The sequence below is a fragment of the Vicugna pacos genome, chromosome 18 (assembly GCF_048564905.1).
Source record: "Vicugna pacos chromosome 18, VicPac4, whole genome shotgun sequence".
In the NCBI taxonomy this organism is placed as follows: Eukaryota; Metazoa; Chordata; class Mammalia; order Artiodactyla; family Camelidae; genus Vicugna; species Vicugna pacos.
The window spans coordinates 47,190,716-47,259,359 of record NC_133004.1 but is presented as its reverse complement, the minus strand read 5'-3'; the positions used below and the strand labels follow the sequence as shown (position 1 = coordinate 47,259,359).

The 68,644-nt window shown below is 59.6% G+C and overlaps 2 protein-coding genes across 2 annotated transcripts; both read left to right on the top strand.

Moving 5' to 3' along the window:
- Nucleotides 1–12,809: 12,809 nt before the first annotated feature.
- On the top strand, nt 12,810–54,278 carry FAM20C (FAM20C golgi associated secretory pathway kinase). The gene is made up of 10 exons (XM_015244586.3): nt 12,810–14,744; nt 16,498–16,676; nt 21,104–21,182; nt 43,543–43,635; nt 44,978–45,093; nt 50,991–51,171; nt 51,737–51,846; nt 51,979–52,060; nt 52,826–52,885; nt 53,395–54,278. Exons 1-10 carry the CDS (start codon nt 14,131–14,133, stop codon nt 53,642–53,644), a joined length of 1,764 nt encoding a protein of 587 aa, XP_015100072.3. The 5' UTR covers nt 12,810–14,130; the 3' UTR covers nt 53,645–54,278.
- Nucleotides 54,279–64,031: 9,753 nt separating this feature from the next.
- On the top strand, nt 64,032–65,655 carry FOXL3 (forkhead box L3). Its single transcript, XM_072942123.1, has 3 exons — nt 64,032–64,144; nt 64,473–64,641; nt 64,903–65,655. Exons 1-3 carry the CDS (start codon nt 64,038–64,040, stop codon nt 65,278–65,280), a joined length of 654 nt encoding a protein of 217 aa, XP_072798224.1. The 5' UTR covers nt 64,032–64,037; the 3' UTR covers nt 65,281–65,655.
- Nucleotides 65,656–68,644: the final 2,989 nt, after the last annotated feature.

Below are 68,644 nucleotides of genomic sequence, written 5' to 3'. Positions count from 1 at the left end.
TGTCTGCTGTGCTTGCTTAACGAGTCGTGAAACAAGCTGGTGGGTGATTTGCTCCTGCCGTCAAGCCCCCGTAAGTGACGGCCAGGACGGGGGCGGGGAGTGCATCTTGTCACCAGACAACAGCTGGAGGCACTGGTTTCCCTCATCACAACTGATTGAAGGTAAAGTGTTCATATGCTCACACCTCATTTTCCATTGCCGTTAACATTTTTTCTCCATGATTGGTTCCTCCATCATCATTTTAGGAAATGTTATCATCATTGACCTTTGTTTCTTTAGTGATGGTGAGCCCTGAAAGGGGCTCCCAGAGGTGGGGGCCCCTCACCTGGCCCCTCCACCCTCTGTTCCCTCCACGACCCCAGCCCTCGCCTCCTCCCATCTCCTCGTGTCGGTAAAACCTGGATCTTCCTGTTAGAGAGGCATGTGAGGAAAACACGCACCCGTAATCCTGCTGCTGAAACTTCTTTTCACGTTTGCGCACATCTACCGTTTTCAGCACCAGTGTGCACATTTCACATGGCGTCTGCTTCATGCACGTATAACACTGTTTTAACACATAACCGACACTGTTCTCTGAAGTTCCCGGTCATTCTGGAGCCTGTCACTGTAAGGAGCCGCATCCTGCCCCCGTGACCTCGTGAGCCGTGACTCACCCTCCATCCCTCAACTGCTTAAGCTGCCTTCGCCCCACACACTTTACAGGTAAAGGCACAAGTACCTTTAGGAATGGAGGCCTTTTTGTTGTTGCTGTTACGTTTGGTTTTTTTTTTTGCTTGTTTCTTCAATTGAGTAGTTTCCTAGTGGGGTCAACTGGGACGACTAGCTTTAAGGTCCTGATTTTCAGAAAGGCTGCGCAGGCTGCAGGGCCGTGACGCCTGCACTCAGAAGCGCGAGGGCTGAGGGCAGAGGCTAGCTCCTCGTGGAGTCTGCTCAGTTCACGAAGGGGTTGGTGGGCCAGAAGGTTCACTGAGGCCTCTGTGTAGGGACAAGGCCACCATTAGCCCCAGAGGGTCCTTTCCACGTAGGCCACAGCCTAGCCAGCATGGCTGGGGGTAGGTGGGGGGGCCATCGGAGTGCTGGCCGGGGGACCAGCTGGCCGTCCTGCTGCTGCCCCTCCTCTGTTCTCTTTCTAGGCCCCCCATCTGGCCCTGAGCCTGGAGCAGATGCTGCGTCTTAGATGGAGCTGGGAAGAAGGGCAGATTGTGGGCCCAGAGCATCAGGGGAGGGTTAACCCTTTCCAGACCCGCAGAGCCCAGCCCACCTGACCCGCCCAGGTGACCCTAACGGCAGGTGAGGCAGGGCCTGCCTGAAGCTGCTCCGGGCTGGTGCCGATGCCCAGCCTCCTGCCCCGCAGAGAAGCCCTGCTCCTCCGGGCCTAGAGGGGCTGTGTGCATGCATACACATACTAACACACATGTGCGCACATGTACACACATGTACACATATCATACATGCATGCACATGAGCACACCCATCACAGGGCGCACACATGCATCTGTATATGCATTCACACATGCCTGTATGCACACGTGCACGTTCACCCAGGTCTGTGCACACGTGTGTGTTTCTTGTCCTTCAGCTGCCTTCCAAAGGGGCCTGTCCTGATTTCCTTGCAAGGGGACTGTGGTGTCCGAGCTCCCGGACACTGCTCCCCCTGCCGTCCAGGCCCCAGACCTGGGCCCCCTGGCCACGTGGACCTGCGTCTCAGAGGGACCCACTGCTCCGGGCCCCCTCCCTGACCAGCCCTGACGGCCGAGCTCACTCACCTGCACGAGGAGTGCTGGACACCCGCCCTGGCGCTGGGCACTCTGTGCCATGTGGCCCAGATCCTGGCCGGTTTTTCCTGTATCCCTGTGGTTTTCTGACAAAGGGGCACGTTAGCGCTTGAAATGTTCTCACCTCTTGCTATTTTTACAAGAGGCCTAAGCACAATCGTTAAAAATAGAAATAATGAGGGAAAGTAGAAGCTGTGACCTTGAGTTCTGAGGCCAGGACAGGGTTCCCAGTACCTCTCCTGCTCGAGATGATAAATGATCATGGTACTGCGTTTGCCCTTAGCTGATTTATCCTTGGCCTAGAGAGAAAGTTTCTGCCTTTTTTTTTTTTTTTTAAAAGCTGGAAAGCTGCTTCAGGCCTAACTGCTACATCTGGCCTTTTGGTGGTTCTCTGCCTGGAGATGCTGTGGGGACTCCATCCCAGGGGCTCTAGGGACCTCATACCGTTCATACCAGCCGGAAGCCAGGGAGCCCTGACCAGACATCTGGGGGTGTGTAGGGAACGACCCCACCTCCCTGCTTCCTGAGCTGCATCTGTTCCCCTCTGCAAAGGGACAGGAGGCCAGGGACCCTCCAGCATCCATGGGAGGCCAAGTGTCAGTGGGACACAGGCCACCCTCCCTGGTGTCCACAGAAAGGCTGTGAGGGGAGGGTTAGCCAGCATCACCAAGACGGCGGGACCCACAAGGGTCCCCTGCAGGCCAACCTCACAGCCCTGGGTGTGGCCCTGGCTGTGGCTTCGGGTTTTCCACTTACATGCCTTTCAGCTCTGCGAGGTCACCTGGGGACAGTGTCAGGCTCTGGGGCACATCACACCCACACTCCTGGCTTGTGTCCCAAGTCAGTTTCTTCACCTAAGTAGGTCGAGGACGCCCACCTGTGGGGCACCTTGGATGTAACAAAGTGGAAAGCACTCAGTCCTGGGTTCCCACTGTCCAGGCCTCTGGAAGCCTGGGCCATCCCAGTCCCTGCTGCCAGCACCTTTACAAGGCCCAGCTCTTCTCCAGAACTGCTGGTTCCAAGCTCCATCATGAAGAGACCAGGCTCTAAGCTGCACCCCAGGCCCGCTGATGACAGCACGGTGCTACCCCCCGAACACCTTGGAGGGCCCGTGGGCTGGAGTCTTTGGGGAGGTGAGAGCAAGAAGGAGGAGTGAGCGAGCCTTGTCAAGGAGGGCTCACAGGTGCGGTGATACTTGGAGGGGCCCTTGAAGCATGTGTAGTTGTCCAGGAAGGCAGGTGGAGAGATGCTAGACTAGGGGGCCAGGAAGATCGGAGCCCAGGGTGATCTCAGGTTCCTTACTGTGACCCTCTCCTGCAACTCTTGGCACCAATAGGATTTCTGCAAATGCAGGCTTTATGGCTTTCCAGGTTCTAACGGGCACCAGCTGCAGAGTTCTTAGGTTTTCAGTGTGTTGTACTTTAAAGTCCCAGATCAGCTCCCTCTCCAGAGAGCAGCCTGGGCTTGTCTCCCTGGGTGATGCTGTGGGAAAGCTGAACAAGGAGGACACTGAGGTCGGGAGGGCCACTGTGGGGAGGGGCCTGAGGAAGGCTGGAGGGAGAGAGAACACTGCCCACAGCTGCCACCCCACGCTGGGGAGGGAAGGGGCAGGAAGACAAGAGGCCGGACAGATCCTGGGCTGGGAGGGGACAAACTCAGATGTAGTTGCTTTGAACACCAAGGCCTTGAGCCCAGGTGGACCTACCCGCCCCCACGTGGACGGAGAAATGGCCAGGGGTTTGTAGGTAGTATGAGTGTAGTGACTGTGCTGTCCTTGAATGAGGCCAGAGGTTGGAAGCTGGGCCGTGGGTGGGCAGCCCCTGGTGCCCAGTTCCTGGGGCTGGGCCAGCAGCTGGCCAGCGGGGTCCTCCGAGGATGCCCCTCTGGGTTTCTCTGCCACAGAGGAGCTTGCTGGCCGCCCCCTCTGAGACAGGAAGGGGGCAGGGCACAGCCATTCAAGGAATGCTGCTACAGCAGTTAACATCAAAATGGTGAAAGATTCAACCCCCAGTAGGCCTTGAGGCTCAAGATGATGAGAGATTTAACTTCTAGCAGAGCTTGAGCTCCATTATGCGCCCACTGTAATATATCAGCGTGCAGGCACCAGGGCAGTCCCAAGGCTAGCCACAAAAGGTCAGAGTGGGAAAAGGCCAACTTCCTGGGAATCCCAGCCCCTTCCCCAGGCTAGTCAGACTGGCCCTTCCATTTATTAGCATATGAAGCTACCAAATCCCATAAAAACGGGCAACCCTGCCCCTCATGGCTTCTCCCTCTCTCTCCGTTCTGAGACAGCCCGCACTCTATCTATGGAGTGTGTACCTAGTTTGAATCTGAGCACCCAACCCCCACACCTGGTGGCCTTTCTCTTGCCTTTCAATGTATCTCTCTGAATAAATCTACTTTCACTCAACTGTGGCTCACTCTTGACTTCTTTCCTGCGCGAAGCCGAGGACCCACACTTGGCGGGGCACGTCCCGGGAGCTCCACCGAAGCCTGGGACACAGCCCTTCTCATGATGCCCCACATCTGTTTTCCTGCATCACCTCTCCTCCAGCCCCCCTCCAGCTCTCCCCACATTGTGTGTCGCCCTCCAGGTGCTCCTTTGGGTTCCAGGGGCTTCCAACCCTGTTCCTCTGTTCACAGAGCAGGTGGGCGGGGCAGTGGCTGGTCGAGTCAGGGGTCGGCTCCCTTCTTTTTACCGGTAGATTTAGACCCTGGGATGAGATGAGACCCAGGCATTTCCTGCATCACGTTGGCTATAGCCTGAATGTTCACGTCCCTGCCAAGTGTGACTGTGTTGGGAGGCTTCATGAACAGGGTCCGCGCCTTCCTAGGCAGAGACCCCAAGGGGCTCTTTGTCCCTTCAGCCACTCAAGGACCCAGTGGGAAGATGGACTAGTGACTAGGAAATGAAGCCTCACCAGGTGCCAAAGCTGCCAGCGCCTTGATCTTGGACGTCCAGCCTCCAGACTGAGAAATAGAAGCTGTTCACACGGCCCAGCCTGTGGTGTTCCTGTCAAAGCCGCCTGACCACCGTGTGATACCCCTGGGAACCGAGGAGGCTGGAGGGAGGTGGACACAGGCTCCTGCAGAGAGCATGTGTGAGCCGGCCCGGGGCCTGCGGGGGGCGGGGGGACAAGGATGAATACTTCCACTGTTTCCACGCACAGTGGTTTCAGAAAATGGTTTTGTTTTTCGATTAGATGGTTCCATAGGTATTTAAAATAGCATCAGTCACACCCCAAATACTCACTTTGTTCTTGGTCCACAGGCACCAGACTGGGTTCACGACAGGCGTGGCTCCAGGCTCTGGGGTCTCCAGGTCATGGGGGGCCCTTTGGGAGCCTGGTGGCCTAGTTCCAGGTGTCACTTCCCCAGGAACTCGATGGAGCATCAGCCCAGGTCGCACCTGGCCCTCTGCTGCCTGGCAGGGCTGGGCCTGTGCCTGAATCGGGGCAGGGGGGCGGTCAGTTCCAGATCCCGGTGTCCTGGGGAGGCCACACCCCACTGTAGGCAGCACGGGGCCTGGGGAGGCTGCTGGGGGCTCCCCCGAGTCCACTCTGCAGAGCGAGGGCATAGGTAGGGCCAGGGTTCACGCCGGGGCAGAAGGCCCCAGAGTTGCAGGGGGGCTGTTTCTGGAAAGCTGCCGTTGCTGTGCGTCATCCAGGCAGCGTTAGTCCGTCCTCTGGCTCCTGCTTCTCTACCTTCCATTAACCTCATTTATAGCCCAAACTGCTGAGGCCTCTGAAAGCCTCACTTAGACCTTGACACCTGCATCCTGAAGTGAGAGACCAGGCTGAGTGAGAAGCTGGGGAGCACGGACCACCGCCTGAGGCTGCAGTTCCCGGCAGGGGGTCGGAGGCAGCCTGGGTCCCCTCCCCTCCGGGTCCCCTGAGGCCCGGGCCGGGGGCTTCCTAAGGAGGACTTGTCCCCACAGCCTCTCGGGGCCCCTCCCTCGCTCCTCTGAAAGAATAAAGACCACTCCGGATGGCACCGGCGTGGACCATGGTCACATCCTGTCTGAGGGGCAGTGGCCTGGAGCGGGCTCTGCTCAGAGGGACAGGGAGAGACTGGCCAAGGCATGGGGAGGGTGGTCTGGGAGGCCCAGGGCCTGCCCTGCGCTGGCCGTGAGACCCGGGATCCAGACGTGCTTGAGATAAGTGAGCCAGCTTGACATCCATTCTCCTCCCACCTGGAGCGGGGGATGTGGGCTTGGCCCCGTTGGGATCTTTTAGAGAAGGGTCTGGACCCCTCCTCACATCTATTCCTGCCTCAGCCCCTCTGCCCCTGGCTTTGGAACGCTCCTCATCCCGGGGCTCCGTGCTGCCTCACCCACCCCAGCTGATGCTTCTGGCTCCTCATCCTGGCGGCTCAGCAGGGCCCCAGGAGAGGGCCCCGTTTCCTCTTTGGGCCAAATGCAGTGATTTCCCCGGACTGAACACCAGGAAGACTAGGGCAGGTCTGAGCCAGTTACGGGAGCTCTGGGGTACAGGAGCCAGTTGGCCAGGTGTCCAGTGGGAGCAAGCGGAGGAGGGGGCTTTGGCCTTTATCCCTGGAGGAGGGCCTGGGCTGGGGGGCTCAGACAAACAAGAATTGGTTTCGTTCATTTTCTGATAAAGAGAACGGGGTTTGGCCAAGCAAGTTCCTGCAGGAGCAGAGAGGGCAGAGGGAGGACAAGACCTCTGTGGGGCCTGGAGCAGATGTCCATCCTGTGAGACTGGCCTGGACAGCCTGTGCCCAGGTGTGGGGGCCGGGGGAGCATGGGCGCTCAACCAGCAGGGAAGCTGGAGAAACACATTTGTCAGGCGACGTCTGGGGCCCCTGCTCACGTCCCGGGGCAGCACCACGGCCCTGTCACCACAGCGATGATGCAGAGGTATGATAAAAGCCATCTGCCACCTGTAAAACACGACGTCGCCTTTCTGCAAAGCCAGAAGCCAGCCTGGGGCTCGGCCAAGAAATGGCCTATAAAATCCTGAATAATGACCTCAAAGCACAGTGTCCAGTGTAGAGAACATTCTAGGCAGCTGTTTCCAGGTTATTTATGTGCAATCACTTTGCACCCCTGACTTCTACCATGTCCATGTCCGACACTCTCCCCGCCAAAGCCTCCCCTGTGAGCAGTCATGGGAGCACGGGCCCCTGTCCCTCTGGTGACAAGTGGCAGAGCTGTGGTCCTGTGCCCTCTGCCCCCTGGCACTCCGGCCCATGGGGGCGGAAATGCCTGCCTTCGCGATCTCCACGTTGCCGGGGAGGAGGCGCTGACCTCTGTCCTAGATCTGTTTCTATGGTAACGTTGAGACCAGCAGGTTCTGTCTGGATCCTCCGGGATGAGGGCTGTGGGGGGCCCCCTGGCCAGGCTCCCCTTGGCCAGGCTCCTCCAGGCAGAGCCTGGGACTTACAGGCAACCCTGCAGGAGATGTGGAACCTTCATGGGTTAGCAGAGGAAGAGACGGAGTTCACAACAAGGACTCAGGACCTGAAGCCACTGCTGTGGAATGGGGGTTCTGGGTTGTGCAATTGGGCGGACCTGAAGCTGTGGGGGTCAACGGGCCCCAAGGCAGGCTGCTCCCCTGGATAACCTGACGTCCCCACCACGTGACAGGGCAGCATGACACTTTTGCTCCAGACCCAAAAATTTGACAGCTCCGAAGAAGACTTTTTGCTGTAATTTATCCTCTCACCTAAATCTTGCATTTGCCTTTAAATATCAAATCTTATTTGCATTTTCATGTCTAATCATTAAACCTGTAGATTACATGCATGCATAAAATAATATTTGGTTAATGCCTTTTAATTTTACAAAAGGCCTCCTTCTAAAATTTCTCCCCTCCACCCAGGAAAAGACAGAATGATGCCACTGGCAACTTGGAGATAAAAATATTTTGTAAGTCTTATCAGTTTTGGCTTTTGACATTCAGGTTAGCAGTGGACACCTAGTCATGTCCCTTGATCACTGAAAGCAAAGGGATAACTAACTTAATATGTCTTCAATTGCTGTGTACTGGTCCTCCCCAGACCCTCCCTTACTAGGGACCACGGCCCCTGGATGATTCAGATGGTCCCCAAGCAGCACTGCAAATGATGCTTGTGTACCTCCAGTTCGGACCTGAAGATGTCTCCGTTGTGACGCCTGTGTGTTCTCTTCGGTGCCTGCTGAGAACCACCACTGAGCCGGTCCAGCCAGCACTGAGGCCCACAAACCCGCACCAGAGCTTCTAGGAGGAGGGGCACCGCAGACGCCCTCGCTGAGTCCACCTCTGCTCCAGGTGCTGGGCCCGGGTGCCTGTCGCCACCATCCACATCCTTCGGGGAGCCTCAGGGAGCGCCCCCTCCAAGCTCCCCAAACTCTCACAACTCCGTCCTCTCCCTGCTTCTCCCAAGGCCGAGAATCTGCAGGGCCAAGAACTCACACGTCCAGCCACACTCCCTCCCTGTTCTGTCTTCTCTTTTCTCCCTGTCGGATTTCACCACCTGTCGACTTTTTCGTGGGTCTTTTCCGAGCAATGCCTTTTCGTTATGTGAGCCAGCTCCACTGCGGTTTGTTTTCTGTTGCATTAGTTTTTGGTTTGTTCTGCAGGAATCCGCTTCCTCTTCATTTCGTTGTTCTTTTTCCGTTGTCGTGAGTCGACAGCTTAGTTCACTAACGAATGCAGTTGTCATTCCAGGTGTCCTCTGAACGCCACTTCGGTGGCGTCCTACAGTTCTGATAGGTGCTGGTCTCATTTGCATTCATTTCTAAATAGTCTGTAGTCTCCCTTTCGGTTTCCTGCATGATACCCAAATTATTTCTAGCAGAGTTTTTATTTGTGGCATTAATTTCCAGGTAGAAATATTTTTATAGCTTAGTCTTTTTTCCCCTTTATTAAACTGCATTGTGTTCAGCGAACAGACCTCATATATGCATACGTACCTGTATACATACATGTGGGTATCTATAACATATATACACATACTCAGTGACCAGACTAGATTATACATGCAGAAGTGTCTGTGTGCATGCATGTCCGTGTGCGTATATACACTCAGGGAACAGACTGCAGACTTTCTGCCTTTGGAACTTCGTGACAATTGTCCTCATGCTCAGTGGATGGTCAGTTTTTCGTGGCTATTCCAGATCTGATAGAAAATAATACGAATTGTGTACGTGAGCAACACAAAATGTACAAAATAAAGCCAAGCTTTTTTACTGCCTTTTTTTTTTTCACTCAGTTTTTGGCATCTTGAGCTGTCATTTTTCATCAGAACAAAGGGGCTCTGTTTTCCAAAGGCCTCTCAGGCTGTGGCTGTGGGGCCCAAGGACCAGCAAGGGGGCGCTTGGTATGCTGGCCATTGGAGCCACGTTGGTCCACAGAACAGTCCCCCGCTGCAACCACCCTCAGAGCCCCTCAAACCCAGCACAGGTAACACTGGTCTTACTGCCCCTCTCATAAGGAGGCGTCTCTCCTGCTGGTGGTCAGTGCAAATCCCTCTAGCCCAGGCCCATTGCCCCATCAGCCCCAAGTCCCAGGCAGGAACAGGTGGGTAGGAATATTTCCTTGGTCTCTAGTTCCCCTAGACAGGGGTTAAAACCCACACATGGATGTGCAGTAAAGACCAAGACCCCTTCCCCTTCCTTGCTGCCCAGAAAGAAGCCCCCACCTGGCCCCCCTCCCCTATTCCCAGAATAGCCTGTGGCCAAGGCTGGCCTGGTAAATAGCCCCGGAGCCTCCCTGGTGGGTCTGGGATGAGTAATCCTTAGGAAAACACTGCAGGGGTGTAGGCGTGAGACCTGAGCTGGTGGGCAGGTCCCTCTGGGCCTCCTTCCTCCACACCAGGCTGGACACTGGCTGGCCAGGCCAGAGGTGGGGGCGGGTGCAGTGGGGGAGGCAGGCTGGGGTGTCCCGGAAGGAGGAGGCATGCCAGGCCCTCCTGGATGACTCCCTGGCCACTAGGGCAGGACCCCCTGTCACCCTGCTGCTGGCGGCCTCTCAGCTCCTGGTACAGCCCTCCCCCCACCACCATTACACATACCTTGAGCTTCCTGGCATGAGTCTCCTTTCCAGCCCCTCCCAGTCGTCCGGGTGCCCACTTCACAGGTGACCACTGCATTAGGTTCCAGTGCTGCCCCACACCCCCCACACAGCATCTACAGACCTGCTTGCTTCTTCCCTTCCCACACGAGGGGCCACTCCCTGCACTCACCTCTCCAGTTACCCACTCACAGCCCCTCCTGCCAGAAAGGATTAACCATGCCCCCTGAACGAGGCCAGCTGGCAGCTTCGCACACCCCGTGGGGTTCAGGGCACAAGGCTCACCTCCCCCGAGGCCGCTCTAACCTGGACTCAAAGAGCAGCTGGAGGGTGGGGGGACCTGGGCAGATGCCACCTGCCCTAAACTGCTAAAAGGCAGGTGGCATCTCCCCCACATCTGTCCCCAGGGACCTCATCTCTCTGCCTGGAACACACCTCCTACCCCGGTTCCCTGGGAACACCCAATTTGTCCTCTGGTCCAGTCCCAGCGCCTGCTGTGAGGGCCTCACAGTGTACCCACTCCTGCAGCCCCAGCCTCCTCCTGTCACCCATGCAGGGCAGTGGCTGAGACTGGAGGTGAATTTCCCCGGATGAGCCCAGAGTGAGGAGGTGCAGTGGAGACTGTGGCTCCTGCCCAGGCCTCCTCCGAGAACCCAGGGCTGGTCCTGCCCTGCCCCGAGCCACACCTGCCTCATCCTTTCCCACAAAGCTCCTCAGAAGATTGGTTTCCTTGGTCCCCACCACTTCTGCTCTACTCGGGACTGCTGACGCTTTCAGCCCCGCTGCACAGGGTCATCCAGTTAAGACCACCAATGACACCCATGTGGCCACATCTGGGGTCAGTGGTCAGCCTCCCACTCACCTGCCAGGTAGCACAGGACAGCATGCGTCCTGCCGTCCTGGGACGCTGACATGGCCTCCTCGCTTCCTCCCCGGTATCCTGGCTGGTCACCCCTCCTGGCCTCAGTGGTGGAGTTCCGGGGCCCAGTGCTCAGCCCTCCCACCAGTTTTCCTGGCCCTGCCCATCCATCCCACGGTTCTGTGTACAAGGACAACATACATTTCAAATCGACCTTAGTTCCCAGAACCCTAATCTGTTCATCCACAGAACCCCAGGGGCCCTGGCTGGACTCCAAGAGCAACCCTGAAGGCCTCCCACCCTACAGATTCATGAGCTCAGCCCCAGGTGAGCCTTTCTCGTCCTAAGGCCTTATGCTGCTGTGTGTGAGTGTGTGTGTCTGAGTGTGTGTGTGTGTATTTGGCTAAGGCTGTGCCTCTCTGTGTGTGCATGTGTATGTATATCTGTGCACACCTGAGTGTGTGTTTCCTTTTTGTGATTTCCATGGATGAGCCCATTGCACCAAGTCAAATTACCCCTCGGGGAGAATTACCACAGAACCAGGCAGAAAGACGTGGCTGAGAGTTTTCCATCCTCCGACCTCCTGTGGGGCGTGCTCTGTTTTCAAAGGCTTTTTTCCCCACAGATCCCCTTAGCCTGCTGACCCCAAGCTCAATGGTGGCTTGCGGTCCCTTCTTTGAAACAAGTTCTGCCCCCGCCCAGGGCACAGGTGTGAACCAGGCACCGGTCTTAGAGGAGCATGTGCGTTTGAGGGAGACAAAGCACAGATGAGAACAGAAGACGGCATCTTCCCACCATGACGGGTGATGCTGGGCGATAATTAGAGTCGTGGGGCAGGGGAAGGGTGGGCACTGAACACCATCTGGCTATTGAGAAGGTGCTTTTCCAAGGTGATAGCTGAGATAAAGCAAGAACTGTGCAAGGGAGCCATCCAGTGGTGGACGGAGGGTCTGAACAACAGCTCCCAAGAGAATGGGGGTGTGTGTGTGTGCTGCGAACACACGTGCTCAGGGAGCCCCACTGAGGCTCCAAGACGTCCGTGGTTCATGGGGCCCGCCCACCCCACATTCACACTGAAGACACCGACCATGGGAGGCCTGGCACGGCTGCAGCCTACAGAACCCCAGGGCCAAGGGAGACACTGTTGACCACAGACCTAAAGTCCTTCCTGTTTTGCCCCCCACCTACCCCAGATGAGGGGTGCTTCTCAACCTCCATCTCAGTCTGGACATCATCTCCTTGGCGTCTCTGAGTAACCCTGTTCAAAGTGACATCTTTGGCACACGGCTGGTGCTGTCAGTGTGAGAGGGAGGGAGGGAGGGAGGGAGGGAGGGAAGAAACTCCCCCAAACGCTCCACCTCCACCCTTTGGAGTCCACTCACCCCACTCCTCAGCCCCAACACACCCTCCAGCTCCAGCTCTGCAGGGCCCAGTCCTTCCCTTACTTCAAATGGCCTCAGAAACATCTATTTCTCCCACTAGCTGGGCTGGGACTCCCCCTCCAATGGGTGCCCACTGAATGTCAGGCACTGGGTCAGGAACTGAGGTGCAGTGGTGAGGCTCAGGGAAAATGGAACCCGAATTCATGCAAAAGAAAACGATGGTCCCGAGAGGGCAGTACAGTGAGTCACTGGGAGAGTTGGGGTCCCACCCGATGGCCCCCGCCAGAGACTGCCCTCCTCAGTCCTGTTAGGGAGGCTTCAGCTACCTGCTTCGGGAACTTGCGGTGCCCAGAGGGCAGGGGTCAGAAAGCCTGTCCTCTTGGCGGTGAGTGTGATGTCCTCCTTGGCCAGGCTCACTTACTTTCCCAACTAGGACTTAAGTCTGAAATTCACATGAATATTCTCTATTGGGAGCTGGGGTTCCAGAAACTGTGTGGGCCCAGAAGTACCGCGCCCCTGGGTGTGGGTGGCCAATTTTGCACATCTAGGGAGGCCAGTGCACAGACACACAGACAGACACACAGACACACACACACACAGCCCTCCCAAAGTGAGGGAGGTGCCGCCTCCCACACACAAGCACTTTTCGGTGCCAAGCGAATCCCAGCAACGCCTCCAGAGTTAAGGCGCAGGCGTGGTCCCCTTGAGGTAGGGTGGGGCCTCAGCGTGCAGGAGTCTTGCTGAGGTTCCAGCGTCCCCTCCGGGTTTGGGCCAAACTCCGCGCTCCGATCCTCAACTCCAGCCGCGGCGGCCGCGACGCCCCGTCGTCCTCTCCCTCACCGGCTGCCGGGCCCGCGAGGACCCGCCCGAGGCGGGGGCGGGGGGCACAAGGTCACCGCCTGGCGGGGAGCTCATCTGGCGGCGCAGACGCCCAGCGGCTCCAGGGAGGGACTTGGCCTGGGTTCTGGCCCTCGGCTCATCGAGAAGGAGCCGACAGGCCGCAGCTGGCGGCGGCCGGCCCCGGGCGGGCGGAGGTCCTGGGCACAGCGGCCTGGCCCGGGAGCCCGCCTCGGCGGAGCCCGCCTCGGCAGAGCCCGCAGCGCCGCAGCGCTCCTTTCGCGCTGCACCAGCCGGGCGCGCGGGTCCGAGCCCTCCGCCTTCCTCTCTGCCTTCTCTCGGCAGGCCACGGGGAGAAGGCGCCCTCTCTTTAGCGGACCCGGAGCTGCAGAGGCTTGGCGGGGCGCGGCCGAGGGGAGGAGAAAGGAGAAGGAGCCGAGTAGGCCCGGACGCGCGGGGCTGCGGCTCCGCCAATCTGCGGGCGCTGACGCGAGGGGCGGCTCCGCGGCGCTCGGATATCTGGCCGCCCGGGGCGCGGGGCGCCGAGAGGCTCGGCCGTGCGGGTGCTGCGCTCCCCGGACGGCTGCTGCACCTGCCCGGGGACGTGGTCGACAGCTCCGTGCGCGCCCCGCCTTCCTACCCCCTTCTCAGTCTGTGCGGCCCTGCGCCCTCGTTCCCCTCCAGGTCCCCGCCACCGAGACAGAGCGAAACCCTGCCCGAAGGAGCCGCCCCTTCGCGCGGCCGGCCCGGAGCCTCGCTTGGAGCCGCGAAGCGGACTGCGCCCAGTCTTGGATCGGATTGCGCCGAGCCTGGGATCGGATTGCGCCGCGCGGTCGCCACCACCCCCCCAGGCCGCCACGCCTTGGCCGTGATGGGCCGCAGCGTCTGGCCCCCGTGTGCCTGATGAGCTCGGCCGCGGCCTGGGAGACCCGAGCCCGCTGCTACGTGCGCGGGGCCTTCCCCAGCTACACCCCCAGCTCTGCAGACGAGGGCTTCTGGGCCCGGGTCGCTGAGGGTGCGGCCGCCCGAGAGAGGCGAGGCGGAACGGCCCTGAGATGGCCGAGCTAGCAGGCGCTTTGGCGGTGGGCGCCCTATGCGTGGTGCAGGCCTGGGGGCAGCCCCGAGGCTGGTAGCTGGCCGACACCAGATGGACCTTGACCCCCGCCGCGGCACCGCGTTCGTGCCAAGCCAAGACTAGAGGGGCAGGGGCGGAGCGCGCTCGCGGGGAGCCGGGAGCCCCCCAGGCGTCTTTCGCTGGCGGGGCCATGAAGATGATCCTGGTGCGCAGGTTCCGCGTGCTCATCCTGATGGCGTTCCTGGTGGCCTGCGCGCTGCACATCGTGCTGGACCTGCTGCCCAAGCTGGAGCGGCGCGCCGCGCAGCCCTCGGGGGAGCCTGGCTGCTCGTGCGCGCATCTCGCAGCCGAGGAGGCGGCACCCGGCTGGGCCCAGGCGCGCGGCCGCCCCGGGGAGCCCCTGGCCGCAGCCTCAGCCGCTGGCGACGCGGGCTGGCCCAACAAGCACACGCTGCGGATCCTGCAGGACTTCAGCTCCGACCCTTCCTCCAATCTTACGTCCCACTCGCTTGAGAAGCTGCCACCCGTGGCTGAACAGGCTGAGGGCGCCTTGCAGGGGCAGGATCCCGGTGTCCCGCCACCCCAAGACCCTGCTCACCGGCCACTGCTCCGAGACCCTGGCCCACATCGGCCGGAGGCATCCCCTGGCCCGAGCGGGGACGGCGCCCTCCTGGCCAGGCTGTTCCAACACCCCCTGTACCAGGTTGCCGTTCCGCCGCTAACGGAGGACGACGTCCTCTTCAATGTGAACAGTGACATCAGATTCAACCCCAGGGCGGCGGCGGCGGCAGAGAACCCTGACTGGTGAGTGAGGCAGGGCCTGCTGGCTGGTGTGGTTGCTGGCAGGACGGGCCCTCAAGGCAGCCGTGCGCCTTTTGAGAGCCAAGATCAACTCAGGCCCCTTCCCAGAAAGGGCCCGTCCACGTCCCAGACACCATGTGAAGAGGCCCCGGGACCCCAGGAGGGCGTGGACCCTGCGGCAGAGGCTCCAGGGAAGGGAGGTTTGTGGGGCAGGCAGCATGCCGGCTCAGGCACTGCCTTTGTTTCCAGAATGCCTTCCTCCCCAAGGGCTGCTGGGTGGTGTGGGAGCTGCTCCCTGTGGCCACTGGCCTGGAAGGCAGGCCTGGCAGGCGGGAGCAGAAAGGGCCGGTTCTGCATTTACAGGAAAGCAGTGCTGGCCTGCCAGGCCCTGGTTACAGGCTCACAGAGGGAGTCAGGCTGTGAATGAAAGAGCTGGGGGTAGTGAGTGACAGGCTGCCCCAGCCTTTCCTTGGGAAGCTTCTGGCTTTGGTGACATGGCTCTGGTGGATGCGTCAGAAAAGCCTGGGGAGGCCAAATGAGCCTTGTAAACCAGTCACTGAGAACAAAATTAGCAGAGGGGCGTGCTGGTCCAGTGACGCATAGCTGAGGGGTTCTCCCAGCCAGGGTGCAGACAGTGCCAGCTTTTGTGGGTGGGAACAGTTTCCTAAACAGCGAGTAGCCTCTCCCGGGAGTATCTTTTTAAACTGTTTCTGTTTAAACCCCTACCCCCAAGGCCCTCCTCTGCCACACAGATCAAAATAAACAGATGCTACAGTCCAGGGTGGTGAAACGTTAACTAGCAGCAAGGCCAGAATAAATAAGTACCTGCAAAAGGTTACCCAAGCAACAGAGGGGAAAGGCTAGGTTTCCAAAACCTCCCCTAAAACCCTTTCTCCTCCGCAGTTGGACCGGCCTGGTGTTTTCCCTCTAAACACATCAAGGTGTGAGCTTTGTTGGCTGGCCAGGTTCAAGGTAATACTCAGAAACTTGAGAGGCAGAGCAGCGGCTCAGATCTGGGCCTCTTTGTAGAAGAGACAGAGCCCAGAGCCGGTGGTCAGTGATGGAGACCGAGGGCGGCTTCTAGTGTCCGCTGTGCGGCAAGACGTGGGGCCGGACGGCCTCACTTGCATGTAAATTAGAACTAAGATAGTTCACTTTTTCCTCCATCCCAACAGCAAACAGGGTCTGTCCTCCCTCAGACTGGTCCCTGGGCTCCCTCTGGACAAGGCCAGGCCACGTGGGCAAGAGGTCCTCAATTTGGGCCTTGGCTGGAGTGAGCACCACTTTCCTGTCTCCCCACCCGAAGCCACTTCATTAAAATCAGATTTAGCCTCTTGCATCATTCCTACCCTGGTCGTTGGAACCGAAGCTGGGTGCCCAGTGAGACTTCTGCCAAACACGGCTCTTCTGCCCCCAGGAAGCCGGCAGCCCCTCGAGCCCCAGGCTGACATCATGCTTGTTTTGGTGACCCCAGGACAGACATGGCAGGCCTAGCCCTGACGGTCTGCTTTGGTCTGCTTTAGTTATAGCTGTCTGTGGCGTCTCCCGAGACTAAGTGAAAATTACCTGCCTGCAGGTCTATTATTAGTTGGCAGAACAGCAGCCACAGGGAAAGTGCGGATGCTGCAGGTCCTGTTTGAGTTGAGGCACCTTTGAATAAATCTGCTTTTGTTTGGCTCCAAAGTGAAAATCTTGCTCAGCACCAGCTCCCCCGTTCCTCAGACCCTGCTGACCCTGGGCCACTTCACTTCTGCAGGCCACACGAAGGTCCTGAGGATGAAGAATTCCTGCCTACAGGGGAGGCGGCCGTGGACTCCTACCCCAACTGGCTCAAGTTCCACATCGGCATCAACCGCTACGAGCTGTACTCCAGACACAACCCTGCGGTGGATGCCCTGCTGCGTGACCTCGGCACCCAGAAGATCACCAGTGTCGGTAGGCGCCCTCCCCAGGCCTCCCGTGGGGCCAGGGTGGCTTGGCTGGCTCTCCGTGCTGGAACATCGCCTCCTGGGCCACTTATCCCGACAGCCTTCCAGCGAGGGCGCCTGAAGGCCTTCCGTGCGATTAGCAGCCCATGGGGGGCTGCCTTCTGCTGTTGCAGGATGAGTGAAGGAGGGAGGGACGTGGCCCAGCCTGCCTTGTTGTTCTGCTGGGCTGGGGGGCACACAGGACCCCTCTTGGGGGAGGAAGGGCACCCCTGATGGCTGGAGCTGGCCCCAACACAGCCAGGAGACCCCGCGGAGAGCCCCGAGGCTTCTGGTGGTTGGGGCAGCCCTGCCTCAGTGCTCGCGAGGCACTCCCGAGATCCCACGTGGACGGGGGTGACTGGGGCTCGGCTCTGCCCAGGGTGTTGGAGGTGAGGTCTCTGAGTGCTTTGGTATCTGCTGAATTAGACCAAAAAGGGCAGCCAGTTACCGATTTCAGGAGAACGTGTCAGCCCTGGTTTCTGAGCGAGGAGGTCTGGTGCCGTTATTCTCGGGCCTGTAGGTGGTTTTTTGTGTAGGTCCTCATTAGTGACCAGTGGGGGAATGGTCCTGGGAGCCGTGGAGGGTGGAGGGTGGCCCTGGAGCATGGGTGCTGGGGCAGGCAGCTCCAGGCACTGTTCTCCTGGCATCTGGGCAGTCCTGCTGCTCAGGGGGCTCTGCTGACTGGGTTCTGTCCCTTCACTGATGCTGGGGAGCCGGCCGTGGCCTGAGGGCAGGCACCTGGGTTTTCCAGAGCTCTTTGGAAGCTGTACTGGGTGTCTCTGTCTGGTGCACCCACCTTCTCCCGTCACGTGGCTGCTCCCCCTCTGAGAGGGACTGGTGGCGCAGGGCAGTGTCTCCCCTCCTTGCTGCTGCCCAGGCAGAGTCTGAGCGCCTCCCACCCCAGCCCCACCCGGCCCTCCTCCTGCCCCTCGCGGAGGCCAAGCTGGGAAGCCGTCTGTGTGGACGCTGGGAATTATCCGGTAGATGCCACAGCTGGGGTGTCCCCTTGTTCCGAGCACAGACGAGGCCGTTACAAAGTCATCCAGGGCAATGACCATCCGCTGTCCATTCACAAGCCTTCTCAAGCACCTCCTGTATCTCAGGCCCCTTTCTGGGTGTTGGGAGTTAGGGGTTCTGAGAGCCCCAGGAGGACAGGACAGGGAGCACACACTGAGGTACAGACAGTCAGGACCGACCAGCGGGGAGATGACCTCTGCCTCGAGGGCCCGGGTCTCAAATGGGACGAAGGCTTTCCTGGTGGGAGGGGAAATAGCCTGTTAAGGTGAGGCTTAGGGAACGCCCGAGGCTGCTGCCCGCCTCATTCCTGTCTGTCAAGGGCTCAGGCACTCTCGTGTTAGTCCAGGATGTCCCCGGGCCCATGTGGCATCAACCAGAGCTGGTGCTGTGGCTTCCACACCCCCTCGAGTGCAAATGCAGGGTCTCGGGGAGAGGGTGGGCTGTGAGGATCCCGCAGGCTGGCCGGGCTCACCGCACCCTTGAGGGAGCAGGCAGCCTCTCAGCCGTGCTGCACAGGCCAGAGCCGGACACTCAGCCCCACGCCCTGCTGCCTAGGCCTGGAGGTGCACCTGGCGGGTTAACACCTGGGAGAAGGGCCTTCCTCAGGAGGCAGGACACCCTCCACCTGGAGCCCAGTGGCGCCTCTGGGGATGCAGGCCCGGTTTCCCAGTGGGTGGGCAGGAGAGGGCTGGCTGGGCCAGGCAGCAGGTATGCCCCGGGGATGCAGGCCTCGTCTTCCAGTGGGCGGGTGGGAGAGGGCTGGGGCGCCTGGGGATGCAGGCCTTGAGGGAGGGGTGCTCCCCCAACTCCGCGGTTGGAAACCCAGCTGCCGAGACTGTGCCCGCTGCACCCTTGGCTTAGCGGAGCCACTGAGCAGGTTTGGAGCCTCGGGCCCCGATCAGGAGCCGCCTGCTCAGGGAGAGGGGCGCAGCCCTCAGAGGCCCCGTGGGAGCCTTGGATGCGGCCCGTTTGCAAGAGCCTGGAGCCTGCCTTGGGGTTCCGGGTTCAGCGGCTCCGTCCTTTCGAGCTGGTGACAGGGGAGGTGGAACTCAAGCCCACCTTCCAGCCCCTTCCTGCACACGGGGAAGTGGGCTTCCAGGCGCACGGTCAGCACGTCGCTGCCCTGGCTCGGGTCTCCGTGTGGCCTCAGTGGTCACTTCAAGCTTGGAACGTGAGTCTGGAAGAGGCCTGATGAGAAACGTCCTGTAGTGTCCCGGCACTTTTCTGCAGAGCGATTCCGTTAGGTCCTTGCTCCACTCACGAAACTCGTGCGGCCAGTGGAGATTTATTGACAGGTGGGCTCCTGGCTGCTTCCTCTCGGCTGTTAGCTGTCTTCAAAGAGGCTCAGGCGGCATCTGCCGCTGCTCCCCTGAAGTCTGCTTTCGGCCATGACACATGGCAGCTTCTCAGGAGACTCTACGTGATTTTGCAGCAGAATTCCAGACGTCTCTCAGCATTTGGCCCCAGCTTGGCAGAGTGACCGATGGGCTGGTGGGACAGCACCAGTCCCCCAGTAAGAGTACAGTGCTGAGGTGGGCGAGACCCTGCGTTTCTGGAGTCCTCAGTCACTCTGAGGTTCTGATGCCCTTTGGTTTCTTATCATTTATTTGTTCCGTGGGAGGAGCTGATTGGACACAGGGGTGCAGGTGGGACTTGCTTCCAGAGCAAGGATGATTAAACTGACCAGATTTGCATAATACTTTGTTATTTTAAAAAGCAGGATTATTGGGGGGAAGGTATAGCTCAGTGGTAGAGTGCGTGCTAAGCACGCACGAGGTCCTGGGTTCAATCCCCAGTACCCCCATTTAAAAGCTGGACCCAGTTACCTCCCCCAACAACAACAACAACAAAAGAATAGAAGTACAAGTCATGGAAAGAGCTGACATGCTGTCCCAGTTAGCCCAGGAGGGAATAATCAAATCCAGTGACCCCAGTTATTAAGTAGAACTGGGGACAGTGAATTGGGGCTCAATCAGACCACTAGCGCTTTGAATGATCGCTTCTGTTTTCATCCGATTAGAAAAGTAGTAGGTGATCGTTGTGGGAATTTAGGAGGCACAGACAAGGGGAAGGAAATCAAAGCCAGCAGCCCCAGCCCTGGGAGGCGACCCCCGGGCCTCAGCTCCGTCTGAGCGTCCGCACCTTCCGCTCTGAAGGAGGCGCTTGAGGGTGTGAGGGCGGTGGCTCCAGGGCTCGGCTTAGCGACAGAATCGTTGGCAGTTCGCTGTGTCGTTACAAGCTCTTCAGTGCCGCTGGGAGGCTGCTGAGTGTTTGGTCACGTGGACAGCCCCGCCTCCTTCACCTTCCCGGGTCAGGCATCTGTAGGTTGTTTCAGGTGTTTTGGAGTGAAGTGGAATTTGTTTTCCTGAGGAGGGCACGGGCTCTGAGCGCTTCACCCATAGACCTGGGTCACATCGGACCTCAGCCGCATCTCCAGACTCCAGGTCAAGGGCCTGCAGATGGAGCCAGGCTGTCCTGGCAGCCGTGGGGCGGGTGGCCGGGCTGGGGACCTGGAGGAGGGCCTGGCCTTGGCGCTCACAGAGCCCTGAGGCCACGGGAACATTCGAGGAGTCAACCTCGAGGTCAATTTGAACGAGCCTGACGGTGTTCCAGATGCTTTGCTGGCGGGACCCCCACGTGGTCGTGAGAGTGGCCCCAGGAGGCAGTGTCCCTCTCACCCCCTCATAGCCAGGCTCTGACAAGTCAGTCTCGACCCCAACCACAGCCCCAGGAGGAGGAGGCCAGGCAGGGAAGCTGAGCCCCTTTCAACAGAAAGGGGACTGAGGTCAGGGAGGGTGGAGGTGCCTTACAGGGACCGCAGTCACAGGGAGCCGGGCAGAGATGCCCACCTCGGGGCTGCCATACACCAGACCCTGCAGTGTGTCCCCTCCAGTGTGTCTCCTTGATGTCCGTGTGGAGCTCCCAGAAGGCCCCTCTGATGGGGAGGTGTTTCCAGCCAAGGGGTCCTCAGGGTCTCTTCATACCAACTCTGCCAGACTTTCCCTAGAACCTCAGACACTTAGACTGGACGAGCAGGTGTGTGTGTATGTGCAAGTGTGTGTGTGTGTGTGTGTGTGAGCACGCGGAGATGTGCAGGGTCTGTGTGCACTGGGTGTGTCTGGAGAAGCTGGCAGCTGTGTGCACCCAGCCATCACTTCCAGAAGCCAGTCCCTTTGTGGGTCAGATGGTCAGAGGTTCTGCCTTCAGCCCCAGCACCTGAATGTCAGGGGCGTGTATTAGCATCATTGCAGGACACCCCAGACTTCCCGGGCAGGCTGTGGGGCTCAGGCAGGGTTGTGGGGTCATGGGGGACTGGCTGTGCTCGGCCCCGGGCCTGCTGTGAGGGCAGAGGTGACCCTTATCTCCCTCCCATTGCAGCCATGAAGTCAGGGGGCACGCAGCTGAAGCTCGTCATGACGTTCCAGAACTACGGACAAGCGCTGTTCAAACCCATGAAGTAAGTGCTGGGTCGGGGGGTTGGGGGTGAGGGGCTGGTGCTGGGAGCTCTTGGGCACTGAGTTTCTGGTGGAAAATGCAGTCTTTCAGAGGTTTTCGGGTGAACCGAGGGGACAAAGGGGGTGACACAGGGTCCTGCACCCTCACCCCCTCCTCCCCAGTCTCCCCTCAGCAAGGACAGGGTTTCAAGCAAGAGCCTGAACACGGACACCAAAGGGTGGCTGCTTTCGGTCTTGCCAGCCAAGCGGTCTGTGTCTCAGCTGCTCGGCCCTGCCCTCCCAGCCAGTGAGGCTTTGTCCCTAAAACCAGCGGCCTGGCTGCTGTGACCTCTGACCGCAGCTTGCCCTGTCCTAGGCAGAATAGAAACTGTGCTACCAAAGTCAACATTAAAGGCCCAGTGGCATCGGGGGCTCTGAGGGTGGGGCAGCAGGGACGTCTGGAAGACCGACCACCCTGGAAATGCACAGCGAGCCCCTGAGGTCCGTGAGTCCACCCTGCTGGGCCTGGGGCTCGGCTGTCCCACGAGGGCCAAGGCGGCTTCCCGTCGCTGGCTAGTTTCACACAAGGCCGGTTTTGCCCTGGTGGGAGGGCTCACCGTGTGTGAAGCCTGGGTTGCACCCCCAGTGTCTGTGAGGCCACTCGAGTCACGTGAGGCTGCTGGGCTGGGTGTGGACTGTCAAAGCTGCGGGGCACGGATCCGCCTGGGGGCAGCTGTCTATTCATTTGGCAGATCCTGTCCATCTGCCCTGATGTCTGACTCTCAAGATAGATAGTTTAGAAATACAGAATTTTTTTCTGCCTAGTCTTTAAATTTTGAAAATGATGGTAACTAATTCAGAAGCATTTCAGATGCTTTGCGGGTCAAACCAGGCGTGAGTGCTAGTTTGCTGCTGAACTTGAGAGCGTGTTTTTGTGCTGCGCCTCAGTTTCAGGGCCTCTTGCTCCCACTCCTCCGGACAGATGTCCTGCAGGGACTCCGCAGGGGACCGCGGCCCTGCCCGGCTGCCCCAAGGCCGCTTGACCCGCGCTGATCCAGAGCTGCCTGGCGCAGTGGGGCTGAGAGCACTGTGCGCAGAGGCCAGAGGGGACTGTCCACAGGGACCAAGGAGACCGGGAGAGCAGAGCTGGGGGCTGCTGGGGGGGTGGGAAACAGCCAAGCACTGAGGCCAGTGTCTGTGTTGGGGTCCGTGAGCACAGGCCTCCCTCCCCGCATCTGTGTGGAGGGAGTTCACGTCTCCCTGATGAGCGTCCATAGTGGGCTGGGCTGTCTCGGGAAGACGCTGGACACTGGAGCTGCCTGCTTAGTACTGTGACCAGGGAGGACAGCCAGCCTGGTTCACAGCTCCTCTCAGGAGGGTTGATTTGGGCCGGGTGAGACCCAGGCCCCGCGTGGGCTCCTTGGGGAGCATTCTGGAGGGGTGGGGGCTCCTCTGGAACTTTCCGGCCACCCTGGGGTCCTTTGCGCCTTCTCAGTCTGGAGCTTGAGTAGAGGAGCTACTTCCTGGCCCCTTGATGTCAGGTGGTGTGTGTGGAGCCATGCGGGGAGGAGGTTGCGCCAAGTGGGGTCGGCCGTGGGTGCTTGTTGGCGGCCAGGTGACAGGTGGGCCTGGCCCCTCCCTGGCAGGTGTGGAATTGGACAATAGCACGGTCCTTGCCACCCCTCTAGCCTCACTTTGGCACGCAGGCCCCTCATCTGGGTGGTGTGTCCTCTGGAGTCCAGCAGGACGTGTCCAGATGCACCCGGAGCCACGGGGTGAGGTCCCTGGCCCCGGTGGTGCAGGCAGGACCCTCTGCAGATGCCCTGAGTTGGGGTTTGAGCCACGGGGACTCAGGCTGGTGCATTTGGAGGCTTCTGTTCTGGGCTCCACGCCCTTCTGGCCTCTCCGTCGAGGTCACTCTCGCCTTGGAAGAGTTGCTGATCCAGCTGCGGTCTGTAACAACATCCATGGTGTCTTACTGTGTATGCAGGCGCCTCGACCACCAGTGCCCTGGGCCATGTGCCATGCCGAGGGGTCACGCCGTGCTGTCTAGTCGTGGAACTCCTGGGAGTTAGAGGCACCCCCACCATCATGATTCTGCCGCTTCTGGGTGCGGGAACCAGGGCGTGGCGAGTAGTGTGGACTGCCCGGGGTTGAACCCAAACCTGCAGAGCCCCGAGCCAAGGTGGCCAATCTCCCTGCCACGGTGTGGCCGTCACCACCGTGGTCACAGGAGGAGCTGAGTCCGGAGGTCACCCGCCTATGGTCTGGCAGCTTGAGGCAGTCGGACTCCAGGGGCCCCTTGGGAAGCCCACATTGGCCCCCTTCTCCCACGGGCTCTCCGCTGGCGGCCTGTCTGCAGTGGGAAGGACATCGGGCTCCTGTCTGAAGGCTGAGCAGGGTGGACGGCCTGGGGTAGGCTTGTGACCAGGGGGCTGGGTTGGGAGGCTGAGGCCAGGAAAGGAAACAACGTGCTCACAGCCTGCCCGCCCGACAGCAGCCGCCTCCTTCCCCTGCGCAGGGCGTGTCCTGGGCAGAGGACCCTGGCTGGGCAGGGTGGGCACAGGCAGGCTTTACAGACGGCCGACCTCGTGCCTCCGGCCGGCACTCCCAGTACTCCTCCTGGTCTAGTCCAAGCATGTCTCAGCGCCCGCGTCCCTCCTGTGCTGACCAGGCCCTGAGTCAGGCACCCACTGTGGTCTGCTTGCCAGCAGGCCCCGGGGGACAGGGCTTGTCCACGTGTTCCTGCCCCCCATGGCTGTGGTCTAAACATCAAAGCAGCTGTGGTTTGTGACCACAGCATTAAAGAAATTAAAATCCATGATTAACAGTTCTGTTCAAGGAGAACTTGCTTCTACGAGCTCGTCATAGCTTTGCAAGTTGAATATTCTGAGTTACTTCGGTGGTGGCATTTTTCACCGAAATCTCCACCTAGAGGGAGCAGTGATGGCATGGGAGGCGTTGCCCTCGGGGGCGCTGCAACGTGTAATTTACGTGAGACCACTGGAAGTTTGATGGGCATATGTTTTTGACAAGCAGTGGAACATGCAACTAGCACCTGAGCCCTGACTTCCTCGGTACTCTTGTTTTAGGGTTAAAGTAAGTAAGGTTTTTCAACAGCTTTATCAGGATGTAATTCGCATTGTAGTTGGTTCAGCCGCTCAATGCCTGCAGTTGAGTAGCTTTCAGTGTGTCCACGGAGTTGTGCACCCAGCACCACAATTTCAGAGCCTTTTCATCAGCCCACAAAGAGCCCTTGTGCGGTGTTGCCCTCACCCCCAGGACTCCCGCCTCGCCCTCCTCCTAGCCCGAACAGCCACTGGTCTACTCTGGCTCTGTGGACTTGCCAATCCAAGAATTTCACGTTAATAGAGTCGTACACTCTCCAGCGCCTCTCACTGAGCACCGTGTGTGCGTGGTTCATCCACGCTGTGGCATTCCTTTTTACGGCCAGTGGCTACTCCGTGGTATGGATGGACCACGGGCTATTTGTGCTTTCATCTGTTCCTAGGCGTCTGGGCTCTTTCCACCTTCTGGATGCGTGAACACTTACGCACAGGGTTCTGTGTGGTCACGTGTTTCCATTTCTCTTGCGTGTGGGCCTGTGAGTGGAATTGCTGGGTCGAGTGATGACTGAACACAGCTGTCTGGGGAGCTGTGGCTACAGGCCGTCGTGGTCCCCCCGCAGCCTCCGCGTGCTGGTCGGTGCTCGTTGCTCTCGGTCTCTCTGGTCCTAGCCGTCCAGCGGGTGTGAGACGGTGTCTCCCTGTGCTCCTGACGCAGTTCCCTGCTGACTCATGATGTCGGGTATCTTTTCATGTCCTTCTTTGGAGAAATGTCTGTTCAGATCTTGTGTTATTGCTTAGTTGGTTGTCTTTTTGCTCGTAAGTTGTAAGCGTTCTTTATGTATTCTGGATACAAGACCCGTATCACATATGTGGTGTCCTCTGAAACACAAGTTTTCATTTTGAGGATGTTGGACCCGAATATTATTTTGTAGCTTGTGCTTTTGGTGTAGTACTTAATTTTGTTTAACATTTTTTTTAATTGAATTATAGTCATTTTACAATGTTGTGTCAAATCCCAGTGTAGAGCACGGTTTTTCAGGTATACATGAACATACATATATTCATTGTCGCTGTGAGCCACCACAAGATCTTGTATTTATTTCCCTGTGCTGTACGGCATAGTCTTGTTTATCTGTTCTGCATATGCCTGTCACTATCTACAAATTTTGAACTCCAGGTCTGTTTTTAATATTGAGAAATGTGTGTGCTGGGTAATAGGGGTGCAGGTGATCCGTGCAGCTGAAGTTTGGAAGCACCGGGGTGTCCGCAGGGCCAGCAGGCCTGGCGTGGTCATCCTTGTTTGATATCCAGTAAATCCCTTCCCTCCCTGGGACTCGGTTTGCCCATCTGTCGACGAGGGCTTTGTAGGTCTAAACTCCAGTGGATTGGTCTAGGGGACAGGGCACCAAGTTTATAAGAGGAAGCTGAGAGTTGCTGGTGGTTGGCAAGGCAGGTGGGGCTGGGCAGACACACCGGAGCATACAGGCTCTTGGCAACAAATTTCAACCTGCTTCTTGGAAAGGAGGCTTCCCGGCGCTCATGACGCTGGCCGTGACTACCTCCCAGCGGAAATATGCCTCAGCCTCCTGTCAGCACCGAGCCCGGCCTGGCCGTGTGCCGGGCGGGGGTACAGGCGTGACTCAGCCCCAGCGGTCCTGCCACTGAGGGCGGGACAGAGAGCAGCGTGCGTGGGGGCGCAGGGCCTGGTCCTCCACGGATTCTGCAGAACAAGCCAGGATGCCCGTGTGAGACAGCACCCTCAGTCCAGCGTGACCAGCCTGTGAGCACTCGAGGCGGCCGGAAGCTTTCTCAGACGTGACCTCCAGCTGAGGCCTGAGCATGCGTGTGAAGTCCCCAGGCCAGGGGACCAGCCTGGAGGAGGCAGCACATTCTGGGACCGGGCAGCTTCCGCCGGCGAGAGGCCACTCCGCGCAGTACCCTCTGCTGTGCAGAGGACCACATCACGTGGCTGTTTATGCTGAGGCTGATTTAAATGAGGTGAAGTTACCTCTCAGTCTCTCGGCCTCACCAGCCACACCTCGGGTGTCAGTGGCTGCGCGTGGCTGGCGGTGCCGTGTTGGACGTGTCCACTGTCACCAGAAGCTGTGGGACAGCCCTGGGTTTGAGGGCAGAGCGTGAGGGGCGAGGAGGCAGCTAGAGGGGGCAGAGGCTGTCTCTGGAGGGCAGGCATCTGGGTCTTTTGGACTTTTTCCAGGAGGCCAGTCAGCCGTGCTGCGCAGGGATGGGGGTTATGCAGGTTTGGGGTGGGGAGAGCAGGAGGGCTCACCAGGGGTCTGCTGAGAGATGCTGGCAGCTGCAGCCAAGGTGTGAGGGTGGGGGACGAGCGTGGGTTCTAGAGAAACTTGGGGGAAGCAGATCCCAGGCACAGTGGTCCCCTGGGCACAGCAGTGGGGCTGAGGGCGTGAAGGCTTACGGCCTGGGTGCCGGTGGCCTTGGGGCATCCAGGCAGAGGGTGCACGTGCGGCCTGGAGTGGGAGGAGGGGCAGCCATGGAGGGGCATCCTGGCTGTGTGACCTTGCAACCCTCCCGCCCCTCTCTGGGCGTTGGTTTCCTTACTCTGCACGAGGCTGGATCACGGGAGGCTGAGGGCCCCTCGTGTCTCCAACATCGAAAGGCAGTGGGTTTTCAGAGCCAGTGGTGCTCCAGGGAGCACCTGTAGTTCCCTCCCCAGAGTCAGTCCTTGCTCTTTGATCGTCAGGTGTGCTGGTTTCAGTCTTGACTTGCAAACTTTGGCAGGACAACCAGTTGGTGCGCTGGAGCCGTGGCTATTTAGGGCCCAACAGCTGATCGCAGGCTGGAAACAGAGCTGCAGCTGCGCTTCCACCCGGGTCACAGGCCAGCGGGCGCCGTGCACTCCCCCGCCAGTCCCGTCTCAGCCTCCTGAGCCTCTGGAAACCAGGGCTGTGACACCCTCTGTGCCTGTGTGTGGTTTAGGATCTAAGGTGTATTCAGAGGCAGTGAGGAGTGGAAAAGGCCCCGCCCTGTGGTAGCTTCGAGGGGAAAAACAGCCACAAGGGCAAGGGGACACCAGGACTGACAGGTGTGGTCCCTGGCACGCCGTGATCCACGATCCATGTGCTTGAAAACCAAGCAAAAGGGGAAAACTCCAGGAGCCAGGCTTAGCGAGTCTGAAATGGGTCATTTCAAGTCTGGCTAATGAGCGCTCGTCTTCCCAGGCCTAGGAGCTGGGGCACTGAGGAAGGTGCCCCCAGGAAGGCACCCTTCCCAGCCTGGAGGCAGACAGGCTGAGGTCGTGGGTGCAGAGTAGGCCAGGCACACGGGCCTCATGGACCCGGACGGGCACCGGCAGGAGGGAGGCCGCTGTCACCCCATAGACCTTGTCGCGGTCAAGGAGATCAAAGCTCAGAGTGTCAGGGGACGTGCCCAAGGGCACCCACAGTCACCAGCCAGGAGGAGGTGGGGCTGGAGTGACCACCACACTATCCCCACTCAGATCTTAAAGCAGGTGGCCACCCTGCAGGGCCACCACCGTCTTTGATGTCACTAAAAGGTGGGTTAGTTTCTGGGTTCCCTACTTTATAACCGCAGTTGTATTCTACACCTGCGTGTCCACCCTGCGTGAGAGTCTGGGCTGCTGCAGTGACGTGCCGCAGCCTGGGCAGCCGGCAATACCCGGAAGCTCTTCCCTCTCAGCTCCGGAGGCCAGAGCCCAAAACCAGGGTGTCGCGGGGCTGCCGCCCCCAACACCCCTGGAGGGCGCTTCCCGCTGGCTCAGCTTCGGGGCGCGGCTGGCGATCCCCACAGCTCCGTGACCTGTGGCCGCGTCTCTACAGTTTCCGTGTCGTCACCTGGCCTTCCTGTGTGTCTGTGTCCGAAGTCCCCTCTTCTTGTAGGGACACCAGTCACCGGACCCAGGGCCACCCTGTCCACTGTGACCTCTTCTTGACTGCTCACATCTGCCAAGGCCCTCTTTCCAAGTAAGGCCACAGTCACAGGTCTGGGGGTTGGGACTCCAACATACCTCTTGGGGGAAGGCAGTTCAGCCCCTCCCAACGTCCGGGTTAGACTCCATTCCGTGTCCACCTGCGCCTCTTCCCAGGCCTGGGAAAGAGCCTTCATCTCCACCACCCTCCTCGCCCGCCTTGGGGCCCCCTCCTCTGTGTGTCGGATGAGGAGGGGTCGGTTAGAGCAACAGTAAATATATCAGTGTTGCTAAAATCCAGTAAAATTTTACTTTTACCAACACTTAAATTCCCCACATTCCACCTTCTTAAAATTTACATTTCTGTTAAATTGGGCCATTTCTATGAAAGTGTGCAAGGATGGTAAGCAGTGCTCGGCACGGAGCACACGCAGGGCCCCAGGTCACCAGGTCACTGGCACCAGGTCAGGAACAGACCCACGGAGCCCCCAGGCCCCTCTCCCCCATAGCTCCCGCAGCGCTGACTGCCCTCTTGTTGCTAGCGAGGGGTCCCCGCCATGCCCTCATCACCCACCATGGCTCACGTTCTCCCGGCCGAGTCACATTCCATTGTGTGAAAACCCCGTTGGTGGACTTGTTTCCTATTTGAGGATGTTTTAATGAGCTGCTCTCAGCTTTCAGGAACTTTTGCAGGACTCGTCCGGAGGGCAGGGCCGCAGCTGGAGTACAGGCCTGGTCTCAGGTTCAGCTTCGACCCCTGTGGAGCGGCTGTCCAGGGTGTCCGTGCCCAGAAGCATGTTCCCCAGCAGGGTCTGGGCCCTGGCTCGGTGCCGACGTCTGGGTCAGCCGCGCATACGGTCTGCACAGGCCACAGGCTGTGAGCGCCCTTGTCGCTGAGGCCCAGGCCAGGCCTGCGCCCCATGTTTGGCCCTCGGGCCCTCACTCCCCACCGTTGTCCTGCTCTGGGCTCTTTGGTCTGGCAGCCCCACCATGTGGCCCTGGGGGGCCTGCATCTGCACGTCCCGGGCTGGGGCCGGCCCTGCACGGACACCCGCCTCGTACTTCTCGTCTGTGCGGCAGCCTGGTCTCCCCGAGCTCACACGCCGGACCGTGGTTCTCGACCCCAGTGAGAGCTGCTCCCTCACCTCCTCAAGTCTGTTAGTTTGCGGCTTCCGCTCCAGCCAGCACCGGAGCCAGACACCCCGGGGCTGACACGTCAGGAGGTTCTTTCAGGGAGAGGAGACTGGGGCTCAGCAAGGCTTAAACGCGAGCAGAGAGTGGTCATCGGGTCCCAGGCCCGTCGGGCTCTCCCTCAGGCAGAGCCGAGGCTGTCGGGGCCCCTGGGCCCGCTGCACAGGGATGGGGTCTCTCCTGGGGAGGTGCCACAGTGCCTGCTCTCCCCGGGGGCACTGCACGTGCAGAGGCTCTAAGTACCCGGGTTACTTTTGCAAAGAACAGGGCGCGCGCATGCATGCATGTCTGCGTCTCCCAGGGAAACCGTCCCCAAACAGCTGTTTCCAGGCCCAGGAATTCCTTGTGGCTGAGGTGCACACAACAGGCAGCTGCAGAAGTATTTGCAGGCCGAGGCAGTCCTTCCAGACACAGACACCTGAGCCACTGTGCTCTGACGCACTGCCCCCAGGGAACAGTACCGGCCCGAGAGGAGGAGGTGCTGGAGGGAGGGTGGGTCTGCAGAGCGCTCGCTCGGGGCCCTGGGGCAGGGGCCCCCAGTTGAGTGGGAGCCTTGGGCCCTCGTGGCCTCATGGACCCACCTGCCCCTGGGCCCTGCCACGGCCTCCCAGCAGCAAGTATCTGGGGGAGTTGAGCTCAGCCGGGCATCCTCTCCAGTGTCCTCCTGGTGTTGGCATTTCCTCCAGGTTAGCGACATGGTGGCCCCAAGCAGGCCCTGCCCCTCGCTGGGGCCCCCTCCACACCAGGGCCCCGTCTGGCTGTCGTGGGCACTGGCACAGGGAAGTCCACTTTCTGTGACCACGTGGGCTCCAGGGCTGTCACGGGGAGGGAGTCGTAATGGACTTGACTCCAAGGGATTGTTTGTCTCTGGGACAGCAGTCCAATGCCAGGAGGCTACTGGCGGGGCTGGCTCTTCCCTGATGCCTCCTCCCCAGCTCCTCCCTCCAGGGCTGGCCAGCAGAGAGGCTACAGTGGGGTCTCTGTGGTCCCCACGCAGCCACCTTGTTGCTGGGCCAGGGGTCCCGTGCCTTGTTATCAAAGTGTGAGACTATTGCATGCTATTTCTAGTCATCGCTTTTACGAGGAGAGGATTTACAGAGGCTCTGATGGAATGCGGTGCTCCCCTGGCTGGCAGAGGGGGAGACTGGCCACGTCTACATTGCAACACAATTGCTCTTGCAGCCTTGCGTGACAATTGCCTCTCCCAGATGAACGTGTAAAGTGCAGTTTTGTCGTCCACGATCCTGCACTGGGTGTTGGTCTCCGGGACCAGTTTATCTATGAGTTAAACAGTGTCTCTCCTATTTTTAATCTTCTTTGATGCCCGTGCGATGAGCCGCATGGATCCTGTACAGCAGGGGCTGGGCTGTGAATGCGGAGCTGCCTCCTTTGCAGATAGGGTGAGGGTGAGGGTTGGGGTTTGCAGAGAGGCGTCTGCTGCCTGGGCTCCTGGACTCCCCTGGGCCTCGGTGCCCTCACCTGTAACACAGGGCACACCAGGGGCACCGCCGGGCGACCCACTTGGCTGTTTTCTCCCTGAGCCGCTGTGGGATTTGAGTGCAGACGGTGCAGCTGGCCTTTCTGCCTCTCTTCACCCCCTGCCTGGTCTCAGCACCCCAGCCGGTCATGAGACCCAGAGTCCTCTTCCTGCTCTCGCCCCGGGAGGGCCCCTACGCCCCACATGCAGGACTGCCCAGTGCCCTGCGGTTTGTCCACAAGCCCTGGGTGTGGCCCTTCGACACTGTTACAAGACCCGTCTAATGTCCCCAGTCGGCACAGGGCCTGGTGGACCTGAAGGGAGCCTCGGGCTCCAAACTGCATCCCTGAAGAGGGTGGCGGGGGTCTGGGAACGTGTGTCCTGTCCCAGCTCCATGTGCATGACCTGAGTCCACGCCCGAGGCTCAGCCTGGGTGTGGAGCCGGTCGCTCCTCCATTCCCTTGCTTCCTGAGGTCCGGGTGTGAATAGGGGGTTCGGTGCACAGCTGAGACCCTGGGGGCATCAAGCGTCAGAGCCCAGGGGCTGCAGGTGGGCACCAAAGGCGACGATTCCGGAGAGGGGTTCACTGGTGATGACACGAGCATGGTGGTCGTGTCTGGTCCGACCTTCACCGTGCTGGACGCTGGGAGCTGGGCTGGCACGGCCCCTGGGTGTTGAGAGCGCACGTGACATCCAGTTGCAGTGACGGGGGGTTGGGGTTTAATGGCTGCCTGCCCTCCCACAGACCGTGAGCTCCAGGGCGCAGACACCGGGTCGTAATTTCCCTCAACGTTGTCGCAGGTGCTCAGCAAGTAGTTTTGAAGGAGTGAGAAAATGCGCGAGTGAACCGCCGACCCAGCAGCGTCGGAAGACTTAGCCCAGCGGGGGTGGTGCGTGGCTCGAAGCAGCACCTGTGTCCACACGTGGCCCTGCTTGAAGGAGCAGGGTCTTTGAGGGCCGCCCAGCTGGCTGTGCGCGAGGGTGAACAGGAAACGCGCAGAGCTGCAGGGACGGGTGCCCCAGGACTGAGGGGCCTCCGGGGGCCACCCAGGCCCTGTAATGGGGGTGGAAGGGGCCTGGACGGGGCCTGCGGGTGACCCGCGAGGGTCTGAGTGTGCGTGGGGCTCTCCAACGACTGTGCCCAGGCCAGTCAGCGTTCCTGGGGCCTCTGCGGAGCCCGCCCCGAGCCACTGGGACGTCTCACATGGTCATTCACCTTGCAGGCCCCCAGCGGTAGGGCACTTAGCTGGTCCCCATTTCGTGAACTATTTTTACAGTCAGAAAGCAGTGGACTTTGTTAATTGAAAAACAACTACGTAACACCCATGACAGGCTTTTGAGAGCCCCTCCTGAGTTTGTCAGTGGCAGGACGAGGCCGGCAGCTCAGGGGCCTCTGAGCAGAGCAGCCAGGACCCCAGCTTGGCCTGCCCGGCCTGCGGCCACCTCGGCCCCTTCCCAGTAGCACCACTGTGGGACAGCTGTCCACCTGCGCCAAGAGTAACTGTCCCGATGAGAGGAGAAGGCAGAAGCCCTTGAGGACAGAGGGGCTCACCTGAGATGCAGGGGTCTGCTCACCTGAGATACTGGGCCTTTGGGAAGGGTCTTTCCCTCACTGATCCCTGCTTCACTCCCAGGGTCCAGGTATCCCCACACCCCACGTTGCCCCCGACCATCTGAGCTCTCCAAGCCCCCAAGAAGTGCTGGTCCAGCTCTGCCCACTCAGGGAATCCGAGGGTCCCTGGGCCCTGGCCATTCGAGCCTTGAGGCCAGCACAGCAGTGCCACCCCCAACGCCCGTGGGCGCCTGCTCAGGTGGACACGTTGGGAGGGGTCTCAGTTAATCCCCAGGGCAGTCCCGAAGTGGTCATCCTCTTCACACGTTCACAGTACTCAGAGGCTCAGGAGGGAGTCACTGCCTGCTGCCCAGAGGGGTCAGTGCTGGCCTGGCTCTGCCGTGGCTCCGTGTGGCCTGGCGTGGCCATCACGTGGGGCTGCTCCTCTCCATGAGCCAGAATGGCCAGGGTGCAGGGGTCGCTCTGGCCCCCCCAAACCCCACTGATTTACCGTCAGCCAGAACTGCGTGACTCAGGCCGAACACAGAGGTCAGCCGTCCTCTCCTGCTCCTACTTGGCAGCTGGGAATCCCTTTGCTTAACAAAGAAAAAGAAAAAGGAAGCTATCGACGGTTCTGTAGCCATTGCAGAGAGCCTGGCAGGGGACTGAACAGACGGGAAACTCAGTAACAGAGGGCGGGTCTGAGCGTCTCCCAGGCCCCCAGCCCCGTGGACGCCCGCCCTGGCCGCCTGTGACAAATGGAGCTTCTGGAAAAGATTACCCCCCTTGTTCAGAACCAAAGCAAGCAAGTCATTTTTCCCGAAAACATTCTCCTGCACCAAGACGTCGAGAGTACCTTTGTGTTTTTCTCAGGCGGTGGGGGTCTGCGGGGCCTGCTGGTGTGGGGCCGCGCTCCGCTGTCCTGGAAGGGGCGGCGGTGGAAGGAAAGTCGGGTTTTCGTTCCCTCGTGCTGGGGAGGAAACAGGCGGGGAGCCTCCTGGGAGCGCTTGACCATCTGGTGGTGTTTTACACCCCAAGGGAAGCTTGCAGATCTCAGATCTCCGTAAACAAGCCTGGAAAATGAGCTGGAATTGGCCCCCAAGTGCTGGATTCAGTTTGTTTTTCCTCCTGGAGGAAGGACAGCGTCACAGCAGCAGCCTTGGTGCTAAACGTTCAGCCCACCGTTGGGTAGACTCAGGCCCTCTCGCCAGCACCTCAGGCAAGGTGCTGAGCCACAGGGCTTCAGTACAGAAGGAGGTGCACCTGCGTTCAGGGCCAGGGCGTTCACTCCCCTCCAGTCCATTTCCCGGCCACGTGCACAGACACCAGTGAGCTTACGGAACGGGATTTAAAACATAAACTTTCAAGGAGCTCTCTTCTGCCTTTTGCTCTTCAAGTCAAGTCTAAGTCATTCAATTAATTTTAAATGAAAATGACTTCAGGCTTTCTTTATAGTTACGGATTTTGAATTGTTTTTAAATTGGTTTTCATTAAATTGACCGGAAGTGGTTTGAGTCTCACCTGACTTAATTTTCCTACCCAACTATAGAAGTGACTTTTCTCCTGTGTCCCACTTTGAAGAGCTGTTGCCAGGGTCTCCTGGAGACCCGTGAGCGGGAGGGGCCTGGGGGGTGAGGGCTCCTCATGGTCATGAGAACGGCAGCAGACCACCTGCTGGTTCCGACGCTCTGGCTGCGGGTGGCGTGGCCGGCGGGAGGGGCAGATCTGTGCCTGGGTAACAGATGCCAAGAACCCGTCTTTGGGTGTGGTCATTATGAGTCCGTGGCCCCCAGAGAAGTCCTCCCAAAAGAAAATGGGTGGGAGACCACCATCCTCGGCCGAATCCTGGCATGGTACCCCCTGTCCCATCAGTTCTGGAGAGGAGGGCTCCGTGGCGGAGCTCAGGAAGCGGGTCCCTGCAGACCTCTGTAGCCTGCATGGTGCCCAGGCTCTCTGGCAGGGTCAGCTCTGTGGGGGCCCAGGCCCCTCTGCTGGGTCGGCACCCCCAGAGTCAGTGCCACCCGAGGGCTGGCGTCGTGGCTCAGCCAGGGGGCAGCCAGCTGGGCCTGTGGCACCCCCTCCCGGGTCTTGTGAAGCTGAGGGGCCAGCACCTTGGAGGGAGGGCTTCCACGGGGGCTGCAGCCACCCTCTCCGTGGAGGGCAGAGGCCTCCTCGGAGCTGGTGCAAACCGTGGGTGAGTCCCAAGGAGAAGCAGCAGGGATGGGCAGCCACTGCCGGACCAAGCTTTTCTTAGGTCGGCTGGCCTCCTTGGCCCACCGTGCGGCTTCGCCAGGCTGGCTCAGGCCTGCGGGACAACATGTGGCAGCGTCCAGCTGCACGGAGCAGCCCCTGCAGACGTGGGGGCCCTGGCCCGGCCCGGCTCCTGGGACGTGGCTCTCTGCCTGTGTCTTGCTGACGGTGGATCACAGCTGGGCCGGCTCCACTGCACCCCGTGCCCTCTGCACCAGGCCCGCATCGGCTGGTGCGTGGCCGGTCCACCGGGAGAGTCCCAACAGAGGACACCCCCGCATGTTGGATTAGGAGGTCTGTAACCTTCGTCACCCCCAAATCCGTGCAGATGAGGCCGGCTTTTCAGGGACTGGCAGGTGAGATCGTCCTCTGCTAAGTCCATGGGGTGCGGCTCCCCTCCCGGGAATCTGCTGCTGCTCGGCTGGCTGCGTGTCCTCACTCTCAAGGTCCCTGATGCACACGCTCAGCAGGTGTGAGGAATGGGCGGGCTTGGCCACATGGACTCAGGCAGCAGAGGCTCAAGAGCTCACTGGTTCGGATCCATCTCAAGGGCTATGGGGTGGACACACAGGGGCCAGAGGTTCTGAACAAGACAGGCATGTTTAGCAGACAAATCCCCACACCCGCAGGAGCCAGGACGTTGATGCCCAAATTAGCAGGAGATACCAACTGCAAGGTCTCGCTGAAGTAACTGCCAGACCCCCCCCCATCGTTTCCAGAAGGTCTGCCAGCCAAAACCCTGATATCAAACAGCTCAGTCTGTCTCCTTAGTGGCAGGGCGGCCACCTGCTGCCATGTGAGTGGTGGAGGGTCAGGGCGGCCGCCTGCTGCCATGTGAGTGGTGAAGGGTCTCTGTCTCCTTAATGGCAGGGCGGCCGCCTGCTGCCGTGTGGCTGCTGGAGGGTCACCCTGGGAGCAGGCTAATGGCTGCCTCCTTGCCCGCTCTCGGTGAGTCCGGCTCCACAGGGCCTTTCCGAGAGCGGGGAGACGGCTGTGTGTGTTGCCCGAAGCTGGCCCTGGATGGTAGCCAGAGCCTCGTCCCCTCAGTGGTGTCTGACCCAAGAATGTCAGGCCACCTTACTAGGACAAGGGTCTCTGTGGATGTGACAAAGTCAGGCCCTCGGGATGAGGCGGTCCCGTGGACTCCCGGGTGAGCCTGAAATGCAATCACGTGTGTCCTTGGTTTGGACAAAGAGAAACCAGAGGATGGATGTTGGGGACCGAGGAAGCTGGAAGAGGCTTCCTGGACCCCCGGAACCCCTGGAGGGAGTGTGACCCGCCCACGCCTTGATTTTGGACTCTGGTCCCCAGAACTGTGGAAGGATAGACTGTCATGTGGGGCCTTTTGTCATGCAGTTGCAGGACACCCGCACATGCCTCCTGGCCCCCTACACTTGGAACAAGGGTGGTCCATCCCGGGAGGTGGTGAGGGGCGGATGCCGGCCAGGCTCTCTGGTCAGTGTGCCTCACCCAGCCTTGCGCCTTACCAGCCAGGTGACCCGGGCCGAGTAATACGGCCTGCCTCCTGGAGTGTGGGGCCGTCATGTGGGTCAGTGTGCGTGAGCAGGGTGCCCCGGCCAGCGGTCCGCAAACACTCTGGTTTCTGCTGAGTGGCTGTGACCCCTGCAGACCTGTGTCCCGGCCGTCCTCACACAGCCTGTGAAGGGTCCACTTCCTGCTCTGTCCTGCAGGGTTTGGGATGGTGGTGCATCTCCACCACGCACAGAACGTTTGTATGTGGCCCACCACCCTCTGGGCCTCCGTCTCCCATCTGGGCTCAGGGATCTCGGGGCCCTTCACTCTGACTAGGACACCTGAAAAGCCGTGTGACAGCTGTCCGTACCCCGAGCAACCACACAGCTGCCCTTTTTCCAGTTTGACCTGACGATTTGCTGCTGTTTCCCTCATGGTCCCACATCCCTGTTGGCCTCTGCGTGGCCGGCCCTGCCTGGTGTGGCCCGCTGACCCCGCATCCCCGTTGGCCTCTGCATGGCCGGCCCTGCCTGGTGTGGTCCACTGACCAGGAGGCACTGGCTCGCCTGTGAGGGACTGGGAGCCCCTTCCCTCTCTGCTCAGCTTCGGGGACAGCCAGCTGGAGGGGGGGAGCACCAGCAGGTCTCTGCTACCCTAGGAGGCATCACTCCCGAGCCATCACTCCTGCCACATGCCTCAGAGGGCATCCTGCAGAGGGCGTAGCCAGGCCGGGCCCATGCCAGCAGACCCTGCCCCACCAGCTGTTTTCTCCCGGTGTCCAGGGGAGAGAATGTGACCCAGCCCACTGTCCACCCCAGCCTCCCCTTCTCAGTCCAGGGGCACCATCGGGTTGAAGCAGGGCTGGGGACCTGAACGCTCGGCCCTGCATCAGGGCCCTCTGTGTGTGAGCTGAGACCTCTCTCTCTGGCTGTGTCCTTGCCTGTGGGATGGGGACACTTCGTGGTGCTCCTGAGGGCTCAGGGAGTAGATGTGCAGAAAGCACATAGCGGGGCTCAGCTCAGAGTGGGAGTCAGATGCACGCTGGCTTTGATTCTTTCAAAAGTTTGGTGATAAGCTGTCAGTTTACTCTACTTTTAACCGGAGCAAAGGTTTCCAGTTTCTTCCACAAGTTAAAGAACGCTGAGAAGCTGATGGTAACAGTGGGAACCGTCAAGGGGGCTGTCTGTCTGTGAGAGGGAACCTGTGGTTGTGACAGCTGTCATGGAGGGTACAGGGGCCTGGACAGGCCTCTTGCAGGAATGAGACGCACTGGTGGTAACTTCCTCCCACTGAAGTCCCGGTCCCGAAAGCTCCCTGCACTCGGAGCAGGACCTTCCTTGGAGACGCAGGACAGTTCCTGTAGCCAAACCTCTGGGGCTGCCACACAGCCCTCCTGGGTCCCCTGTGAGCCCGCACACCCTACCTGGTGGCTACCGTCTTCCAGCCGCACCGAGCCCAGCCTGGGGAGCTCCCGCACCCAGGTTGGTCCTGACCCTGAATGAAGTACAGACTCTCAGGACTGACAGCTTGAGCTGTGTCTGACTTTGGGGGGCCCTAAAGAAAGAGCCCAGGATTGGGTCAGATGCCCGGTTCCCAACCCAGGACTTGCCATTTCTAGACGTGTGATTCTGCAAATGTTGCCTCCCCTTTCCCAACCTCCGATTTCAGTGTCGTTAGAACAGGGACAAGGGTCAGAGCCTTGAGGGCTCCCCAAGGACGAATCATGGAGCCCAAGGGCGGCACACAGTGTGTATCAGAGTCTGCCTCCTTGGCTTCTGTGGAAACAGAGGTACCTTCTCTTTAAAGGTTCTGCGTCATTTCTCAACATTGTAATACACTTCAGCATGACCGGATTGGAGGAACTAGGCTGAATTTCACAACCTTTCCAAGGTTGCTAAACCACTGTGTCCTTTGTGCTGCTTTGGTGTTGCCAACAATTCTGTATTTGTTTCCTGATGCTGTTACGAAAAAAAACTCCACAAGTTTAGTGGCTTAAAGCAACACACGTTTATTCTCTGACAGTTCTGGGGGTCTGAAATCTAAAATGGAGCTGCAGACTATGGGCTTCTAGTGGTTCTGGAGGGAGATGGCTTCCTGCTGAGGAATGCATGCGCCCCTGGAAGCTGGGGAAGGAAACAGATTCCTCCCAGAGCTTCTTCTGTTTTCAAGTCTCCCTCTGCTTCTCTCTTGTAAGAACCATTTTGATGACATTGGGCCCACCTGGATAATCCAGGCTGCTCTCTCGCCTCAGGACCCTCACTCACATCTGCAGGGATCCTCGTGCCATTTAAGGCAGCATATTCACAGGTTCTGGGGATTCAGATCACAAGTCTCCTGGAAGAGGCCAACATAGTAGTCATTCTCACTTTAGTGTGAATAACCACAATCAGCTGTTGTGCTTCCTTCAGAGCTAAGGAAGTCCCTCTAAAGGAAGGGGATTTGGGAGGGAGGGAGGGGATGTGAACATCCAGGAGGCTCCAAGAACTGGTCCCGAGTGGCCTCTCACCGGAGTTCAGCAGGCCTGGGATCGGAGGGTGTCAGGAGTGCTTGGTGTACCCCCGGGGCCACCTTCCAGTGCCTGCTTTCTGGTGGTCTGTGGGGCTCAGTGTGACTGTCTGAGCCAGGTGGAGGCGTGAAGTCCGGGACCTCCCTGAGAGAGGAGTGGACCAGAACCTTCCTCAGGCCTGGCCCTCTGGCTTCCTCCAGGTGCTGCCTCTTCCCTTTCTAACCCCAGTCGCTGGGGCCACCTTCCACTTAGACAGTCCGCTAATGCCTGGTTTGTTTGCCTCATTCCTCAGCTGCTGTTTCACTGGAAAGTCAGCCTTAAAACCTTTTCACTTTCCTGCCGTGCAGGCAGGGGGCTGGTGTGGCTGGCCGACCTCCTAGGCGGTGTCGGGGGCCTCCAGGTGCTGACTGCCCCACTGTGGGGCCGTGGGCCCTGGGAGGCTCCTCCCATCCCTGGGTCCCCGGTGGTCTGGGTGCTCCCTCTCAGGCAGCTGGGCAGGACCATGACTTCTGGGCTCCATGCTCCAGGGGCTGTTCCAGGAAACGCTGATCCCTGGCCCCCATCTCTCCCACCCTGTCAGAGCCAGCTCTGGGCGCCCCACCAGCCCCGCAGAGTCCGACAGCATCTCCTTTCCACATTTCCACCGCCCCGCCCCACCCCCCACCCCAGGAAGAAGACTGACTTGCCCTCCCGCACCTGGGCGCACCTTCCAGCAGGACACCTGAAGGAAGGAGAGGCCGCCAGGTGACCGGTTCAGCCGAGTACAGTCTCCTACCGGGTGCCCTGGGTTCAGTACTTTTCCAGAGAGCTTTTCCCAGACGGCTGAGTCAGCGGCAGTGGCATACTCTCCAGTGCAGCCGAGAACCCACCTCCTCCCTGCCCAGTGCGAGGAAAGAAATTCCAGTCTCCCTGTGGGCGGGCACCGCTGTCCCCGCACCCCACAGATGCTTGCGTGTTGACCCTGGCAGGTGCCAGACGCCCCCACGGCAGGTACACGTGGCTCTAAGACCCCTGAGCTCTCCCGGGTGTGCACTGGCCAGTGGGACACCCGCCAGGAGTTAAGCAGAGCTACTTTCTCGGGAACAGCCTGGGGGTGGAGTCACCAGGAAACCCTGAGGCAGTAGATGTGAAAGAACCAGGAACTGCCCTGGAACTTGGTCACAGAGACTCCAGAAGTGGCTGGGCTTTTCCCAGAGCAGCAGGGCCCAGAGCCACTTGCATTCCAGGTTTGTGACCTGCTCAAAGGCGAGGGCCAGGGTGAGAGAGGGGGAAAAGGCCAAGCACTGGGGGTGGTGGTGGTGGTGGTGTACCACCCAGCTGGGAGGTGGAGGGAAGAAAGTCACCAGGACAGACAGGCAGAGGACCAGGCCCCACACTCGCCCCAGGGGAGGATAGACAGGCAGACAGAGGGACGATCAGAAGGAGCAAAGAGGCCTCAGGAAGGCCGTCCACTAGACCTGCAGGACAGTAGCCACCAGCCACGTGTGCCTATTTAGAGGTAAATTAACCTGACTAATCGTGGAAAGTCCTGTTGGAACGCGCTGGGCCAGTGAGGGGAGTTCAGGCTGCATGCAGGCCACACAAAAAGCAGGCTCAGCTACCTGGAGCCCCTGGGTAGGGTGGGGACGGCAGGTCCCCGGAAGGCACAGGAGGGAATGCTGTCCAGCCCCAAGTGTGGCCCCAGGGGCCTCTTAAGGCCAATAATTTCATACATTTTTATAGGTTCCTTGTGAAGGGCTCTTCTCCGCGGACTGGCAGTGACTTCTGACTGCCCAGGTGATGAGTGTTTGAGGCCCATGTTTTCCAAAAAAAAAACCCTCTTAATTCCACAACAGACTGAAAAAAAGTCCAGGGATGTGTGGGGTAGGGTTTGAGGCAGACAAAATGCTGCCTGGGTGGGAGGCGTTCTGGGATCTGTGCATGTCCAGGGCTCACAGAAGTTCTGCAGGGAAGAAATCTCAAGTCTGCACCACCCTTTTTCTGGTTAAAACGTTGAAATCTGTAGAACCAGTGTGCGTAGACAGCGCTTTCTCAACCAGTAATTCTCAGTTGAGTCAACGACCACGTTTCAACCTCAAAAATACCCAGCCCTCAGCGGCCGCAGACTCAGGGCCGTGGGCGGCACCCGATGAGGGAGGCTCTAGTATTTGGTTCGACCTGATACAGAAAAACAAATGTGGGCAAGAGGAGGGCCGTGTCCCTGGTCTCGGTGGAGCCTGGGACGTGCCTCGCCAAGTGTGGGTCCTTGGCTTCGTGCAGGAATGAATTCAAGAGCGAGCCACAGCTGAGTAAAGGTAGATTTATTTAGAGAGATACATACTCCACAGAGTGCAGGCTGTTTCAGAAGGCAAGAGGGAGGCCACGAGGTGTGGGGGTTGGGTGCTCAGGTTAAAGTAAAAGTAGGTACACGCTCCACAGACAGAGTGCGGAGCAAGAGAGGCGGCCACGAGGTGCGGTGTTGCTGGTTTTTATGGGCTCAGCAGCTCCACATGCTAAGAAGTGGGACGACCATTCCACCTACCCCGGGGAAGCGGCTGGGGCTCCCAGGAATCTGGCCACTGCCCACTCTTTGACTTTCTGTGGTCAGCGTTGGAGCTGCCATGGTGCCTGTGGGCATGTTATTCACCATGCTAATGTATTGCGATGAGCATATAATGAAGCTCAAGTTCACTAGAAGTCAGATCTCCTGCCATCTCGAGCCTCGAGGCCGCCGGGGGGGTGTTGAACCTGCCCCCATCTTGGTGGCGATTGCTGTAGCAGCACTCCTTGAATGGCTGTGCCCTGCCCCCTTCCCTCCTGTCTTAGATCCACAGTGTTTTTTTAAAAATTAAATTTACTTGTGCCAGCATTTAAAACTCAGGAGAGTCCACAAGGAAGCCTAGACTCCATTCCCCTGAAGTCTTAGACGCCCTGGCCAGTGTGGCCTTCACTTCTGTCAGGCGCCCAACTGTCCCGGGCCTGTACCTCCTGCCACCGCCCCGCCCTGACACCAGCCCCGTCATGGGCAGTGGGCGGTCTGTCATGTCTTCCTTTGTGGCTCATGTGGGGCCTGGGTGCAGGGCCAGGGTGACACCAGCCACGGTCTGTCCCAGCATCACAAGCTTGTTCCTGGAAAGGCCGATTCAGGTGACATTCGGGGAAGCGCAGAGAAGGGGGTGTGTCCCTGCTGGGAGCTCTGAGAGCACAGGGAGCAGACACAGCTGGCCCTCCCGTGTGGCCTCAGCACTCAGTACCTGTGCGTGTTCAGCAGTGGCCTTGGCCGGCAGTGGGGCCAGGATGCTCTGAGGGTCCCAGCCGACTTCAGCTGTGTGCTGGGTAGGAGGGATGCAGACCGGGAGCTGGGATGGAAGAGTTACCTGGGGGGGTGCTGAGTCTTCTGTCACCGGCAGCATTCAAGCCCAGACCGGACGGCCTCGGTGGGGGAGACGTGGGCCCCTGATTCTCCGTGCTCCCCAGCTCGAGGAAGGTTGCGGGCATCCTTACGAGGCTGAGGGTCGAGTCCCCTCTCTGAGTCTGGCCGGGCGGTGCCCCCGGCCAGACAGTCCCCTACGGTGGACCTCATGTAGGCAGCGTGTGCTCCCACTTGACTTTGGACAGAGGGCACACATCTCAGTGTGTCTGCCTCCGGCGCCAGCTGAGTGCTGATGTTTACAGAGGGGCGTTCACCCTTCATGAGAGCCCTGCACGTGGCCTCCTGTGCCAGGCCCGGTGGAGGGGTGAGTGTTAACCTCTAGGTGAGTCTGCCTCTCACTGTGGGGCTCCTTGCTTAATCCTCCCCACCCCGGGGTGACCTGAGTCCAGAGAGGGCCCATCCAGACTCCTGTCACTCACACACTGCGAGGGGGCGGCCAGCCCAGCGGGAGAACATCTGGTGGTCCAGTGGGGCTTCCTTGGGGCAGCAAGGGGCAGAACACACTGCTGTCTGCTCGCCAGGCTGGGAGGGCCTGGGCCAGCAGAGGCCCATGCTCTGTGGCATCAGGAAGGCTTGTGAAGGAGCTGGCCTTTGAGTGGGGAACTTGCACTGAGAGCTTAGCCAGCAGTTCTCACAAATGCAGAAAGTGTTAGGAACCACATGGGTAGAGAAGCAGAGGGCTGCAGGCCTTGTCAGAGCCTTTACAGAGCTCATATGCATGGTTGAGACCTCAGAGAGTGGCTCCATTACCCAAACTCCAAACTTTGACGGAGGCCTCCTTTTGTGCTGGGAGCCCCTGGGCCTGGTTGGGTGGGACACACATTTGGGAATGCTCCCCCACCCCCAGGCATCGTGAGATGCGAAGGGAAGGTCGTTCTAGGAAGATGGAGCAGCAGAGCGGAGGCCCCGGAGGAGGTGTGGTGACCTCAGCTCAGCTCGGGAAGATAGGATGATGCAGGGCAGTGGCCAAAACACCAGGATGCTCTGGGGACACTGGAAATAGTCCCCTCGTGGACTTTGGAACAGGAGCCAACACCCCCCCAGGGGGCCCTCTGTCCAGGCAGCCGCTGGGCGGCGGAGAGCAGGTCGGGTCAGTTTGCACAACCTGAGCCAGAGGAGCCGTTCGCTCAGGGCGGTTCCTCTGCTGCTCAGGAGAGTCTGTCTAGGGGCCTGGATCTAGGAACTAGTTAATAATCAGTTTCCACGGTGCAGACCTCCCTCTGCAGCTGGCTTCAGGCTCCACACGAGGTCACCAGAGGTGGGCTGGGAACAGGTGCCCATCCCGAGATCCACCCGCAGACCAGGAACAGCCTCGAGAGCGCAGGGACAGTGGGTGGAGAGAGAGCCGGGAAGTCCTGAGCTCTGAGTATCTATCACTGCTTAAATGTAACGTACGTAGTTTAATTTTTAATGACAGCTGTGCTTCAACCACCGATCCCAGAATTCGGAATTTGATAGTCAGCTCTTGTGAGCTGGAGTGAGCCACAGGTGCCTCCTCCTGGGAGCCTTCCTCCGTGACAGACTCCTTCTGCTTGTCCCGTCTTCTGCAGGCAGACGAGGGAGCAGGAGACGCCTCCTGACTTCTTTTACTTCTCTGACTACGAGAGGCACAACGCAGAGATCGCTGCCTTCCACCTGGACAGGTGAGCCCCCACCGTGTGCTGCCGGGGTCTGAGCAATGTGTGCGGTGGGCCCTGCCACCCTTGCCGCCAACCAGTGGGTCCCCTGCTCCCCGCACTGAACAGGCAAGGACACCCGGGCTCCGAGAGCGGGTGGCTTGCCCATAGCCCATACTCGTAACCGGTCCTGTCAAGTGCAGAGGGGTCCCTGCCCTTGTGGTGGTGTAACGCCGTGGACGTGCCCTGCTGTGTGCTCAGCCAGGGTGGTCGAGCAGGCTGTCGGGATAAAGCAGAGAAAAGAGGAGGGAGCGTTGAGGGTCGTGGATTTAACTCAGAAAATCGCAGGGTGTCCCCTTCTCTGCGGATGCCGAAGGTCATGAGTCTCACAAAACTGGGCCTTTCTCCCCACGATCACCTGTCTCCAGGCAGCTCTGCCCAGCAGAACGTGAATTGCTTTGGGGTTCCACATGCTCCTCATGGCTCGGGAAGTGGGCAGGCGACCAACAGGAGGCCAAGCTGGATGGACTCACTCAGAGTTCTGGCCCCTCCAGGGTCCACGGCCTGGCTCTGGGTCAGCCTAGGGGTCCTGGGGGTTGGGAGACCCACCTTGGCCCTCAGCCTTCCCGTCTGCATGCGAGCCCTGAGCCAGTGTGGCTGGGGTACAGCACCAGTGTCACCCCGGCCAGTCAGAATGCAGAGTCCGGGCCTCCTCCCAAACCTGAGGGCCAGAATCCACATTCTAACACGGTCCCAGGTGACCCATGTGCTCATGCCGGTTTGCTGGGCTGGGTTTTTTAAAGGTCAAATCTTATGTGGTGGCAACAGAAACCCCCAAGTCAAGTTTCAGCAGTTTCCACGTCGAGAGCAGCCCAAGCCCAGGAAAGAGCCCTTCTGGGGACAGAAGACTCACCCGAAAGCCTCAGGGCTGCTCACTGGGAGGGGCTCATTTACACTGGGGTGGGGCGCGGGGGTGGGACGAGGCAGCCACGTGCCCGTGCCCCCAGCACCGTGTGCCTCTCCTGCAGGACAGCCGCGCCCTGCCTTGGCCAGAAAGGCTCACCCCCGCCCTCTGTTTGATTAGCGGGCAGCGGCGCCTGGTTCAGAGAGAGCCCCACTGACAGCGGTTACTTTGATTTTGTTTTAGGCTCAGCCCCGAGGCAGGGTGTGTTTTAGTTGCCTGGGCACCTGGCAGGTAGACACAACACCAGGCTCCATCCTTGTGGGTCCGATTCTGGCCGTCAGTGACCACTCTGCAGGCCCCAGGCCCCGACTGGGCCTCGTGGGCTAGAGCGAGGTGTCCATCCAGCTCCAGCAGGAGCAGCCAGGGCACAGAGGTAAGGACTCCTTTCCCTGTTCCTTCTGCCAGGATCCTGGGCTTCCGCCGTGTCCCTCCCGTGGCCGGCAGGATGGTCAACATGACCAAGGAGATCCGGGACGTCACACGAGACAAGAAACTGTGGAGGACCTTCTTCATCTCCCCAGGTAACCTCGTCTCCCCGGGGACCACGTCTCCCCCAGGTGACTGCGTCTCCCCGGGGACCGCGTCTCCCCCAGGTGACTGAGTCTCCCCGGGGACCGCGTCTCCCCCAGGTGACCACGTCCCCCCCAGGTGACTGCATCTCCCCGGGGACCACGTCTCCCCCAGGTGACCGCGTCTCCCTGGGGACCTCATCTGCCCCCAGTGACCGCGTCTCCCCGGGGACCTCGTCTGCCCCCGGTGACTGTGTCTCCCTGGGGACCTCGTCTCCCCCTGGTGACCACATTTCCCCGGGGACCTTGTCCCTCCAGGTGTCCTGCACCCCTGCATGTCACTGGGTTCGGCTACTTTTTCTCTTTACTGGGAGCCACGCCCGAACTCTAAGAGCTGCTAGAATGGTCTTGCGCCATGACTGACTCCATCCCCAGGCTGGCACAGAGGTTGTTTCTACCATTTGTTTGTCTTAAAAGGCACATGAGTTACTTTAGAAAATCCCCAGCCTCCCGGGAGGTCTCCTCCAGGTGGTCCAGCCAGAGGGCACCTCCATTCCCTGGACTTTCCCCAGATTTAAAACAGCCCAGCAAGACCCTCACGTAGTGGCAGGGCCGTGCTGTCTCCCCTTCCTCCATGCAGCGCTGGACGAGGAGTGGCAGCTCCCCCGGTCGCCGAGGGTGTGTGCGGGCCCCCTACAGGTGGGTCCCCTGCACACTCATGTACGATGAGCACATCACTGTGGTGCTGACGGCGATGAGCGCCTTCGGGACTGTGTCATAGACTGCGGTGCACACGCTTTTGTCTTACATCATAGTATCAACCTTGGGCGCACGTGTGAACTGAGCCACACCCTGCGAGCTACCCGCCCCAGCTTGGCTTGGGTTGGGCACTTGGGCCCCCCGGCCCTCCCTCCCCTCCTCCCTGGGCGCTCCCGTTGGTCCAGACCCCGCGCTGAGCAGTTCCCGGGCGCTCCCCACTCACTAGGCCCAAGGCGTGGGGCACTCCTACACCCGAGCCTTTTGTCACTTACACTTCATCTTGGAGCGTCTTGAGTTGACCCCTTGATGCCGGCAGAGCAGAGTGGAGTGACGCGGCGGGGCCACCGAGACTGCACGGGCCCCTCCCACCCTGCAGGACTGTCTCGGTCACACCCGGCACCCACCATGGCTGGTTCCTGCAGACAGAATCCACCTGGGGCCCTTGACGGGCTACGTCTCAAGATCTGCTGGCACCTAAGAGCCCAACCCCTGAACTCATGTCCCGTGGATGTTCAGGTTGACACCCTCTGCACGTGTCTTAGCCACGGCCATGAGCTTGTCGGAGCCGGGGCCTATAAGCCCTTGATGGCATCAAGCTCCAGCCTCGCCATCCAGGCTCATGGAGAGCCTCGTGCGGAGCCCATGGTGGGTGGGTGGGAAGGAGGACAGAAAACGCCGGACGATTCACCCCTCTCCTCGCCCACGTGACCAGGACGAGGGCCGAGTGAGAGCCTGTGCTCCCGGATGGACTCTGAGGGCTTCTCGGTTGGCCTTGCCAAGCCTGCCCCACCGCTGCAGCTTGTACACCACCAGGGACGGGGAGCTCATTGCCTCATGGAGAACTCAGCTCCTGTCCACACGGCCTGAGCCATGGGAAAGGCTTTTCTCCCCAGAGAGCTGACCGTGGGCTCTTGTGCTTTCTGCCACTTGTCAGGGACCCCTCTCGTGGTCTCTTCAAACTAGATGCCCTGGCGCCTCCACCACCCACGGTGACAGCCACCGAGTCCAGGCTGGGCCACACCCTCGGGACCACCAGGCACGTGGCTGCTCCCTATTGATGTCCTTCTGCAGTTTTTCATGTCAAAGGTTTAAAGAGTGAGGTTGCAACATACGTGGCTCCCCTGTTCCCACCCCCAGGTGTGGGGACCCCCTCGTCCACCTGCGTTCAACATGGGCCTTGGCGTTTCTGTGCAGGGGCTCATCCCAGATCCGACGAAGGACGGACAGGCCAGGCACAGAGAGGTCCAGCGCCTCTTAACCCTGAGAACGTGCATGGTGTGGCCACTCGGGCTGGATGTGGCACCTTGCAGATCGAACCTGGTCCCACCTGTGCTCAGGCTCTGCAGCAGGTTGACCAGCGCCCGCAGCTCCCTCAGACCTCGACAGGCTGCGGCCCCGCAGCGGGTGTGAATGGGCGGGACAGTGCTGTCCCAACGCAGTGCTGTGCCCCTGCTGCCCGCCACAGCACAGATGGAAGGTTCTGGTGTCGGCGCCAGAGCAGAGCCCGAGGCTCGGTCAGCCCCATTCTTTCCTCATCCCCATTTTCAAACAGTTCTACTGAAGTCCAGGGCCCGATGGGTTTTGCTGCACCTAGAACCGACTCCACAGTCGAGACGTGGTGACCGTGCCCGCCCCCCAGAGCCGCCTCCCGCTGTGCCCCCGCCTTGCCTGTGGTCGAGTAGGTGGCTTCTTCCTCAGGCTGTTGCAGGTGGAGGGCGGGTGCCAGGTGTGCCCCGTCTCTCCCTTCATGCCATTTTGAGATTCATCCTCACCGCCCCCTGGACCTGGGTTTCTCTCCCGTTTCCGAGTCCTGTTCCACTGGACGGGCGTCCTGGGTTTTCTCTGTCCAGACTGCTGGTGGGCGTTGAACGGAGGGGACCAAGTAACTTGCCCAAAAGGAGGTGGAGGGACTGGAGTTTGCAATCTCGAGAAAAGGAAACAAGTCCGGGAAACGTGTGTTGGATTTCGCTTCCCCTGGCGCAGAGGGGCCTTCCTGCTGACGAATGGCTCAGGATCCTCCGAGTGAGAGGCAGCTGCGGTCCGGGCCCTGGAGTCTCACGTACGTGTGTGGCTTGTGGGCTCCTTTCTGCAAACAGAAGACAGTCAGCTACTAGGATCAGCAGATGAGCCAACCAGGCGCTGGCGCTCCACCTGTCATCCCGCGTTGGGCCCGCTGGTCCCCGGCGCATCCCCACGTGCGCGGTGCCGACGCCGGCATGGGGGTACGTGCCGACACTCCGGGCTCCCAGCTCCCAGCTGTGCTCCCGGGCCGGCCGCCGGTTCGCCTGGAAACCTCACTTGGCGCCGGAGGGCCTCACTTGGATCATGCTCTGGTGAGCCTCCCCTAAATGCGCTGGCCAGCTTCCGCACGCGCCTCTGCCAGGCTGCCTCTTCCCCTCACCCTGCTCTGTCCCAGAAGCCTTCGAAAGTGCCTGGTTTTCTCTAAAGCCACGGGTGATGGGAGCCAGCTTTGATCTCCTGTTAGAAGACGAAATCCGTTCAGATTCGTTTATACCAATTTTGCTTGCCTGGCACTTCTCCGGCCTTTGGAGCTTTGCCGGAGCCTTTATTCCACTCCCTTCCGCCTCCGGGGCCTGAGTGGCTCTGCTCCGGGTCAGTCGAAAAGGAGGACATCTGTGCGGCCAGTGGGAGGGCCAGGAACCCGACGGGGTGAGGGGGCCCTTCCTGCCAGGGCCGGACAGTCGGGCAGCCAAGTGGCCGATGCTGCGGGGCCGGTGACTGGAGGCCAAGGCTTCTAGGCCCCAGGTTTCTGGAGCACGTTTCTTGTACTTTTCTGGCAAGTTCCCGTCTTTATTTTATACACACGTCCTTCTGTGCGGACCTGTGGGTTTCTACCCGGGACCCATGCGACCCCCCCAGAAACCCCTCCTGCCCCTCCAAAACACTCAGCCTCGCTCTTTAAATTGCCCCTCTCCCGCCGTGTCGGCCCGGGTCTGGCTGGGTAGTCACTGGGGCTCTGTCCACACGCCGTGGTCAGTGTCCAGTCTAAATTCGCACGGAGGGCCAGAGGGGTTCACATAGCAGAGCCCAGGCAGCCTCAGGCCCCTCCTCAGCGGCCCCGCCACACATGACATCCCCACTGCTCTTAGGGGTGTCCAGTTTGGGCACGATGGCACCACTGCAGCCTGCGAACGTCCAAAACATTCAGAGGCAGGCCTGTCTGGACCCTCAGGGACTCTTAGGCGGGCGGGCGTTGGGACGTCTTGACCCTCGCAGAGACCGAGTTCCTCCCCTGGGCAGCCCATCCTCCCTGAACCCTCGGATGGTCAGAGGTTACCTGGGCCTGTCTATCTTGAGTGTTGTCCCTGAGACTGGTCCCAAGCCCCTCCTCTCCCTCTGCAGGGCCCCTCACGCCTTCCCTGGATCACGTGTTCAACACTCGCCCACAAGGCCGGTGCTGCCGCGGCCCCGGCTCAGAGGAGACGAGGCACAGAGAGGGGAAGGGCTTCCCCAAGGTGGCACAGCTTGGAAGCGAGAGAGGCCGGGGCTGTCAGAGCCCCACCCTGGATGTCCGTGTAGAGCCCGGATTTGGTCTCTGGCGAGGAAAAGGCCCATGAAATGCTGTCTTTTCACATGAACCCACCTAAAGCCGCTCAGCTGTCGGTTTAGGTGGGCGGATGTAGGGGCTCAGATGACTTTGTACTGAAAGTGGAGCTGAGGTCGAGCCGTGTCGACACAGACAAGATCTCAGGCTGGTCTTTCCTTGATCCCCTGACAGTGACCTTTGGTTATGCGTGCCGCTCTGGCAGGATGTGCAGGGCGGGGGCGCCTGGTCTGGGAAGGTGGCCGTTCGCACAGATGGGAGGGGGCTCGGGGGTGGCGTCTGGGGCTCTGGCCCCTGTGTTTCTGCACCCCCAGGCTCTCAGGGGCTCCCCACCAACAAACAAAGTGACGAAAGAGAATACGGATTCCATCAGTACACGCACACCCGTGGATGCCTGCTGGCTGATTAGCTGGGCCAGGAGATGCTGGTGGGCGCTTTGCAAACCGCCCTTCCTTCCTGGCATGCACGTCACATGCTGTAAATCCAGCTCGTGTCATGTACAGTTCAGCGGGTTTTAGTTGTGCAACAGTCGCCACTATGATTCCACAACATTTTCTCCCCCCAAAAGGAACCCCTATCCCTGTTCAGAGTCACCCCAGTTCCCCAACCCTGGCCCTGGCCGCCACCAACGTTTCCAAGTGGATCTACCTGTTCCCAGCGTTTCCTCTGAGGAATGTCTGGCCTCGTCCACGGGGCATCCTGCTTGTGGTCCATGCACGTGGTAGCAAGTGTTGGTTTGTTCCCTTTATGGCGAGGTAACGGTCCGTTTTGCAGATGTACCACAGTGTTTATTCCCCATCACTGGTGGGCACAGGCTGTTTCCAGTCTGACTGCTGTGAACAGTCTGCCATGAGCATGGTGCAGGAGTCCGTGTGCAGACATGGTGTCGTTTCTCCCAGGGGTGTCGGGGGTGGACTTGCGGGCCCCGTGGTGATGAGGAGCCACCGGCCTTTCTCGCAGCGGCTGCACCCCAGCGCTCCCACCCACGCCCTCGGCGGCACTTATGCCGTCGTCCCTCCGGTCAGAGCTCCCGGTGGCTGAGAAGCGGCGTCTCCTTGGGGCTTTGACTTGCGTTTCCCTGGCAGTTGATGGTGACGAGTGGCTTTCTGTGTCCACGGCAGCCATTTTTGCGTGTTTCTGGAGACGAGCCCTTTGGACTCTTTGCCCGCTTAGTACTGCCTTGTCTGTCGTTTAATTGCTGAGCCATAAGTGTCTGTACGCGCAGCTACTGGGTCGCACCTGGCTGCAACGTGCGGGCATCACCCCCGTGCTGAGCTCTTTCTTTTCGGTACAAGGGCCTTTTTCAAGCCACTGAACAGCCGTTAAGCATCACTCCAGAGACTCCAGGCCCTTGGTTTTGAGGGACCTGGAAAGAGCCCAGGGTCAGAGCTGAACTCCAAGTCCCCACCACGCTGTGTGGCTCCGCTCTCTGTGCTGTGGGGTTGGAGCAGGTGTCCGAGGTCGAACGTGAGCGCACAGGGGAGCCCTGCCGTGGGAGGGACAGTGGGACGCAGGTGTGGACGTGGCTGGGCAGGATGGACGTCCGGAGGAGTGGCCCACCCACCACAGGTCCCTCTGCCCTCAGCCAACAACATCTGCTTCTACGGGGAGTGTTCCTACTACTGCTCCACGGAGCACGCGCTGTGCGGGAGGCCAGACCAGATAGAGGGCTCGCTGGCAGCCTTCCTGCCGGACCTGTCACTGGCCAAGAGGAAGACCTGGCGGAACCCCTGGCGACGCTCATACCATAAGCGCAAGAAGGCAGAGTGAGTGGGGCTGGGGTCCCAGGGTTCTGACTTCCATGGGGTCCTGGGGGCCGACCCTGCCCGTCTGTGGCCGAGAACAAGCGCGGGGGTCTGGGCAATGGCCATGTGGCGTGAGGTGGGGCTAGACTGCACGTGTCGGGATGGATGACCAGAGGCCCCTCACTCTGGGAACAGGTTGTGTCCCTGCAGGGGTGCTGATCTGCCTGCCGCTGGGGTCTCTGCCCTTGCACGTGGTGTCAGACCCTTGCCCTTCTTGCAAGAGACACCCTGTTCTTCCAGCCACAAAGACGTCCTTGCATGTGTGGTGTCCAGGCCCTGCTTCTTAACAGAGACCCCTCCAAACGCACGGCCTCCAGGTGGTCTGCCTGGATCACCTCCCAGCCCCATGCTCCTGCAAATGCAGCCTCCGCTGGCCGCTCGCAGGCACCTGTCTCCAGGCGCTTTCCTCCACCCCATCCTTGCTGCCCGTGAATCCACTGCCCCGAGCTGGGCAGCCCCTGGGATTGGCCTGGGCCTCCCTGTCCATAGAGGAGGAGCCTGGTCTTCTTACGCCGGCTTCCTGCAGGTGGGAAGTGGACCCCGACTACTGCGAGGAGGTGAAGCAGACGCCCCCCTACGACAGCGGCCACCGCATCCTGGATGTCATGGACATGACCGTCTTTGACTTCCTCATGGGTATGTCTGGCGGCCGCCCGGGAACCAGCCATGGTCCTGCTTGTGCTCAGTTGTTCCAACTTGGAGGCCACACGGGGGAGGGAGGGGTCGCTTCTGAGCCGCATGCAGCTCCCAGCACACTTGTCCCCACAGGGAACATGGACCGCCATCACTACGAGACCTTCGAGAAGTTTGGGAACGAGACGTTTATCATCCACTTGGACAATGGAAGAGGGTGAGCCCTGGTCTTGCTCTTCCAGACACAGTGAAGGGCTGCCGCATTCCCACCCATCTGCAGCCCAGACCAGACCCCAAAGACCCCTCTGTGTGCCGCAGGGCTCCGGCCAGGCCTCCTGCTGGGTGTAAACAGGGCTCCGGTGAGCCTGTGAACTCCACAGCCTAGAGAGGCTCTGGCCAAGGAGGGTGGGGTGGTGAGGCATGTAGGAGGCTGGGACGGACACCCTCCCTACCCCGTTAGGAGGGCCTGCAGCCACTGCTGGGCGGCCACTACTCAGTCCTGGGCCACCGGGAGAGTAATCTGCTGGTGCGGGGTGGGGAAGTGGGTGTGTGCAGGGGACCCGCCCCTCCGAACGGTCAGATGTGCAGGTACCCAGAGGCCTCGGGGGAATCAGCTCTGGGCATCTGGACAGCTGCAAGTGTGGGTCACTAGTTCTGGCTGGGAAAGACACCCCTGCAGCTGGGCCCTAGGCTGACCCACCCTGAAGCCTCCTCCACCCAGCCTTCCTGGGACCCTTCGTTCCTGAGCTTCTGCTCAGCCTCGCGGCCAGACCTCAGGCGGCTTTCAGGGGCCCACCTCTGGGGCTGGGACAGGAGGGGCCAGGCCACACTGCCCGGCCTCCACCGGCTCTGCAGCCCGGCAGGGCACACACAGGCACTGCCTGCTCTGGCGCTTCTGTCCCCGTGAGGTGCCTATGCATGATGTCTGCACACAGCGGCCCCTGCGTGGGGCCTCTCCACCACTCTGCCCTTCTTCCCACAGGTTTGGGAAACATTCCCACGATGAGCTTTCCATCTTGGCGCCTCTACAGCAGTGCTGCAGGTAGGGCCCTGCCCCTGCCCAGGGGCCCCACCACCTGTGACCCTGCCACTGAGCAGAAGGCGGAGCCTCCCATCCCCCACTGGCGACTCACAGCCCCTACCTGGCCTAGGACCCCAGCTTCTTGTGACAGCCCACCTTCAGAGCAAGACACTGAGGCCCAGGGTCCCAGCTCTCCAGACTCTGCCTCCTTCCGTGGGGCTCCCAAACCCATCCCTCCTCTGGAAGGAGGCTGTGGGGGGAACCCTTTGCACTGGGCTGGGGGCACCTCCGTGTCTGCCTGGCCCAGACAGATGTGAGCTGAGTGGGGGCCGCCTCCCTCCTGCCCTATCTGCCTGGACTCACAGGTGCACTGCTGGGCCCATCCAGGCACCGTCCTGCGAGGCGGGACCCTCACCCAGGGCCTCAGAAAGGCAGGGGCCTGAGCAGGCCGGGGCTAAGCCGGGACCCGCGCTCGGGGCGGAGGAGGCACTGGTTCTCAGCTGGCGGGCCTGACCGCGCTGTCCCTGCAGGATTAGGAAGTCCACCTACCTGCGGCTGCAGCTTCTGGCCAAGGAGGAGTACAAGCTCAGCCTGCTGATGGCCGAGTCCCTGCGGGGGGACCGTGTGGCCCCCGTCCTGTACCCGCCGCACCTGGAGGCGCTGGACCGGCGGCTGCGCGTGGTGCTGCAGGCAGTCAGGGACTGCGTGGAGAGGGACGGGCTGCGCAGCGTCGTAGAGGACGACCTGGACCCCGAGCACAGAGTCTCCGCCGGGAGGTAGTGACCACGAGCCGCGGCCAGTGCCGAGGGATGTGGGAGGCTGGTGAACTCAGGGCCACCAGGCTGCCCCGAGGACGCCAGGGCCCTCGCGGCAGGTCCACGGGGCGCGTCTTCTCCGGGTCCAGACCAGAACAGACCTGGAGGGCACGTTTCTCGCCCACGGACAGAGCGGCCTGGCGGCGGACGACCCACCCTTTTTATATGGAGAGGAAGCCTTTATTTACTATTTTGTATTTATACCTGGTGTAAATGTACATAAATGGAGACGTCTGTGCAGACCCCGGACCCCTTCCCGAATCACGGAGGCCACTCCGCCAGCGGCAGGGTCGCTGTGACGTGCTCCCACGTGGGTCCGACCTACAGCAGAACCTCTCCTCCCTTCCTGGGGCTGAGTTCCAGGGGCTGGGACTCGTCACAGCTGCCGGAGGCTCCTGAGGGCCCTCAGGGACACACATCGACAGACGAACACCGTAGCGTTTCGGGGCTTGGCTGCCGGGCTGTCCATAATCTGACTTGCTCTGGAAGCTGTGTCCATAAGGCACACTGCTACGGCCGGGCCGCTGGGGTACCTGCGCAGAGTTTCCATGGAATAGTTTGCAATGTGGTAAAAGTGCAATAAAGATTCAGCAAGTGTGTGCAGGGGCCTATCTGGGGTCTGGGTCCCTCACTCCCTGGCGCTCAGCTGCCCACCTGCCCACCCTCCAATGTCGGTCCTAGAACCAGGCGTGGCCAGGCGCCGGGGCTGAAAGAGGGGCCTGTTCGGCTCCTGGTTGGGCCATGCTCAGGGGGCAGCATGGAGTCTCCACGGGCACCCGTGTCCACCCAGCAGGAGCCAGGACAGCGGTGGCTGGACTGGCCACAGGGCCAGCAGCACAGGGGCCGTACTGAGCCACGGGCAGCCTAAGAGACCCAGCCCCCCAGCCACATGCTCCCCTTCTGCAGGCCATGGCACCCGAAGCCTGCCGCGGGGGCTCCGCCAGCCTCCTTCCCGCAGAGCATCTCTGTCTCCTGCGAGTGGGCCAGGCTGGGCCTGGGGGGAGTCTGCTGGCCGAGGGCTCACAGGGACTGAGCTGTTTTTGAAGCAGAGAAATCACAGCTCCTCTGCCTTTTATCGGGGGTTCTCCCGACTGTTAGCCCACAGATCTCCCCGTGCACACAGGGAGGAGACGGCTATTTGCCAGCCAGGAGAGAGGCCTCACCAGAAACAGCCCCGCTGGGAACCTGACGGTGGGCTTCCAGCCTCCAGAACTGAGAGCATGGTCCAGCGTCTGGGTTGCCGGGTCTGCAGGGCTCGGGTACTGCAGCCTGGGGCGTAACAAGGACTAGGTGTTTGGTCTTTGTCCCCGGTCCTGACACGGAGCCTCCAGATCCCTTGGAACTCCCTGAGCTGGAGACAACGGAAGAAGGGTGTGGGGGAGGCCAGGTCCGGGGGTGGACAGGCAGAGCACCTAACGACGGCACGATGGTTACTTGGGTTTAAGTCCTCTTCTCCCTGGCGAGAGTCCCCCGTGACCTAGAGTCTCCCCTCCTCCCGGCACAGAGAGGGCAACACTTACAAGGGAGGGTTCCTTCTCGTGCAGACGTCCCTCACAAAAGGGCAGCTGCTCCTCTGTTGTTTCTCAAAATAACCCTTACGCCAGAGAGGCGCGCTTTGGGTGGCACCTGCTCCCCTTCAAACGCCAAGCAGTGTCACTGAGGAGGCTCCAAGCCCCACAGAGCCACCCAAGGGGCCCAGAGCCGGGCAGCAGTCAAAGCTGTGGAAAGTTCCGTTCAGGAACGTTGCACTGGGGACAAGAGACCTCAGTATAGAACTGGCTCAACTCCCAGCGCAGCCTGGGAAGTGGGGCTTTCCAGCCAAGGGGCAGGTGGGTGGAAAATCACCAAGTCCGGGGCTCTGGCTGAACCGGGATTCCTGGCGAAGCAGGGCCGGGGCTGGGGGCTCTCATTAAACTGACTTAGCAGGATTCTTACTAAAACTGGGCGATGCAAAGCCAGACACAGGAGTCCAAAGGTCGAGGGGAGGGACTTCGGAGGAGACTGACTAACACTTGCCAGGAAGGACAGACTCACGCCTCTGCACTCAGGAAGTGCTCTCCAAGGCTCCGGGCAGGGCAGCAGCAGTGGTGCGGGGGGACGTTCCTTCAGCGCCGGGTGAGCGTGCTGATGTGAGGACTGACGACAGACGCTAACCCAAGGACGCTGCCGGGGTGTGGCACCAGGAAGAAGTCGAGGGAAAGGAAGGCGGGACGGGGGGTTGGGGACCCTGGCACAAGGGTAGGAGGGACAAAAGGGGGCTCCAGGGACAGTCCCCAGGAAAACACAGAACAGAGAGGAACCGCGCTGTCGGTGGAGGAGGCTACAGCCCCGTCAGGGTGAGAACCTGCCTGGAACCACGGCCCTGAGGGCGGGCGCAGTCACCTCCAGGAAGGAAACAGCAGAGGACCTTCTGGCCCAGCTGCGATGCAATGGAAGCAATCAACACTACTCCAAAACAGGGAGGGGATACAACCAAACTGGGAGGGGCTGAGGGGTGGCCCAAACCCTCTCTCGGGGCAGAACGTCAGTAGGTATCACATAAAGCTGAAAAATACAGCCTGTCATTGAAACACGGGGGTAACACCAAAACAGCACAGCATAGCACCCAGGGAAGCTTACAGGAGTGCGTTCTCTGGCCTTTGCTGCAGGAATGGGGAGGGGCTGGGAGGGGCAGCGGCCTGCTCTCTCAGGTCTGATCTGGACTGTTACTTAAGGCTTTAAAGCTGTGTTCACCCTTTGCTTTGCTGCAAGTTCAAAATGCAGGCAAAGCTGCTGGACTGGGGGAGGGGCCGGGCAGGGCCTGAGCTGTGAGCCTGGCGGGGCCAAAGAGCCCAGTGGGGCCGCGAGCTCAGGTCCTCACCACCGCTCCTGGGTAGAGTCTGGATCCCATCAGCCCGTTTTACACCGTCTAAACCAAGGCCCAGACCCGCAAGGGGACTTCCCTCGAGTAACAGAGGGGGGCATGGCCTTGGGGACCCAGATCTGCAGCTGCAGGGGGCGTCTGGAACAAAGCGGGAAAGGGCTTCCAGTGACATACCTCTCGGTGAACGGCTGCTTCCCCCACGGCAGCAGGCAGCCCGCTTCATCCATAAACAGGACAGCACCTTGGGGCCGAGGAGACTGTGCAGTAAGAAATCAAGCGTGACTGAAAGAACAAACTGGGGGGAAATCAAGACAAACGCCCTCCCCTAGTCAGCCTGGGACCACGGGAGAGGCAGGAGGGGCGGCCCCTGGCCAAGGCTGCAGGGTGGCTCTGGGGGCAGGGACCGCTTTCTCACGGAAACGCATAAATGGACAAGTCAATCAGGGCACGATGGGGAGCCGGGCACCACCCCCACCCCAGGGGTCTAAGGGACTGAGCAAGTCGACGGGGCGGTGGGGAAGCAGGTGGGCTCACCCAACCCCCAGCCCCTACCCACACAGCCGAGCTGCCCCAAGGACAGTGACACGGAGGCCCAAGGAGGGCGATGGCAGAGGCCACCTTGTGACACCTGGCCAACCCCATGCCTCCCCACCTGGGAGCAAGTCAGTTGTTCAGATTCCTGGAGCCAGTCCCCCAAGGGCCACGCCGAGGTGCAGGCTCCCAGGTGGGCCAGATATGGGCCCCCAGCCCACCCTCCAGGTGATGCACCCAGAGCCCCCTCATTCTGTCCCACATCCTGCCCAGTCTTCAGGGAAACTCTCCCACGAGTCACTGTCCTCACATCCCAAGGGACGAGGCAGAAGCAGGTGAAGAAGAGCCACCTCAGAAGCCTCATCCTGAGGGCGGAGTGGGGGACGTTGGATGGACCTCACCTCCGTCAGGAAAGCGGAATTCCAAAGCCCCCGCCGGGAGGGGCTCCCCACATGCACAGCGGGGCCTTTCTTATTCTTCTCGGAGCTGGCATTCCGGAGGAGGGATCTGTGGGTGGCCAGGAACTGGGGACAGTGTCTACGCCGTCCCAAAGTGGTGGGGCAGCTCCCAGCCTGGTGGCTTTCATGGGCTAAGTGGGGAGCGGCTCAGAGGAGTGGGGTCAGTGGGGTGCACACCAGGGCCTCGTCCAGCTCAGGGGCAGCCCTGCTAGGTTGCTCTGAGGCTCCCACCAGCCAGCCCCACCCAAGGCCCGCGCCCAGCCCAGCCCTGCTTCAAAACGCAGCCCCCCACCGCTACTCTTGGCTGGATGTGTCCTGCGGTCGCCATCCTGGAGCGGCCAGAAGGCCTGCCCTGTGGATGCTGCCCGTGTCTGATCCCCTGGCGCCATCTAGAGGAGAACCTGGGAAGAGCAAGACCAGCCTCCCTAGGGCAGAGCCAGACCTCGGAAGCCCCCAGGTCCTCAGGGCCAGAATCCAAGACCTCAGAAGCCCCTCCGCTGCCCAGCAGAGCCATCAGCAGGCCCTGCCACCCACCCTAGCCCCAGCAGGCCAGCCTGTCCTCCCGTGTCCAGGGGCTCAGAGCGGCTCCCCAGCCCCCAGGCCGGAAGCACCGCGCCGGGACCTCCAGAGCTGCTTACTGAGTTGTGGGTCATTCTTCAACGAGTGCTGAATACAAGGTCTGACCGCCGGCAGCAATTCCAACATCAGAGAAGAGGGAGTGTAGAAGCACTCCCACCTTCCAGAAGCTTCTAGACGCACCTTCTCCCACCCTGGAACTGTCTGCCCCATGCCACCCTTACTTCGTTAACTCCTATTCCAGGTGCTGCCAAACATTTCCTCCTGGAAGATTTCCTGGCCCTTAGCCGGGTGACCTCAGTGTGTTTCTCACATGGAGCCCCCACCTGGACTCGGATCACGTGTTTCTGCGATCGTCAGGTCAGCGTCCACATCCCACCAGACTGGAACAATGTGACAACTAAAAGCACCAGCTCCAGCCCCTGCCACCGGGGCCGGCTCTTCTCCTGCCCCTGAATTCATCATGTTCCAGCGAGGCGTGCCCCCAACCTCAGCCCTGCATCCTGGCACAGGCTGGCCAGGTCCCCCATGTCCCCCCAGCCTTCCTGACCCTCTCTGGACCCCATGCTGTCCCCACCACCGGAGTCAAGGGTTCCCACTTCCCTGTGTGTAGAGCAGCCCCGAAGCGGGCCCCCAGTGGTCCACGCCTCCCGAATTCAAGCCCTTGTGACCCCCCCAGCGCTGGGCCTAGTTTGTCTGTGAGGCCTGTTGAACACACGTGAGTGGTAGTACGTCACTGCCAAAGCTAGGCTGTAGGACCCCCGGGCCCCTGCCCATCCCTGGATCTCCTGTGAGGGGGTGAGCTGCCTGTATGAGAAGCCCCCGTGGGGAGGGACCTGGGTCCCCCAGCATCCGGCACTGGTGCCCCAGGCATGAGGGAGGTTTCCAGCCCCAGAGGAGCCTTCTGATGACCAGCCCCGCCCAACATCCTGACTGCAGCCTCCCGAGATGCTAAGCTAGGGCCACCCAGCTGAGCTGCTCCCAGATTCCTGACTCACAGAAACCCTGGAAGACAATAAACATCTGTCAGTTAGTTTCAGGCACTAAGTTTGGAGTTGCTTGTTGCCCAGCACAAATAGCAAAATACCCTGTGTCAAGGCTTTTCTATGAACTGTAAGGATGTCTCCATTTCCTCATAGCTGCTCAAAGCTCGCTTGTGGGGAGCAACAGACCACTCCGGCTACATCTCCACAGCTTAGCTCCCGGTCTCCAATGAGCTACTACACAGGTCTATGCAATGAGCAGCCACAGGGCACCTGGTTCTCCTTCACAGCACACTCTGCTGCCACCAGCTGTCCTGGGGAGGCAGCCCTTTCTTTTACTAGACCCCTGGCTCTTCTGCAGGGAGTCAGTCCCTTGCTGGCCTCAGTACTGTGGCTTCAGCAGAGCTGACCAGGCACCAGACCTAGTTTTTCCTGTGGGAGAGCGCTAACCTCCTGGCTGCAAGGATTGACAGGGACAGAGGTGACTCCAGCTGGTCCAGTGAGAAGTGACACAGGGCACTTGCTAGGCTGTCACAAAGGGGTTCTCAGGAACTCATACCCACCTCCTTGCCTTGGAAGCATGCCTGTGGCCTGTTTCTCCAGGACATCCATACTTTCCTGCCCTCAGACCTGTTCTCAGGCCTTTGGACTTGGGTCCTGGACTAGAACTACACCACTGGCTCTTCTGGCCCTCCAGCTTGCAGAGGGACTTCTCTGCCTTCAAAACTGAAAACAAAAATGCCAACCAGAGGTCCAGGACCAAGCTTCACCCAGCAGTGGACAGGGACTGGCTCCTCCTGCCAGGAACCCTGCCTAAGCCTCTAGTCCAGTCTCACCTACCAGGGGCAGATGCCAGAAATAAGAAAACAACAATCCTAAAGCCTGTGGAAGGAATCCACACACACAGGCCAGACTCTATCCTGGAACTGGCTGGACCCTGACCCTTGGGTGACAAGAGAGGAGTGCACTGCTGAGACGCACAGGACGTCTCCCAGAGGGCCACCTCTCCAAGATCGAGAAACGTTAACTAACCTACCTAAAGATACAAATAGAAAGACAGACAACATGAGGCAGCAGAGGAATATCTCCCAGGCCAAGGCACAAGACAAAATCCCAGAAGAAGAAATAAGTGATGAAGAGAGAGGCAATTTATCCGAGAAAGAGTTTACAGTAATGATGGTGAAGATGTTCAGAGAACTCAAGAGGAATACAGATGCACAGAGCGAAGTTTTTAGCAAACAGTTGGAAAACATAAAGAATACCCAGACTGAAGAATAAAATCACTGAAATGAATAACACACTAGAAGGAACAAGAATAGATTAAATGAGGCGGAAGAACGGATCAGTGAGCTAGAAGACAGATTAGTGGAAATCACCACTGCGGAACATAATAAAGAAAAAAGAATGAAAAGAAATGAGCATAGTGTAAGAGAACTCTGGGACAACATGAAGCACACTAATATTTGCATTACAGGTGTCCCAGAAAGAGAAGAGAGAGAGAAAGGACCAGAGAAAAATTTTTGAAGAGACAGTAACTGAAAACTTCCCCAACTTGGGGAAGGAAACAGTCACCCAAGTCCAGGAAGTGCAGAGTTCCACACGGAATCGGGATCGACTCAGAGAGGAACACACCGAGGCACACCGTAATCAAATTGACAAAAATGGAAGATAAGGAGAAAAGTTTGAAATTAGCAAGAGAAAAGCAACGAATGACATACTAGGGAACTCCCACGAGGTTATCGGCTGACTTTTCAGCAGAAACTCTGCAGGCCACAAGGGAGGGGCACGAAATATTTAAAGTGATGAGAGGGGGAAGCTTACAACCAAGAATACTCTGCCCAGCAAGTCTCTCGTTCAGACCTGATGGAGAGATCAAAAGCTTCACAGACAAGCAAAAGCTAAAAGAATTCCGCACCACCAAACCAGCCTTACAACAAACGTTAAAGGACCTTCTCTAGTCATCAAACTGCAAGAAAAGAGAACAAAAAGAAGAAAGAGGAAAAAAAAAACTACAAAACAATTAGCAAAAGGCAATAAGAACATACATATCAAAAATTACCTTAAATGTAAATGGATTAAACACTCCAACCAAAAGGCACAGACTGGCTGAATGGATATGAAAACAAGACCCATATATGCACTGTCTACGAGACCCACCTCACAGCTAGAGACACCTGCAGGCTGAAAATAAGGGTATGGAAAATGATATTCCATGCACACAGAAACGAGAAGAAAGCTGGAGTAGCAATACTTACATCAGACAAAGTCGATTTTAAAATAAAGCCTGTTACAAGACACAAAGAAGGACACTACATAATGCTCAAGGGGTCAATCCAAGAAGAAGACGTAACGATTGTAAATAAATATGCACCCAACCTAGGAGCACCTCAATACACAAGGCGACTGTTAACAGACGTAAAAGGGGAAACTGACAATAACAAAAATAGTGGGGACCCTAGCACCCCACTTCCGTCAGTGGACAGGTCACCCGGGCAGAAAGCCAGTAAGGAAACACTAGAGCAGACGGACTTGACTGATGTCTGTGGAGCATCCTGTCCGGAAGCAACTGAACACACCTTCTTCTCAAGTGTGCACAGAGCATTGTCCGGAATAGACCACATGCTGGCCCACAAAGCCAGCCTCGGTAAATTTAAGAAACTCGAAATTGTTCTGAGCATCTTTTCAGACCACAGCACTATAAGGTCAGAAATCAACTACTAGGAAAACTGCAAAAGCTGCAAACACGTGGAGACTAAGCAACTAGTGGATCACTGAGGAAATCAGAAAGTACTGAGACAAATGAAAACGCAAGCACAGCGATCCCAGACCTCCGGGACGCAGCAGAAGCCGTTCTCAGAGGGAAGTTTACAGCGACACAAGCCTGCCTCAGGAAAGGAAAATCTCAGGTAACACCACGTACGGTCTGTAAACAAACCCCGACGCATTCAGTATTCTGTAGACATTAAAAGTCAAATTTTTGATGTATTAGGTTTGGCAAATGGTGCCCACACTCCAAAATTTGGGGAGTATATACCAGCATGTGAGTAGTGGCTAGTTCTTTCCTGAAGGGTCTGGGTGCAAATCTGCTCCATCCCAGTGCTGTGATGCTGGGTGAGCTGGTCACCCTCTCTGTTCCTGCAAATGGGAATAAACAGTCGTCCTGACTCACAGGATTGTCCTGAAAAAATGTGAAAAACCTCAGAAAACTGCTGGCCTGTGCTTGTGGCTGATGCTGCTGTGACCAGTGGTATTTTCAGGGAATTTTTCGCTGAAGATCGGAGAAGCTTACTTTCTCATTGCCAGGTGCTAAATTGGAAGTGATTTTTCAGAAGTAACTCAAGCACACGTTTCAGAACTCCAAGAAACCAAAACACATTCAAAAAGGTTCTCTAACCGGTCAGCCTTCATTTTCTATTCAATTAAAGAAATAAATAACTTGAGCTGTTTCCTCCACTATCCGTTCTTCAGCCTCCTTCCTTTAATGCTTCAGAAGCTCCCAGCACCACACCCCAAGACCCTGTCTTAGGACCTGCAGCATCTCTGGGATGAGGCACCAGCTGGCTCCCACCTTCCCTGGGCGGATTCAGGTTTGTTCTAGACCCCGCCCCTAGGCCTGGCCTGCAGGAGGCCCCTCCAGACTGTCACCTGCTCCATCTTTTCCTCCTGAGTGTTCAGCAAGGTCATGGACAAGCCTGCCATCCTTCCACCTGTTCCAGGGGTCCGGGCTCTCCCGCGGGCCCTCGCGTGGCCTTGAACAAGGCGTTAGCATTCACCGCACCCAACCCGCGTCCCTGGGCCCTGCCGCAGGTGAGCGAGCACTTGGATAGGTCCTGGGTCCACTCCCCTGGGTTTGGGGTGTGGCCTTGCCCCTTAGTTCTCTGATGGATCCAAGAAAGCTGTGACTGTGCAGATCTGCGCTCGGGTTGGCCACAGCGGCCTTCACTGAGACACAGACGGCTGGAGGGAAGTAGCAGCCCTTGTTTGCATTTGTAATCGTGTATCTGACAAGGGACCAGCGTCCTCATCTTCAGCCCCCAGGGGCACAGAAGCCGCAGACCTCACCGGCTGGGACAGGCGTCCTGGGGCTTCACAGCGCCAGCCCCCTCTCCTCTGCTTCTGCCTGACTGTGGGGCTCCGGGTGGGGGCGACCCCAGAACCTGGGCTTGACAAAGGAAGTGGAGAGAGAGGAGGAGGGCAGGACCCAGCCCGCAGGGGCGCAGGTGTGGGCAGCACAGCTCAGAAAGGCCCAGACCAAGGCGGGGACCTCTCTCCCTGCGGTGCTGACCTGAGACCCAGCGACCAGACTGCTCTGTCCTCTGACTGCCTCTCACAGCTTCAGCCCCATAACCGGAAGACGAAGGGGCGGGGAGAGAGGGTCTCCAAAACCATCCGTGGATTTTTAATTAAACTTTTTATTCCGAGATAATTGTAGATTCCACCCAGTTGTAAGAAATAATCCAGAGAGAACCCCTGTATCCTGTACCGTTCCCCGCAGCGGTGATATCTCACAAAACTCTGGGGGACCCTCCCCCCCGCGCCCACCCTCACGCTGCCTTTCACAGCCCGCACTTCCCTCCTGCCCCCACCCGCCCGGCGCTGCGGGGCCCCGCCCGCTGGACCACCCAGCGCGCCGCTCCCCGCTCCCTCCTCCCGAGGCCAGTCAGAGGGTCACCAAGAGCCCGTTCAGCTCCCCTCGGCCGCTTCACCGGCGACAGCCCCCCCCCCCCACGCCGGGATTGGATACGAGAGGACCAGGTGGGGGCGGGCGGGGGGACCCCAGGAGGCTAGGTTCCCAGCTCCGGCAGAGAGCAGCCCGCAGTGCACGCGCCGCTCGTCCGCGCCCGAGAGAACCTCCGCACAGACCTGGAGGGCCGGCGGGCGGCGCGGAGGAGGAGGCGGCGGCGGCGGCGGCAGCAGCAGCAGCGGCGGCGGAGGGGGCCCCTCAGGATGTTTGACAGCTCGCAGTATCCCTACAATTGCTTCAATTACGACGCCGACGACTACCCGGCGGGCAGCTCCGACGAAGAGCAGCGGCTCACACGGCCCGCGTACAGGTGACCGCGGGGCTGGGGCGGAGCCGCGGGGGCCGGCGACCCTCCTCCGCGAGGGGCCAGGACCTGCCTGGGACTGGGACGAGGGACCCAGCCTCCCCGGGGTGGGGGGAAGCCCCCAGGTGCAAGGTGTCCCCGACCCAAGTAATGCCTTCCCGCCGTCCACCTCCAACACCCCAGGGCGCCCTGGGGGAGGGGAGAGAAGAGAGGGTCCCCGCGGAAGCGCCAGCGCGGGACGGGCTGACGCGAGGGCGCGGGCGAGGGGGAGCTCCAGCCGCGCTCTGGGCAGCCCTCCCTCCGCGCCGCGTGGCCTGAGCGCCCCTGTCCGCAGCTACATCGCGCTGATCGCCATGGCCATTCAGCAGAGCCCGGCGGGCAGGGTGACCCTGGCCGGCATCTACGACTTCATCATGCGCAAGTTTCCCTATTACCGCGCCAACCAGCGCGCCTGGCAGAACTCCATCCGCCACAACCTGTCCCTCAACAGCTGCTTCGTCAAGGTGAGCCCCCCCGCCCCCCGGAGCAGCCTCTGGGCGCCCCTGGTCTAGTGACACCTGGGCCGAGTCATCCCTGAGCTGTGGGGGGAGGTGGCATTTGCACGGCGGTTTTTGGAACATTCAGTCTTAGCAAACTGGTCGGCCTCCAGCTGCTCAGCCCCAGGCCGAGGCGTCATTTCAGGGCTGTCCAGGGCTCACCCTGACGCCCCACGCGGCTCGGGCTGGGAGACAGCCCGGCGCTGAGCCCCGCGCTCGCTCGCACAGGTGCCGCGGACAGAGGGCCACGCGAAGGGCAAAGGCAGCTACTGGACGTTCGCCGGCGGCTGCGAGTCGCTGCTAGACCTCTTCGAGAACGGCAACTTCCGGCGCCGGCGGCGGCGCCGCGGCCCCAAGCGCGAGGGGCCCAGAGGAGCTCGCGTGGCGGACGCCGAGGGGCCCCCGGGAGCCCCCGAGCCCGCCAGCGCCAGCGCGCAGGAGCCCCCGGTCCCCGGGAGGGCGGAGCACAGGGACCTCAGGTTCAGCATCGACTACATCCTCTCCGCCCCCGACCCCGTTCCTGGGCTCAAGCCGCCCTGCGCGCAGGAGGGCGCACGCCCCCGGCCGGAGGCCCAGCAGAGGCACCTCCACCTCTGGACAGTGTGAGCGGGGCTGAGGCCAGCCCCCTGCAGGGCTGGCGCCCAAGCAGCCGGGGGCCTCCGGGGTGATTTCAGCCCCACGTTGAGTGGAGAAGTGAGGTTTCGCCGCGTCCTACAAACTTCCACAGACTCGGGCTCGGTGCCGAAAGCAGCTGGGTGGGAGGGAAAGAGGGTGACCTCGTGAAAGGGGTGTGAGGGTCACTTTTACTCAGAGCCACGCTGGAAATCTTGCCGCTTAGCCACACCCGGAAGCTGCCAGTCAGCTGAGTGCACAGGCAGTGAAGTCAACAGGCACCTACCGCACCCCCTTCTCCAGCCAAAAATGGCAACAATAAAGTGCAGACGGTCAAGCCAGCTCCTCATTGATCCTGTGAATGTTGCCCAAGCTTTTTAACTGTGTCCCTGTTGTGTACGATGTGACTGACAGTGACAAATGCATCTTGGGTTGTGGGGAGAATATTTGATGATTGTTTAAAAAAAAACCCATGGACTTTTTTATACAGGAAGGGAGGAAGGAAGAAGGGAACGGTGGGAGTGGGGAAGGGAGGGGGGCCCAACCGTGGGCTGGCGTTGGGGCAAAGCACACTTTTCTTTATTCTTCTGAGCAGGGAGTAAGCCCTACTCATGCACGTTGCATCCAGCAGGTTCCTGAGAAAACAGACATCGGGTAGCAGGCAGCTGATAAATCCCTGCTACGCTGCGAAGTGTGCAATTAGGAAGTGCACAGTTACAAGCTTTGGAGGTGCGCACACTCCATTTGAAATGTAAATGATTTAATTACTTGTGGAGATGGGCATTTAAAAAAACACAATTATGCACAGTGAGACTATTTGACCAACCTTACCATTTTTCACCAGCCCAGTTTTGCAGAGTTAATTGCTTTCCATGACTTAATTTGAACATTAGTATGGATTACACCTAATCTGATTCACTAGGTGACAATGATTGGCTAATTTTGTAAATGACAAAAACACACCCACGGAGGCTGCTGTCTCGACGAGGAATTACAGTCTTGTTTTGTCGGAATGAAGAAGCTGGGGCTGGGGTAGATGAGACGGACTGAATCGTGCAAGGGATGCATTCACACTTGGCTGCATTTCCCATTCACAAGGCCAGGCATCTCCTTAAGTCGCACTGTTGCTTCCTTCACCCACCCTGTGAGTTGCTTTGAGAAGAGGGGGGAGGGTAAGAAGTGTGTGGCCCCAACTCCAGAGACGGGCACTGTTGTGAGACATCCACTCCTGCCACCAGCGCCCCCTTGGGCCGGCCAGGCCGACAACTGCAGCCTCTGCCTGAGGAGAGGACAAGGGCCCGTACGTAACACAGAGGCCACTTAGCCTTTGCAGGCACCCAGAGCGGCCAGTGTCTGTGGGTGCTCGCTGCCAGCCAGGCACGGAGCTGGGCCCCGGATGCCAGGCGTCTCCCGCCAGCACGCCAGCCCGGGGAGGGGGTGCTGGGCTCCTCACCCCACTTGACAGATCGGGACCTGCCGTGCCACAGGCCCAGGTCTAGGGCGCAGTCGTCTGGCTCTGGGGTCAGGCTGCTAGCACGTGGCTTCCTCCGGGCGTGGCTGTGCCCATGCATCCTGGGCGAGTGGGGTGTCTGCCTCGTTCCTGCTCTTTACAGCCCTTTGTCAGGTGTGCTGAAAGCCTCGTTTTAAGTTATACCATATATTAACCAGACGGTGATACAACAGAGGTTCTAGATGTAAGCATTCGGCACACAGAGTATCTGAAGATGTATTTTTCTGCTACCGACCGAGCAAATAAAGTTTGCATTTTGAGTTCTCTTTCTGCGTTTCCTTCTGGTGATCGAAGCCTCACTGAGACAGGAAGACTCTTTGCCGTGAGTAGGACAATCTGTGGAGGTGCCAGCCTTGCAGGGAGACGAGGCGACTGATGCGCAAGGTCCGGCGCAGACGTCGCCAGAGCCAAGGGGCGGCACCAGGCGGTGAGATCTGTGTGCTGTGACGTGTAGTATTTGTTTTGCAAAGGATATCAATCATGCTTTTAAAAGCAGAGGGACATTTTCAATTTGCCAGCATGTGATATCCTGCGACTTGGGAAAGGCTCCCGGCCCTCAGAGTGAATGGCATTTAATAGCAAACAACACAGCAGGGTGAGGGCTGGTCTGACCTATTCAAATGTCGCCTCCACCACGCACACCTGCCCAACGCAATTATAATTAAATACTCTGTACCTCTCCCGCAAATCCGCTGATTGATCACCGATACGTACATCACCACAACATCACCCCGAGCAGATGTCTGCCACACGCGTCACGGATCACAGGTTTCCATTAACAAAGTTGGGAGGCTGCACGTGGAAGTTCAGTGAAGCGAGAAATCTCCATCGTGCAGCGCGAGATCCAGGCTGGGCAGCGTCCAGCCTGCAGACTGTGGGGTGTCCCTGTTCCCAGCAGCTGGGACAAGCACGGTGCTCAAGGGTGAGGGAGGGGCAGCATGGGGGATCCTCCTCACCCAGCCTCCCTGGGGAGGGACGGAGCCGCAGGATGCGGGCACGAGTGGGTCTGTGAGTGCAGCCTGGCTGTAGGGGAGGGGTCCCTCCTCTGCCCCGTTTCTGACTCTGGGGCAGAGCATCCCTGTGTCCCCCCAGAGGGGCCTCCCTCAGCTGACAGTGCCGTGCTCAGACACGTCCCTCTACCAGCTGAACAGGACTCCTGGACCTGCTGCCCATTGGCCCCTGGTCCTCCTCCGGGCAGCAGAGTAAGGGCTTGGCTTCATTTCTCTTCACATTCTTTCCTCTCCTGCATTTGCCTGTTCTTTCTGACACATGGAACTCCTGCAGGGCAATCACCTCCCATGTTCTGGTGCTTAGCCTTGGTTAATGTGGCCTCCATGCCGGCTGACTTGCTTGAGCACACACCACAGGACTCCTGGTCTTATCCCCAAGCATTTCTCCCTGACCTGCCCCATCCTGAGCTCACGAAACAGAGTTCAGGGACCCAAGACCCAGAGGCAGGGCAGCTGGTGGGCACAGCTGGTGAGGATGCTGCAAGGAGGTGGGAGGGGTCTTCTGGAGCCCCCTCAGCACCAGCCCTCCTTGGCATCAACCAGGCCTTGGCTGGCTGCCCTAGAGTGGCCCTCAACATGCCACAGTCCTGGCCTCCCTGGGCAGGAGTGTGGGGGACACCAGGCTGGGGGTCTTGCCAGCTGTGTACCCTCAGACTGCTCACTTGCCTACTAGAGCCTGGGGTTCTTCACCCAACACAGGCCTGCACACATGCTGGGGCTTAGCTGAGACGTCACAGGCTGGACCGGTGGCACTGGACCAGGTCTGTGTCCTGTCTCATGCCCCCTACGCCCTATCCCCTGCTCCAGGGCACCAGGACCCAGCAGGAAGGGATGGAGG

Excerpts from the sequence above, each read along its gene's own strand:
- FAM20C (XM_015244586.3), top strand. The coding sequence starts at position 14,131 with ATGAAGATGATCCTGGTGCGCAGGTTCCGCGTGCTCATCCTGATGGCG. Across the intron at positions 43,636-44,977 it reads GCTGCCTTCCACCTGGACAG|GATCCTGGGCTTCCGCCGTG; the intron begins GTGAGCCCCCAC and ends TCCTTCTGCCAG. Across the intron at positions 52,061-52,825 it reads CACTTGGACAATGGAAGAGG|GTTTGGGAAACATTCCCACG; the intron begins GTGAGCCCTGGT and ends TTCTTCCCACAG.
- FOXL3 (XM_072942123.1), top strand. The coding sequence starts at position 64,038 with ATGTTTGACAGCTCGCAGTATCCCTACAATTGCTTCAATTACGACGCC. Across the intron at positions 64,145-64,472 it reads CTCACACGGCCCGCGTACAG|CTACATCGCGCTGATCGCCA; the intron begins GTGACCGCGGGG and ends CCCTGTCCGCAG. Across the intron at positions 64,642-64,902 it reads TCAACAGCTGCTTCGTCAAG|GTGCCGCGGACAGAGGGCCA; the intron begins GTGAGCCCCCCC and ends TCGCTCGCACAG.